The sequence below is a fragment of the Microchirus variegatus genome (genome assembly GCF_963457635.1).
Source record: "Microchirus variegatus genome assembly, chromosome: 16".
Classification (NCBI taxonomy): domain Eukaryota; kingdom Metazoa; phylum Chordata; class Actinopteri; order Pleuronectiformes; family Soleidae; genus Microchirus; species Microchirus variegatus.
In genome coordinates this window covers 11,430,557-11,501,619 of record NC_139817.1, presented here as the reverse complement: position 1 = coordinate 11,501,619, position 71,063 = coordinate 11,430,557, and the positions used below count along the sequence as shown (strand labels likewise).

The 71,063-nt window shown below is 40.7% G+C and overlaps 7 protein-coding genes across 8 annotated transcripts in view; 3 read left to right on the top strand and 4 right to left on the bottom strand.

Moving 5' to 3' along the window:
- setd1ba (SET domain containing 1B, histone lysine methyltransferase a) overlaps positions 1 to 5,498 on the bottom strand; it is a 15,022-nt gene extending 9,524 nt beyond the window's left edge. The window contains exons 1-6 of the mRNA XM_083902768.1: positions 5,384 to 5,498; positions 5,002 to 5,156; positions 4,657 to 4,755; positions 3,885 to 4,155; positions 2,675 to 2,796; positions 1,139 to 2,227 (exon numbers count right to left, since the gene is read on the bottom strand). Of these exons, the coding sequence (XP_083758894.1) occupies positions 1,139 to 2,227; positions 2,675 to 2,796; positions 3,885 to 4,155; positions 4,657 to 4,755; positions 5,002 to 5,156; positions 5,384 to 5,444 (1,797 nt within the window). The 5' untranslated portion in view covers positions 5,445 to 5,498. The remainder of the gene's footprint in view (positions 1 to 1,138; positions 2,228 to 2,674; positions 2,797 to 3,884; positions 4,156 to 4,656; positions 4,756 to 5,001; positions 5,157 to 5,383) is intronic.
- Positions 5,499 to 11,983: 6,485 nt separating this feature from the next.
- rhof (ras homolog family member F) lies at positions 11,984 to 14,836 on the top strand (the record flags this gene model as incomplete). The annotated part of the gene is made up of 5 exons (XM_083902144.1): positions 11,984 to 12,115; positions 12,298 to 12,385; positions 13,151 to 13,260; positions 13,525 to 13,659; positions 13,783 to 14,836. 5 exons carry the CDS (start codon positions 11,984 to 11,986, stop codon positions 13,945 to 13,947), a joined length of 630 nt encoding a protein of 209 aa, XP_083758270.1. The 3' UTR covers positions 13,948 to 14,836.
- A 1,681-nt stretch (positions 14,837 to 16,517) lies between these two features.
- Positions 16,518 to 24,404, bottom strand: tmem120b (transmembrane protein 120B; the record flags this gene model as incomplete). Its single annotated transcript, XM_083902716.1, has 12 exons — positions 16,518 to 16,809; positions 17,038 to 17,106; positions 17,570 to 17,634; positions 17,886 to 17,978; positions 19,646 to 19,707; positions 19,808 to 19,873; positions 20,088 to 20,177; positions 20,271 to 20,366; positions 20,458 to 20,517; positions 20,603 to 20,719; positions 21,407 to 21,525; positions 24,342 to 24,404. 12 exons carry the CDS (start codon positions 24,402 to 24,404, stop codon positions 16,693 to 16,695), a joined length of 1,017 nt encoding a protein of 338 aa, XP_083758842.1. The 3' UTR covers positions 16,518 to 16,692.
- A 1,274-nt stretch (positions 24,405 to 25,678) lies between these two features.
- On the top strand, positions 25,679 to 26,633 carry morn3 (MORN repeat containing 3; the record flags this gene model as incomplete). Its single annotated transcript, XM_083903076.1, has 4 exons — positions 25,679 to 25,823; positions 25,939 to 26,096; positions 26,180 to 26,339; positions 26,443 to 26,633. The coding sequence occupies 4 exons, from the start codon at positions 25,679 to 25,681 to the stop codon at positions 26,631 to 26,633; spliced, it is 654 nt and encodes a 217-aa protein (XP_083759202.1).
- Positions 26,634 to 28,239: 1,606 nt separating this feature from the next.
- orai1b (ORAI calcium release-activated calcium modulator 1b) lies at positions 28,240 to 30,079 on the bottom strand (the record flags this gene model as incomplete). Of its 2 annotated transcripts, none has more annotated exons than XM_083903103.1 (2): positions 30,071 to 30,079; positions 28,240 to 28,797 (listed from the first exon to the last, which is right to left on the bottom strand). In XM_083903103.1, the coding sequence occupies exon 2, from the start codon at positions 28,789 to 28,791 to the stop codon at positions 28,240 to 28,242; it is 552 nt and encodes a 183-aa protein (XP_083759229.1). In that variant the 5' UTR covers positions 28,792 to 28,797; positions 30,071 to 30,079. The 2 variants fall into 2 exon arrangements, with proteins under 2 accessions (XP_083759229.1, XP_083759228.1); XM_083903102.1 differs by lacking the exon at positions 30,071 to 30,079 and adding an exon at positions 29,747 to 29,941.
- Positions 30,080 to 31,357: 1,278 nt separating this feature from the next.
- kdm2bb (lysine (K)-specific demethylase 2Bb) lies at positions 31,358 to 55,249 on the top strand (the record flags this gene model as incomplete). Its single annotated transcript, XM_083903081.1, has 21 exons — positions 31,358 to 31,402; positions 32,886 to 33,030; positions 33,191 to 33,269; positions 33,440 to 33,486; positions 34,061 to 34,239; positions 34,834 to 34,940; positions 37,133 to 37,226; positions 37,394 to 37,547; positions 37,672 to 37,787; positions 39,568 to 39,694; positions 39,970 to 40,379; positions 40,480 to 40,566; positions 45,899 to 46,129; positions 48,109 to 48,252; positions 48,357 to 48,443; positions 48,548 to 48,871; positions 49,013 to 50,082; positions 50,165 to 50,328; positions 51,927 to 52,088; positions 53,596 to 53,814; positions 54,457 to 55,249. 21 exons carry the CDS (start codon positions 31,358 to 31,360, stop codon positions 54,636 to 54,638), a joined length of 4,173 nt encoding a protein of 1,390 aa, XP_083759207.1. The 3' UTR covers positions 54,639 to 55,249.
- A 4,034-nt stretch (positions 55,250 to 59,283) lies between these two features.
- The window catches only part of rnf34b (ring finger protein 34b), a gene marked incomplete at its 3' end in the record, with an annotated part of 15,629 nt that continues 3,849 nt past the window's right edge, over positions 59,284 to 71,063 (bottom strand). The window contains exons 2-8 of the mRNA XM_083902159.1: positions 68,411 to 68,629; positions 65,676 to 66,176; positions 63,408 to 63,470; positions 63,083 to 63,284; positions 62,974 to 62,997; positions 62,757 to 62,798; positions 59,284 to 59,468 (exon numbers count right to left, since the gene is read on the bottom strand). Of these exons, the coding sequence (XP_083758285.1) occupies positions 59,284 to 59,468; positions 62,757 to 62,798; positions 62,974 to 62,997; positions 63,083 to 63,284; positions 63,408 to 63,470; positions 65,676 to 66,176; positions 68,411 to 68,614 (1,221 nt within the window). The 5' untranslated portion in view covers positions 68,615 to 68,629. The remainder of the gene's footprint in view (positions 59,469 to 62,756; positions 62,799 to 62,973; positions 62,998 to 63,082; positions 63,285 to 63,407; positions 63,471 to 65,675; positions 66,177 to 68,410; positions 68,630 to 71,063) is intronic.

The following is a 71,063-nucleotide window of genomic DNA, read 5'->3' as shown; positions in this document are numbered from 1 at the left end:
AAGTACTTTAACAGTTTTTAGACCATTTCAATCATCGCTATTCAAAAGCGACAGACGTTTAAATGTTGATCTAAGTTCAAAGATTAGCAGGTGCCCAAACACGACTGACCCAAGTCGTTGGTCAACATGTTTCCAAACAAAGCTGTTTGTTCAGGCATCAATCTGTGAATTCCTAAAACCACAGTATAACAGATGAACGACAGGCTCATGCAACTCAGCTCTAGGCTGTTGTTAAACGTATAGAGGGATCTCTGTCACAACTGCCCCAGAAATACAACTTAGCAGAGTTTACACAGCATGGGAGTGGAGTTACCCAAATGAGCTGTTAGCACTGTTTGAACTGTGATAACTTGAAATGTGAGACCTGGGATGCTGCAACCAACCTTTACAATCTGGCTCAGCAAAACCAGGAAGTGTGGTGTTGAATGGGGCTAACAGCCCAAACGTGTTTTCCTGTGAGTGAGCGTTTAGTGCGAGTGTTAGAAAGAGGAAACAAGAGTGGTGTGCGATTCCCCAACAGCGGAAAAAGCTCTTATTTCTCCTTTCAAAACACAGCAGCAAGTACAGAAACGCATGGTGCAACTGAGACTACACACACAGAGAGATCATTCCTTATGAATGTAAAAGTATTTGTAAACATGCAAGCTCGTTTCATTCATTCAACTAAAACCCTTTAGTTTGTGCTGACAGAATTTTACAGAAGTTTACATTGAATCTTCAGACTATTGTCATTTGAAAGTGTTAAGGACATTCTTCAATACAAAACTATATATATTTTTAGGACTTAAAATCACACAACAGCAGTTAAATTCAAGTGCCAGCACTGTTCTTTGTGGTGCCTCCAGATACCGTTTGCTGTGAAGGTTGCATTTCCTTCACAAAACAAAGCAAAAGGAAACAGAGCAAAAAGGAAAGTTTACAACTAGCACCTGGCACTGAAACTAGAACTCACTTCCTGTGTCCTCTGTGTAACTGCCATTTACAGCTGGATGTAAACATCAGCAACAATCAACAATTTATATGAACTTATTTTAGCAAATGTGGCACTTCCACATGTTATTTCTAACTAAGCGTAACTTGTGTAACCTAGAAATATGGAACTTGTTTTTACACAAATATCAGTAAAACTTTGCATTACCGTATCTACTTTATCAGTGGGAGATTGGCCTCGGAAATCTTTGAGGTCACTGTTGCTCATCTTCTCATGGACAGGTGAACTGATTCTCTTGACTAGAGAGGCAGTTCCAGGAATTGGCTCCTCATCTTCCGAGTCTGGCAGTGGTGTTGGACTGATGTCCTCCAAGCCTGTGCTAGAGGGACGGGAATTCTGATGTCCACCACTTGTGTAAGGGGGAATTGGGGATAGTTGAGAGGATGAGGAGGAAATCGGACTTCCCACCATTCGTACCTCAGTGTCCGAATCTCGTTCCTCTAGGAAAGGCAAGAGTTTTGTCCTTTTCTCTTTGAGGAGCATCTCTATGCGGGAATCCAGGCTATTGCGCTCTGGATCCAGCGTGGGGGACCCTGGTGAGGGGCAGCGTTCTGGTGTCTGAGGAGGAGGGGTGGTTGGTTGGGCCGCTGGTTCAGGTGGGGGCTCTGGGATCGGAGGAGTTTCTGGTCTTTCCTTGATGGGCACAAAGTCAGTGGCAGCTTCAGGCGGCGGCTGTGGTGGTCGGAGGTATTCCTCCTCCCTTTGAGCTGCGTGATGGTAAGTCGGCTCTGACGGGGGGAACGCAGGGGGCAGAGGAGCCTGGTAGGATGATATAGTGGACTTGAAGGTGGGCGTAGCAGAGGGAGTTGTCGTGTAGGTGAACGATGGGGTGGAAAGTGGAGGTTCAGGTGGGGTGAGTTGGTGATGCTTGAAGGGAGCTTGTTCAGATGTTGAACTTCGGTACATGTTGCTGCGGTACTGAGGCTTCTCCGGTCTGCGGTTATATGCATCCTGGAACTTACTCTCGTGTCTCCGGGATTTGTATCCTCCTGAGCTCTCAGGCCGACTGGACTGGTACGAGGGCGTGGATTGCCGACTGGAGTAATTTGAGTCTTGCGAGAAGGGTGTACTCGTCTGACGTGGGGTATGGGGGGTTCCCTGGGACTGGGGTGTGTCCTGCCTTAGGCTGGAGTAGCCCGTCTCCAGGGACAGGGGAGTGGTGGAGCTGCTGGGTGGTAACGTTGATGCCACGGCTGACAGGCTGCTTTCTGACAACCGACGGATGGGCTCACAGGCCTGTAAAAAGACAAACAGGATCAGAACAATGTGTCAAAGGCAGAATAAACATAAACCATCAAAGCGCCAAAAGAAAACTAAGAAAGTCCACAAGCTGTAACTTAAAAGCTATTGATCTTTCAATATCATCATGGAAAAAAAAGTTAATTTCACAGTTTACACCTGTGAGGATCATTCCAGGACAAACCAATGGATAAGAGTATCCAGGCCTATCTCATGCTACAAGGCCAAAGTTCACAATCAGGAGCTATGTGATTTTAGTCCACATGCAAGGGCCTGTATAACACTTCTGCTCTATTCCATCACCTGCTACATCAATAACATGGATTACAGGTCATCTAAGACTGGCAAATATGTCACTTTCTATTGCCACAGTTAACACATAGTTTTTTTTAATAAACCATAACAAAAATTTAAAATTTGCTTTATAATAAAAAGGGATTTTACCAGCAAGGCCTCTGCTAAGATACGAGGGGAAACTTCTCTTGCTTCCTCTCCACCAACGGGCAGAGTCTTCGGAGTGTAGCTGCCATTCATCAGGAGCTGGAAGTATCTGAGGCGATTCTCACCTGCAAAACAGTCATCATCAGTGGAAGTCATGATAAGTTTTGAGAGTGGGCCACTGAGTTTCATCAAAACTAACCTGGCAAGATTTTGAAATCATAGATATTTGTGACAAACTTGTACATATTTTAGTTAGAATTTCAGAGACTATTGTCCAAACACGACACTGGATACCGTTTCCCGTCAACATTTGATTTCCATCACAAAGCAGAACAAAAAAGAAAACACAAATTAAGTTTCTTCAATTACTTGACTGCAACTGAGCACAAAACAAGACCACGTATTTTTTTATGGACAATATTTACTGTACGTCTACCATCATATGAATAGTGAACTATAAAATGCAATTGTGTTGAGCAACTTATATATACTTCATTTGAAATTATCTGCAATTAATAAATATTGTATAATAAACAAAGTACAAACTATCAACACATCCACACTTTATGTTAAAGGAATGATGTGAGAATAATCAATGGGAATAAACTGGTGCTCTCCAAAATCCTAAACATTCACTAAGGATTCTCAGTTTCTCACAACTGTCAACACACTCAAGTGCCTGTACCCAGGTCATTTCTTACTCAGGTCATAATCTACATCCCCAGAAAATGTCAACCAAAACGACATACAGGGCCACAAACACATCCGCAATGGCTCAGTCATTATTCATTAAATAAATGAGCAAATGTACAAAACTATGGACAGGTAAACAAGAAAAAGTAAAGCTGTTGCTGTCAAACACAAGACATGAGTTTCAAGACACTTATCAAAGATTCAGAGTGAGAAACATCTTATTATTTGGAGGGGGAGATGGCTGTTTCAGATTGGTTTGTGTTTGTTTACAGGTTTGAAATTAGGCACAGTGGGATTACACTGCACCCTCAGCTCTGGGCTTATGGGAGCAGCATTACATTCAATGAAATTCAATTTCCACAAGTTAATAAGCAACGCATATACATTCACAAACGTGACTGCTACTCTCCTCACAAATCATAACAGGGCAACACATCGGCGTCTACGCTGTACGCTTGATCATGCACAGTGAATGTGCTCTATGCCTGTTTTCCTTGAATGAGTGAATCACAGTGTTTACCTTTCGGGTCCAGCTCCACGTGGATGAGGTTTCCCATAACAGAAGTGTTGTGCAGCGACTGCACGGCCACCTTGGCAGCTTTCACATTCTCAAAAACAACTTTGGCAATTCCCAAATGCTTCTTGTTCTTTGGGTTGTACAGGATCTCGGCCGCCTCGATTTCCCCAAATTTCTTGCACATGTCCATAAGAAATCCCTCCCTGATGTTGTCATTCAGCCGGGCAAATGTCACCTCCTTAGGAGGCACGGGGCCAATGTAACAATCGTCGATCTGGAATAAGGAGATGATGAGTGAACACTCAAGGTGCTCGGGGGTGATTTTTGACAGCTGACAGATGCAATGAACATGCATGTACTGACTGACTGACTTGTTATAAAAAGAACAACAAATAAGAAGTTGTAAGTACATGCACAGTTACAAGTCAAGTTAATATCCTTGCACACAGAGGTAGTAAGTGTGATGATATCTCTATTTTTAAGTGTATTTCAAACCTCTGTACACTGCATATTTGTGAGCAAACTACAAAATAATCTAGCATTCAGAGACTACATGTGGTATATAACCATGTTCTTCTTCAGGCCATTTCATTGAATCTCTTTAAATGTCTTTGCCGACTTGATGGATTGATCAGTTATAGACATAAACAATAAGACTCTGTAGTAAAGTCTGATCACATTTTCACTCAGTGTGCCACACATAATAGAGTTGAAGGGGGTGTGTCTGCAACATTTGACAGCACCTCTTTCTGCACTCTTGTCAGAGTGTATATACCTTAAATTTAGGCACCGGTAAATCCGTTTCTTTATACTTAGTCCACAAACGGCCGATTCTCGGGTCTCGGACGATCTCCACCGGTGGAATCCCGGAGTTCTGGGGGAGAAGAGAGGTGGGGAAGGTGGAGGCACACAGTTGTTATCCATCCCATTCACAACTTCACACGCCACTTAACTTGTTGCAAAGTGCAAACCGGACGCAATGTTTGGTTAAAATGAACGCGTCCAACACGCCGTTTGGGATGCTGGAGCATGTCGGGGCCGGCAACGACAGCACAGAAAGCCCCATCATGGAGGTCCGCGACTCGGTTACTATTGTCAAAGCAGAGGGGGGTCCACTTACGGGCATGTTGAAAGTCTGTCCATCGTAGCGATACAGTTTGTGTGAGCCCTTCTTCAGCGCCGGGTCGATGATCAACTTGTAACTTCTCCAGTGGTGACTCCGCTTCTCCGCCGAGCCGCAGACAGGATGACTGCTGTCCATGCCGTTCGCCAAACCTGAAACGACACGGGGAGACGAGGCGTCGTGAGGCAGCGGCGAAGACAGCACACACGGTTACTGTCTCCCCCTCGCAACACTTTAAAAACACCCCCCCACATATGCGTGTGCATGGCTCCGGTGAACCGAAAAGTGAGAGCGAAAACGGGACCTAGCATTTCCCAGTGACTGGGGAAACAGGCATTAGGAGGGCTGGAGAAAGAGGAGAAAAAAAGAACCAGCTTACTTGAACTCTGCTTTCTACCATGGTCTTCGTTCAGTCTGTTTCTCTCGCCTGGCTTGGACATTGTTCGTCCGATCGAGTGCGGGTTTTCCTTGAATTGGTGAAAAGACGAAATCGCTCTCCCTTTTCGCCGCTTACATTACATGATTTAGCTTGAAGAATACTGCCTCCCTTACGGCGAGAGCCAACACATATTGTATGTGTGTGTGTGTGTATGTGTGAGCCTCTGCTCTGTGGCTCCCTGTCTCTCCCACAATACACCGCTAGGCTAACCCACCTCCGACGCTAGCTGCACTTTCGACGAGAATTCACTTCGTTCCGCGCCGGGTATTAAAAACGACTTGGCTTTAATTAGTTAAATAAATATAAAACGTCGAGCCCGTGTGCTACGTTATCGCGTGAGTAACAACAGGCGTGCGTGGCTAAACCTCTCAATCGTTTTCCGTGTCGAATCTGCCAACTGCATTTACCTAAATAGCAAACACAAGATAGACACAGGGGTCAGTTTCCTCACTGTCACCGAGTGACTCGTTAAAAGTAACCGTTGGTAGCAGTTGTTTTTTTTTATTGTTATTTATTAGCGGCTGTGTGCGAAGTTGTCATGCAAACGGAAAAATAATAAGCTGCTTTGGACCCTGTTGCTAGCCGCTAAAGTGTAACTACAAGTGTGGCTTTGATATGAAGCTCTGTTGTTTAAAAGTGAATTAAACGCGCGGAATAATTTGAGCAACAACTGTACAGTGGAGTTTATTTTTTTGGAGGGGGGGGGGGGGTTGTGATACGTGTCTCCCCATTTCTCTTGTCCGTTATTAATCCACTTCAACAAAGTAGTGCCACAGCGTTGTTTAAGTCACCGAGTTCCCAATTAAATTCGCCAGCGCTATCCGGAAGTGTTGTATTTTAGTTATGTGTGTGTGTGGGGGCTTCTGTGGATAAAAGGGACCGAATTGTTTTCGGATAAAGTGGATTTTGTTTGACATTGCCTGGTTGTTTTGCAGTGCTCGAGCAATTGGCTGGTTAACAGCGGTGGTTCGTCGGGCCAATCAGAGCGCAGCAGCGGAGGAGCTGTCTGCTATTAGAGGCACGGCTCAGGAGTCCTTCAACAGAGAGCAGAGAGAGGGGGCAGAGCGCTCTCGGCAGCCATTTTACTCACCTAAAAAAACACAGGACTCAATGGCCTATATGGGTTTCCTTTGTTCCAAAAAGGGATCTTACACTTGATTTCCTCATCTCTCACCACGGACTATGATAAAACTATGATTCCTCCTTTGAAAGGATTGAGAAGAAGGAAGAGAGAGAAAGTACTGGATGCAATACCCTGTGACATTTTGAGCCTTTTTTTCCTCCTCTTGCCTGTGGAATCCATCTTTGTCTTAACTAGGTCAGGGCACACCCATATATAATAGTATTTATGTGAAAAGAAAGACCAAATGTTTTGAATAAACAGCTTCATGGTTTTGGAGACGTGAGATTAGAACAACAAACACAGTCAAAGTGGCAAATTGTGTAATGGCTGACTGTGGGCATTGCACTTATGGCCTTGTAGGAGTAAGTTGCACTCTTTTATATCAATTTAACAGCTTTGATGATTTAATAATGTGAATGTAAGGCATGCAGTTCTTGTAATTAAAGTTGTTTTTTTTTCTGTCATTGTATCTCAATTTGATTATATTTATATACATTTGTGCCAACCAACTTTATAGATAAAGACAGATAAATAGCACATTCACTGGCATGCTACCACATAAATGTAGAACCTATGAACTTTAAATTACACCACTCTTCCTGAGGACGACAGACAGCAGGCCTGGGATAAGTAATGGCTGTTTTGCAAAAAAAAAAAAAAATACTTTGCCATTTTGACTGTTGATTGATAATTCCTCTGTTTGATGAATTACTTTTTAACACTTTCCTCTCACTACAGCAACACTTAACATCCTGGTGGCTTGAGTTGTGCCCTACCTGGAAGTGTGGAGACTAGACTTCAAGCACGGCTTAGGATCTGAGCTGTCCCATTTTAAAAAGAAGCAAAGGTGCAAATGACGGCTTGACCTTACTTAAAAGGGCATATTTGAATTGCCTGTCAGACACCGAGCCCATTCTCTTTGGTCTATTCCACAGTATACAGCCATGTAAGTCAGAGTAGTCTGTCAAACATAATAGGAAACAGATGGAGGCGAAACTTTTCATGGTGGAAATATTTACCTCAGCACTTTGGTGAAATGCAGTTAACAGGCCTAAACGCAGGGGAAGGGATGTTTTCAGCTCCATCTTCGGATCCTTTAATAATATCGGCGTTAATAATGGGGTGGGAGAGAGCGTTTCCTGAAAAGGAAGGAATCCATTAGCACGCAAAGATCTCTTTTGGACAACTTTTTTTTTGATATATAGATATATATCAGTGGCAGGCATGTGCTTCTCTTTCAGCGAATATGCATCTTCAAGCATCATCTGTGTGGGCAATATGCAAAACCATCATCTCCCCTCTCTCTCTCTCTCTCTCTCTCCCTCCTTGAGGACAGGATTGCAGTCAAGTATAACCTCGACATTTCTTACTCAGCTACATCACATTTAAACCACAAGGAAATGTTGTTTTGAGAGGTAATGGATTTTTTGTTGTTTTTTTTCTAAAAAAGAGGCTATTTTAACTTTAATGTGTCTTCATGTAAGTATTCTTGCGGAGGACAGACAGGATTAAAAAATGTCATGAATTGTGATTCAAACGTCATCATTACTATTATTATTATTATTATTAATAAATATTTTCTTTAAAAAAAAAACAATATTTGTTTTAATTGATGTAACTTACAGTTGGCATTCAAACCATGAAATCCACGGATTAAACGAGCAAAAAAAAAAAAAGGAAATGTTACAAAGAGAATTCTCGTCTAATTTCACTGCTTCCCTTATTGTCCGCAGACACCTTTTAGGGCGAAGTGTAGGCTACACTTGTGCCAATGGTTTCTCTGCTCTTCTCTGTCTCAAAATGGCTTCTTTGCAGACAAAGGAGAGCACTGTGGTGTGGAAATGTTGCTGCGCCATAACTGGGTGAGGCTCCTCTTCCACTCCGGGGGGAGAGAGAGCGCGCGCGAGAGAGGGAGATTATCTCGGGCTTTGAGGACATTTCGTGTTGATACTGAGCGATTAAACAGCACATATGCGTATTTATTCTCCTTTTACATCAGAAAAAAAATAATGAGAATTCATAGGAGGAGGAGGAGGAGGAGGGGGGTGTCTTTTTAAGGAAGGAAACGCCGGTAATGGCTTCCAGGCTGACGGGTTTGCTGTGTGTTGACTCGCCCTGGCAGCGGCAGTAATCCGAGAGCTCTGGACGGTTGCCATGGGAGCCGGAGCGCGCGGCACCTTCCCCCAAACTGCCATATAAGGTCATGAGGAATCCTCTCTGCAGCAGCTGCCGCAGACGCCCTGTAGATGTGTATCTGGGTGAATATAATCAGTGAGGCTGCTTCAGGCTTCTACGCCATTCCATATCTCCTCTCTTTTCCCCCCCGTCTGTTTCCAGGCTTAAAAAAAAAAAAACCCGACGGATTCACCACCGAACTTCCGTGTGCTGTGAAATGCTGGAGGCCATATACAAACAAACGCACGAGGTGTTTTTGCTCGGGGGAAGGAGCTGGAAATGGGGGCATTGGTGGGGGAGTTTGAATCCGCGTGCGTAAAAAAGAAAGAAAGGGATCTCCACAACATGGTGCCTTTTACGCGCTGTGCTGCCTTCTATTTGTGTGTGTGTGTGTGTGTGTGTGTGAGCGTTTCAGGACACAGAAGGTCGTTGCACTCGTTTTTGTTCAGTGAGGCCTGTTGGTCCTGTTCTTCTTCTTCTTTCCCAGCGCCGGTTTGCCTAATGTGCAAATTCCTCCATTTGCAGGTCACGAGGCTGTAAACACCCGCTCCTCCCCCACTCTCTCCCTCTCTCTCTCTCCTCTCTCTGACAATCCTTTCTTATTAGATCACCACTTTAAGTGCGCTTATTCAGTCCAGTGGCGATCAAATTGTGTTTGTGTTGTAAAGGTGAACATGTGATATCAGGTGGTGCTGGTGTGAATCCGATAATAGTGATATATATAGAGCTTTGTTAGAGAAAAAAAAAGAGGGGGGGGGGTGAAAAAAAGAAAATAAAACTCCTCCCCGGTGGGTTGCGCCTTTCAGCTTTGCGCGCTGCTGACAGTCTGGAATATTCCACACTGAAGATTGGCCTCTTCTCTCTGGACAGCTGTCTCTCTGAAGGGCGAATGACTAACTCTTTTCTTCTTCTTCTTCTTTTTTTTTTTTTTTTTTACAATTGTTCTTGTTTATCCACTTACTGAACACGGGGCTTTGACGTGTGTGGACATTTTGTACACCCTAAAGGATCAATCATAGAGATATTCATATTTCAGGCTGCCAGTTTCACATTGTGAGTCAAAAAAGCACTCATTATTTTGAAACTACTATACAGGGTTTTTACATAGCCTGTGCTATATAATACCCTATGTGTAGAGGAGATATATAGAAGGGGTGTGTAGCTGTTTTCTGGAGGCAGAAAAACAGGCAGTGCAGTTTCTCTCTCTCTCTCTCTCTTTCCCTTTCTCTCTGTCTTTGTATGAGCAGGCTTTTATTCTGATGGATTGTTCCCTGAATCAATCTGCAGCTCTTTGAATTGCTTATTCCAGGACTCTTCAAAATGGTGGTACTGTATTTATCATAATTGAAACTGACTGTTTTTTTCCCCCCACTCTCTTCTTTCTAGCTCTCTGTTTGCATGTTAGTGTAATGGTTTGTGCTTTTAGTTTGTTGTCTTATTTACCTGGCATCCTTCTCTTTTGTATGTGTTTATTTAAAAAAAAGGTGTTTCAATAAATAGATGACATTCCAATTTCCTTTTTGTTTTGTCGTGGGAAAAACTGAAGCAAGATTGTTGCTCTCCTTTCACGGTGAACGTGCAGCACACGGCAGCTTTTAACGCTTAAATGATTGTAGGCCTAGGTTTAAAAAACGATAACCCAAGCTGTCTTGAAAAGCACTCTGACGCCTCACACGGCATGTTGTCCTGCAACATGCCTCGACAAGGTGATAGGATCATCATTATTTAGTCGTAAAAGTGCTTTCAGGGATAGTTCTTGTGTGTGTTTGCTTAAAATAGGCAAAAGGCAGAGAGAACATCTCCTCTTAAAGGGACAGCTTTCTCCCAAAAAAATGTACACACTCACACCCATCACCTAAAGCTGCATGCAGCCTTTTCCAAACAAGTCACATTTAACCTCCAAAATGGACTAAATAGTTGGTTAGAATTTACTCGGCATAATGACAGATGATCCAATCGAGAAGAATATTCTTATATGCACACTCATCTGACACCCATGTGGTGACCTATACCTACTTATCCAAAATGTCATTTTATTGCATATTGATATCATTTCATACACAGCTACCCTTAAAGTAGAACCATACGCAGTTGTTGAATGTGTCTCATAAGGTAATATTTGTCACTACCTCAGCTCGTCTCCATCATCCTCCCATTTGAAAAAAAGAATAGTGTGAATAAGAGACACCGTGTGATTTTCTCACAACGTTACCTCCAACTCAGTCACTTTAAGTCGTTTCGATGATTACACCCTGGGATATGAGAGGTAGAGAGAGAGAGGAGTAGTTTGTCCTGACGCCCAACTTGTGATGTCACCACTTTGACGCATGACATCGTCCTTGTACAGTAACAACAGCTAAGAATAATCACATGGATAAAGTGTACTTGTGCCTAATCTGATAACACTATGCTTGGATAGTGTTTCCAATGGGGTGCATTTAATCCATTTAAATCCTATAATTGCATTTGTTCTGTTCTATTAATTGGTGGATTCTCCTCAAAGGAGTTTTTCCCCATAAAGATGCAATGAAATAACTACGTATTTGGTATACAGTAGCATTTTAGAAGGATGTGAAAGGAGCTGCATCTGAGAGGGAAAAGGAGGGGCTGATGTGTTCACCTGTGTTTGTGTCTGAGAGCAGATCCCATCAGTCACAATGCCTTTGAGCATCTACCAGACTTAACCCTTCACAATAAAGAGATCTGATTAATGATCTCGTCAGCCAAACCTCGCTGACTCATCCTTGGCATTTCCATTGTTTTATCACACGCACACCCCTGTGGATGGAGGTAGAGCTTTCACCTCTAGTATCCACCCATTAAATGGAAAAAAAAAGAAAAGAAAAGAGAGAAGGCATTCATAGAGGAAGTAGTTTCAGCTACACTCAGATGCTCTACATGTGCAGCTCGCTGCTGCTGCTGCTGCTGCTGCAATACTCATACCCAGTGATGCTGCTTCTCTGAGAAGACCGGCAACAGTATACAGGAGGAAAGCGTGTAGGGGGGTTTCAACTGGAAAGTGCTTCGATGCGACAGGAACAGGAAGTGATGAGCAGCTACCTGGTAAAACATGAGACGACTCGTCTGTTCCTCTCTCAGCTCGCAGCCTGAGAATCATCTCGGCTTTTCCAAATACAGAGTCTCACCATGTATTTGACCTAAAAAAAAAAAACTAAAAAAAAACAGTATCATCAAGTCCTGTCCTTGTCTGGCATCTCTGTGACTTGGTTTTGGAGGCAACGATGACACAAAATGGGGCTGGTGCTGGTGCCTCAAAGAAGAAGGTAGAAGAGCTCAAATTTGTGATTGTTGGTGATGGAGGATGCGGGAAAACATCTCTCTTGATGGTTTATGCGAAAGGAGATTTCCCAGAGGTAAGAGGAGCCTTCTAATGTACCTCATTTCTTTATATTGTATATCACGTTTTCTGAGTAGAAATGTGAAATAATGTCACGTTATTAGGAAGAAATTTGACATATAAGAGACTTGGTGAATATTTAACTGTACAATGAAGTAAACATGTTTCTCCTGTCTCTTCCATTGGTGTCGAAAACAGAAATATGCGCCATCTGTGTTCGAGAAATACTCCACCACTATCTCTCTGGGAGGGAAAGAGATAAAACTCAAGCTGTACGACACAGCTGGTAAGTCTTATGATTCAAAAAAAAAAAAAAAATCACCTGTGTGGTTAAGATCTGCAAATCAGTGTCTCAGTGCAGCGTTAATGTGAAAAGACAGGGTTTTGAACATCCACGCACACACAGGTCAACTGGACTGAGAATACTCAAAAATAACACACAGTGACCTTATGTTGGGAGGAATGACTTTACGGCGATAAGCAGTGTCGTCTTGATAGATATGTCAAATAGATTTTCAGTGTCTTTCTGACACAGAGGAAGTGGTAAAGGTTTGACACCAGAGCATCATCATGACTCTGTTTCAGGAACTGACAAGTTGTTTCTCACTAAAGGTTTGATGAAGAAACCTGAACTGAAAGTTCATGTCACCATACAAAACTGATGGTTGACTTTATCCATTTACTCCACATAAGTGTGGTTTTGTATTGATTTAAACTATTTCTGATACAAAACTTATACCATTTGTTTTGCTGTACCTCTATGGGACATAGAGACAGAATTGTCTCTCATGAAGTGACAAGCGGACGTCATTTCATATTCAGGAAAACCATAAATGTCAACATATCTTCTGTAAATGCTGCAGCAGCTTTACACCAGACGATAAGGAAGCCGAAGCCAGGATGTGGTTTGAATCATCTTCTCAGTAACATATGTCGCGTTTCCAGGTTCAGGGTGTGTTTTTCTGTCATTGTCTGTCTATAATTTACACTCATGCATTTGTCCTTCATCTAACACAAAGGTTACACCTTCCTTTCTTTCTTTCTTTTTTAGGACAGGAGGACTACGACAGACTCCGGCCACTGTCTTACCAAGAGGCCAATCTGGTCATCGTCTGCTTTGACGTGACCAACCCCACCAGCTTTGAGAACGTCATGATAAAGGTAATTTTGCACAAACAAACGAAAACAAACAGCACAGTTTCACGACGCAGATAAAGAACAATGTCCAGCGGTCAAAGGGAGTTTCAGGTTGTGCTGTCGAATATGGTCAATGATTGCTGGAGTCTGCATTCTTTTAGCTATGATTAACTCGCGCCGTCGTGGACGTTGACCTCGTGCGGTACAAGGACCGAGCAATGCACCGACGCTTTCTCTTGTGCTTTCATTGACTCTAATCCTTGTGTTAATGTGTTGTTTAAATGACAGTGGTACCCAGAGGTGAAGCACTTCTGTCAGGACATACCGGTCATCCTGATTGGCTGCAAGACCGACCTGAGGAAGGACAGAGAGTGCACAAGGAAACTGAAGGCCTTGAATCTGAGTCCCATTACATACGCACAGGTGAGGGCACGAGTGACACAGTGTGCATGCATTCATTTACTGACCTTTTTACTGGAGGTTGCAGTATAGGAAGCAGCTTCTGCACAGATTAACAGTCTCATTTTTTGGGTTTGTACGATACAGGCCGAGGAGACCCGGCAGCACATCAGAGCAGAGCTCTACCTGGAGTGTTCGGCGAAGTATCAGGAGAACGTAGAAGACATTTTCAGAGAGGCCACCAAGAAGGCCCTGGCCTTCTGTCGGAAACAGAAGATGTGTAAGAGGAAGAGGCAATGTGTGCTTCTCTGAGGTCAAAGGGACAGACGCTTCAAAGATCATTTTTGTATGAAGAGAATTTGGACGTTCAGATATTGTCCCCATGGATGTTTGGGCCTCACTCTCTTTTGCCGTCAAATGAAAATAGGACTCATGTTGCAACAGGAAAAGCTGTTTTGCAAGACATTTTGCAGAAAGGAGATCTAGTGATATACAACTTGAAACTCCTTGGGTGAATGTATTTTTTAAAAACTTTTATATGGGGAAAATATATATTTTTTAAAAGATAAAACATTGCACTATTTGCAAACCGGTACGTATTTATTCGAGGAACCAAACAGTTCTCTCTTGTAATGTCAACATGGGTTAAATGTCTGATATGGTTTCAAATCTGCTGGCAGAAAAACAAATACACTGAAATTCAATAACAACGACACTGTTGCTTGTTCAGGCTTGAGAAGAAAAAGAAGTAACAACTTGTTAACACCCTACAAGGTTAGATCATTTACAGTCAAACAAATGAAACGGTTTTGAAAAGCAGAGGGCTCTAATCTTTACCAACAGCGCCCACTAGTGTTGTAAAACCTGAACCTTGCATCACTGTCAAATACCTTCAATGACCTCTGTGCACAAAATACACAGTCAAATATTTGAATTGCATGTTTAGTTTTTTAATACTTTTTTTTTACAACAATGTACAGAGCATTTGTCAACCGTCTCTCAGGCACCAGTTACAAACTTAAGAGGGGGGAAAAAGAAAGAAAGTCATTGTTTTATGGCTACATTATCAACGGTCTTAAATGTGTTATGTGCATTCTGGCAGCTCTCACATCAAATGTAACATCTGTGGTTTATGAATAAATGTGATATTACGTGATATTCCGCCGCTCTCTCGACAAGGAGGAAAAATAACAACAATCTAATGCCACCATCATTGACTTTACAAAACACAGACTAGAGGGAGAAACAGAGAAACTGACACCACTACAGCTGTTTGACTGAACCCCACTCGACCCCTAACCCGCCCCCCCCACACACACAGAAGAAAAACAGAAACAAGGATGAAATGTGAACCAGACCAAACACCAGCAAAAACAGAACAATGCCCTCAGAATCTTTAATCATTTAACATGTTTAAATTGGTATATTGATCAGAGTTAGGAAATAATAATAATAATCCAGCACATTAGTAATCATTATTGTGTAACATGGTCTCACAGTACCAGTGCTAACAGCAGCATTTGATCGTATGAACGAGCTTGTAGTGACAAAAACGTGTGTCCCCATATTACTGACCGACGGTAACACCAGTGTTTATGCGATGTGACAGATCACAGGATTCAAATATAAACGTACATGTAAATTCAGGCCCCCGACTTAGTAGTCCTGACTTTTTTACTCGGCAGAAAGGGAAACGTACAAAAACAGCAGCTACCAACTCCAGCCTGGAAAACTTTAATCACACGACAAGAGATGTCCTCTTAAATAAGAAGCTGGTTAATCCTCAGTGATCCAAACACATGCAGACACTGTTCACACCCGAAGGTGACCTTGATGATACGTCTCCTGTGACCACATCTGAGATCTTATCTGGCTTCCATTCGTCTTCATTCAAATAGACATGTTTTAAACAAGCGTGACTGTCACATAATATGTCCATGTTAACCTATGTTGTTACTATTGTGGCAATAAATTACTTGATTAGTTTAAAAAAAAACAACAACATAGAGCTGCAGCAGGTCAGAGGACATCAGCTGAGGAGAAACAGATTGTGATCAAATCTGAGAAAAACACATTGGGAACACCCAGATCGGCATGTGATTGGATCACTCAGGACATACCAGGTCTGGACAGGGTCTTAAAGGTAACCTTGGTTACCCCATTTGTCAAGTATGACGTTTTAAAGTTTAAAGACTTACTTATTTGACAAAAAAAAAAAAAAAAAATACTGGTTTGCTGTGAAACAGCACAAATGATAGTTGAGAACTTTAACCGTTTGTGCCAGTGGCAGTTGGACCGTTTCTACTTCACAGAAGTATGAAGTACATGACAGACAGGCAAACTACAGACGGGCGACAAATTAAAGGTAAATAAGACAATCTGTCCTGAGACCAGGAGGGGGGGTCACTAATGTAATAGTAATGTAAATCATCAGCTTTGGCCCTGGCAGTCACCAGATTTCAACAGAGAGAGACACCTAGTAGTTTTAAGCCAATGCTCGCCTACACCACCGTCATAAAAAACAACATAAGAGCTGATATCTATTTGGAAAATGGCAGACAGAAGCTGTTCCGATGGCCCCTTTAAGTTGTCCCGTCTGTAAATTCCCGTTCTGTAACTTGATGCTACCACGCTCCCCTTTAGTTGCATATGATTTGAACACAGGTTCTCACACAGACAGACACACACACACAGACTCATGCACCGACACAAACACCTGAATAGGACGCATTCTTTCCGCTCACCTTTTCAACACAGACAGAACATAAGCGGGCAAAGCCGTTCATCTACAAAAAAGGTGAACTACGCTTTGTGTTGAAATTGACTGAGCAGCAACGACGGCAACAAAGAGTCATTAGAAAGCAAAAGCTTGTTCACCGGATACTCTGGTGGGGACACCGCCGCTGTAATCAAAGCCTGAGAGAAACAGTGGTTTCAGCTTTGTCTTTTTTTCCCCCGGCCACGGCGGCGGTCAGTCTCACGAGCGATTGTTTGTGCGTGTTGCTTCAAAGTTACTGGCCGTTTGAGGAATCTGAGGCGTCTGGTTGAGTGTAGCTTTTAGTCCGTCTTTTGCACCTTTTCCTGGTTCTTCTGAATTTTGTGATGGACGACTTTGACCGTGGTGAGGAAATTCCCCAGGAACAGGACGAGAAATGTCAGCGCCAACATAAACACCTGAGAGAGATTTCAAGACAAGACGACTCAAAAAAATATTGCAGGGATATGACAGGAAGCAAGGAGATAAAAATAGAGTTTAGTGGTTAGTTTAAGAAAGACTGGTTGCGCATCTTTGGAGCTAACTCATAGTGTCACCCTTAAATGTGCCCCCAAAATGTGCTTAAATAAATAAAGGCTATTCTGTTCTAGACAATGGAGTAATGGATGTACCACTTCGATCCTTACCTGCCACTCCTTACAGTCGTCGTGTCCTGCCAAGCGAAACAGGGTCACCGAGTTGTACAGCTGCCAAAACTGTAAAGGAACAAGTGGTTTTATCTTTCATTATGTTGCTGCACGGTGTTTGATCCACATCTTGTTCAGACTGCCACAACAAATCCGATTTTTTTTTGCTGTATCCAGATTGGTTTTAAAAGTCAAGACAGCAAAATCGGACAACTTCAAACAAGAAACATCCAGTTCTGCAACAAAACTTGAAAGAGCGATCGTTTGGAGAACAAGATGAGATGATACACACCTAAATATTTGTTTGAAAGCCTCATTAACGTCACTACCAAAGCAAACCAATGCAGATAGGACTCACAAATCCAATTTGATCAGTTGTAAGAGGAAAATGCAGTATGAACATAAACATTATATTTCCTGAACTCTTCAGACAGAGGGCATTTTATAAAATTCATACAGACACTAAATGAACAGAAGAAAGCGATAAGGCTGCGGCTCAATGTTCGAAAACAAACGTTTTGTTTCGACTTACGTGGCCAAAAAAGAGGAACGGCAAAAGAAAAGTGAGGCCTCTCCACATCCAGGACTGAAATCCCTCTGCGGAGACACAGAACAAAGAACACACACACTGTCATTCCTGTATCCTCGCTGATGTTTGAGCAGCAAAATTACCGCGGCCTTTTACTCAAGTTACCGTGTCATCTTTTGTGCGGCGGGGACACTGACATTAAACAACCGCCTCCACCTCTCACCTTTACCCTATTTTCCCCACCTGCTGTTCCAGATGGCTCAAGAGTTCAACTCATTAAAATGACTTCCACCAAAAATAGCTGCCCCCCCCAACGTACCCACAGTGAGGTCCAGCTGATTTCTCTCCCCCAGAGCCCGCAGTCGGTATAAGCAGCCGCTCTGGTAGTAATACTGGAGGAACTGAACAAAACCTGCGGGAAGAATTGATATCATCAATGCCATGGTAACATGGTGTGGAATAAATAATCGATAATAATCGCTGTAAGCAATCTCTCGCATTATATCAGTTTGTGTCATTCAATTATGGCAGAATTTGTAATAAATTGCAGCGTTTTGCGACGTGGTTTAGTTTCACACTGCGATTTCTATTTGCAAAAGATTCATTGCTTAGCTCTACTTTCCACCAAAAAAAAAAAAAACTAGGCCAACAAAAGCCTGAAATGTGAAGCTCATTATGTCCTGAAACACAACACGCACACAAAAAAACACGATCCACACTATGTCGATGACGAGTGACTTGTCAAGTGAGGTCTCGTCACGTTAGCTTTCACACCGAGAGTCTACACTTAAGCAGTGGCTGTAACCACAGGACATAACGTGACCTTACTTCTCTATTCTGGTGACACGATAATTCACAGAGAACCTTGTCGTTAGCAGGAGTAAAAAAAAAAAAAGAAGCTTATTTCAATTATTAGTTTTATTATACATGAGTAATTATATGGACAAAAGGAAAAATGTTTTAATGGTTTTAATGACTTTAATGAATGATTGCATTGGTAAAAAAAAATATTTCATATATTATTACTATTATTACTTGTTGGCAGCAGGAACAAGTATTTAGTTACTGGACTGCACGTGTGTTTGCAGAAGCGATGAGATTTTAGAGGTTCCTTGAATGCATCTTGAAGCTTCTCCTCTAATCTCAACACACAGTGAACATTACTTATACTTGCTCTCATGCACTGGAGATTAAAATATTCCAATATTCAACAAAAATCCTGTCAAATATTCAGATTTCAAACTTCATTTAAAACACAAAATATGTTAAGTTTGTCCATTGTAAAAAAAAACCCTACAAAATGTGGACACATCCTGAATTAAAGATATCTCTATTTATCTTACATCGTTACACCTAACTGTCTGTGTTAACATTTAGAGACTGCTGTGTCATCCTGCAGCTTAAATACACGTTATAAAAAATGGCCTGTCATGGACTTTTCACTGTTACGTAACAAAAGCTGTGTTGCGGGGCAATCTTGTCCTTGACTTGCTCCGGCCTGAGCAGACTGTGAGATAGTATCTGATACGTCTTTGCATCTCAATGGCCGGATACGCATTTTAACTACTGTCGAGTTAATTATGTACTTCTTCTTATCACATAATTGAATATTTTGGGGTTTTGAACTTGGAGGAAAGCTGAAATAAGTTTACTCATTAATCCATGAATTAACTGGCAGATGAATTGATTATTAAGTCACTCGTTACTCAACTTACTCACGAGCCTACAATCTGGTATCATTTAGCCAACTAGTAAATAAAGTATGCATCACATGAAAACAATGCAACTATAACAAAAGGTCCTTTGATCAAACATAAGCATTTAATCACCATGTACATACCAGAAGGACAGGACGTGTGTGAACTTGACCTCAGAATCAGGCTACACTCAACCAAAGTCAACAACAGCAACGAACTCAAGGCTCTCTCCGTATAAACTTTAAAGGATAAAATCTTTATCACGTCATCCTGCTGATGCCATTAAACCAGTCCTCAATCCAACAGAATCACTCTATAAATACACAATCTCCTCTGTACATTTTGATCCACATATTGTAAAACAGACTGAAAGAGTTCTTACTCTGATAAATGGAGAAAGCAAGAAACTGGCTTCTGAACATCTGATACATGGGTCCCTCTGGCCTGTAAGACGACACAAAGACATCGAATTAATACACAGACGCCATCGTCACTGCTTGAGTATCTGACTAATCTGTGGAATCAAAACAGACTTAAAACTCACCAGGTAAGCATTACACCTGACAGGAAGGTGGACACATAATGATGGGACACCCACCAACCCTTGATCCTGGAAAAATGTGAGGAGATTAAGTTATAATTAAAATAGAAATAACAACAAATACAGGAGAATATGAACATTTAATGTCACGATTATCCTGAACGAAATAACTGCAATTCAGTTGGTGCACATTAAATTTCAACAGTATTTAGTAATTAATAATTTAAAAAAGACACAGAAGGAGAAAACAAAAACAAACACTACAGGGCTTTTATAAACACACCTGGAGCCATTGCTCATGAGGATGCTTTCCCTTATGGTCAAAGTGCAGTAGTACCACACGAGCAGAAAGTTGAAGATTTCATCAGTGACACTAAACAAACCAGGGAAAATAAAACAGTGAGCCACACTTTTAAAAGTGCAAACACCAATTACAAGATAGCTTAAGGCGGAAAAATGATCTCACCGATAGTTGAGGAAGAAGAGGCAGGTTATGGCTCCAAACATCAGTATTATCGTCATGTAAAGCTTAAATTTCTCATATTCGTCTTTGTAGGCAAATCTGTGAGAAGAATACAGAGGAAAATAAGCAACAAATAGACACAAGATCCAGTCAAAACAATGTTTCCCTGAGGCAAAAATACTTGACATACTTTGCCTGGTTACTGAGGAGCGTTACATTCACGTTGCCCAGGACCAAATTCAGGTAAAGTCTGGAAACAACAAGGGAGCAAAATATAAAAGGAGCTAAAGTCACAGCTGACATCGCTAAAACAGGCGACATGGAAATGAACTGACCCATTTCTCTTTGGCAAATATGCTTCCATGTCAAAGAATACATTTTCTTTGTCTTTGATTTGGGTTTGGATGTCGGTCACCAGCTTCAAATCATTCTCCTCACACGTTTTTGCACATCTGTAAACAAGAGATAAAGAAAAATGATGAGTGAGGCGTGTGATAATACTAATGATGATCTTTATTTATAGAATCATTATCGCTTGTTTTTTACGAACATATAATAGTAAACTTTGCAATTTACCTAACAAACAAAAGCACTGACATAAAAACTGGCAGGCAGTTTATTTGCCGAGTAAACATGTTGTTCAGCTTTGCTGAAGAAATCCAATAACTCTGCCTTGACTGGAGTTTGTTTTAATATGGTGAGATTTTGTGCGATCATAAACTGTTTCCTTGTCCTGCTGACTTCACTGCAAATCCATTTCCTTAAGTGGAGATAACATATCAACCACGATGCTCACACTTCCACAGCATGTGCCTTAAAGGCAAACAATGCATGATGATCATCATGTGGTTCCAGTGGAAATAGGTTTTTCATCACATGGCAAATTAGAGCTGCAAAAGAACTCACGATTTTCTTGCGTGCTTGTTTTATTCAGTTTTAATGACTTATTTTTTATATGGAGCAAAGAAACCACAAAATCTTAACATTTATCAAGCTGAAAAAACTGATTTATCCATCATCAAAATAGTTGATGATTAATTTAGTCAATGATTAATAATCAAATAACTGTTGCAGGCCTATAGCAAATATACTCTGAAAATGAAAAATGTGGTGTTTCAAGAGATCAAGAGAATACATACTTGGATAAGCTGTGCCTCAGGTCTTTCAGGCATTTTCTCTGTTTGCTGATGGCGCTGCTGCATGTCGTCTGAAGATTGGTGAGCTCCTCCAGTTTTTGTCTGTATATTTTGTGAGTTTCCTGGGGATGAAACACATTAAACAAACATTAAAAAAAATACAATTTGAAAGTGCAGGAACGTCTGCTGTACTGCTGCTAAAATTATCACAGGATAAGATAATTTGCGTTTTTGTCATATTCTACTGTGGCGTAAACTCAATAAAACCTTTGCCAAGTTTAACACGTTCTCAGTGGAGAACAGTCTCTGTTCAGTGGAGATGGAAACACTTCCTGCTGTGAAATCTTGTTTCAGCCTTCTGTCTCAGTGCAATCAGCCCATGGCTCCTATGTGGTGAATACAACTCCTGGTTTACATGGATTTTATGCATTAATATGCTGGTTAAGCAAAACCACAGCTTCCACACTTTTTCCAGCACTTGACTTAAAAGATTTGATCACATCGTGAAGAATAAAAGACAAATCTGAGGTCAGTCTTGGTTAGTTTTCCAAGATCAATGTTTCATTAAAATATAAGAAGCGGTCTTAACTTGTCTGCGGTATCCGTCTTGTCATCTCCACTACGGATCTAGCTCATACATCACTATGTTGGGAAATATGAAATGCACTGTGTGATTTATAGATCCCCCAAAAATAAAACAGTACTCGCTTATACTTAAGTTAAATACTGGCAAATGTTTCTTTGGAGATATGTAGGACTTAACGACATGAGTTTATCTCCTGTGTCTTTATTTTAATTTCAGTACACTGTGGTTAGAAGCAGATCCTCCTGACCTTTCATAGGAATAGCAAACCGACTGAACACCACACTGATCACTGTCCTTACAATGTACTGTAGGTGTATCACATGACAGTTTTCCTCATCAGTAAAGTCAACATGCGCATAGCCTTCTGCAAACAGGGTTTACTAAAGGTCAATCAAACAAAAGTCTGACTCATCAAATCCACAGTCACTAGAGTTTGGAACATGAACATAGAAAAGCACAATTGTTAAGATACGGTATTATTGTAGAGTCGGTGGGAAAACTGATGACGCATATACTACAGGAAATGTGAGCTTGACTGAAGAAAATCCCAGGACAGTTGCTTAGCAGCTTCATTGTTCTTCCCTGTGGAGCAGCTCCAGATTTGAGGTTTTGAATCACTCATCCATGTCTCAGGTTTATGAGGAGAGAGGTGGTAGCACGGACCATGTTTATAACCCTTCATTCATATCAGGACAAACTTTGAAATCGTTATCCCTGCCTCAATTTCCTCATGTCTGACGACAGCAAATGCTCTCCTCACATGCTTAAACCAACAGACGGAACACATTACTTCCACCCTGGCTTCAATCCATTGGCTTCCAATACATTTTAGAATTGATTTTAAAGATTTTATAGCCCTGTCCAGGCTTGCAGCTAAATATATTGCAGATCTTCTAACACCATTTTCAGTTAAAGCACCCGCTCTCTGGAACAGCCCACCTGAGATCTATTTGGCAAGCTTATTCCCCCCTTTAAAAAATCCTTCCTTTTTTTTAAAAGTATGCTTTTATAGGACTGAATTTACAATTTCAATAATTTTCAGTGCTTTTATGGTGTAACGTCTTCCTCATGCTGTATTCTAATACTTTAATTGTTTTTCTCTGTTACATTTTATGTTGCCTTTGTTTGCAGTCATTCCGAGATACTGGGTTGTGTGGAAGGTTCATCCATCCATTTTTTTACCACGTTATCCTTCACATGAGGATCACGGGGGAAAGCTACCACCAGTCCCAGCTGGCATAGAGCGAAAGGCATGGTACATCCTGGTCAGGTCACCAGTCCAAACAACAATTCACTCTCACCAAACAAATTTACTCTTACCAGACTTTTATAGGTGTGGGAATCACGATATGATATGTGATGCATGATCCACGATACCAATAATATCACGATAGACAGGAACTGTTTACGTTACAGTGCATTCATTTATTAATTCAAATATTGATTATTGCATCGCACAAGAAAGGGCAACGATATATCACCAAAACGATATTTTTACCCACCCCCTAGCATTTTTTAATTCAAACATATTTGACTGTACTTTGCCTGCAAATTAAAGACTACTTTTTAATGTGTGCTTATTTACAGCAATTAATTACTGTGTCATGATACTGTACTTTCACAGTATCACAGTTTTGTTTTGTAATAAATGACTGCATATAAAACTGTTCACTGTAACTTTACAGTAGCTTTGCCCTACACAGCTTTACTGTGATTTAGAATGCAATGTGCATACAGTATTTAACTGTAACTTTACTTACTGTGTGCCTCATGTTACTGTGCTTTGGCATTAATTCTTGAAGCTGGATTATTATTATTATGCATGTATAATACTATGTGATGTTTTCAAGTTAGCTAGCTAGCTAAAACGAGCTAGCACGGTGGTGATGATGCATGGGGGTGTGTGCACTCTGCGTCTCGAAAATAATTTACAAAAGCAAGGAATCAATAAGTACACGCGTAGTTAACGACAAGTAAAACAACTTTTGTAGCAGTCGTTCATATTCAGGAGCCACACAGTGCTGCAGTGTGTGCGGTGTTAGCTAAGTTTGTGTAGCTTCTTTTTTTATAGCCCTATTAAAGTCAAGCAACCTGCTGCTAACATTAGCAGCTAAAACACAAGGACAACCGTGAAGTGACAGGTTGTACACTTCAAGTGAAGCATAACTTGTCAAACCAAATGTGGTGCCAACAGTGTTTTATACATCTTAGCTCGATTTAAGGCTGAGTCGAGAATGAATGGCGAATGGGAAAGCTCCAGTAAAACACGCCACTACAGTCAGTGTCATCGTTCACGACACACAACATCTACCACAGACGAAGCTCTATTCGCCTGCTAATGTCTACTGTCACCTGCAGTTGTTGGTATTCCTCCTCAATTTCCTCCCACTCCGTCAGAAACTTCGGTTTGGACATGGTGCTGCAGCAGCCGGTGTAGCGAGGAGACAGAGAGAGGGCGGTCCGGCTCTTCTGCTGCTGCTGCTGCTTCTCCTCCACAGTGACCGTTCAATCTCACGTTTAACTGCGCCGCACTGCGCATGCGCAGACAACCTTACTACTTCAGTATGCAGGACAAACTTGACTAAATAAAACACATACAAATGTATTGTAAATATTTTTAATGGCTGATTTAAAAGACTCGTTTGTAAGTCAGACGCGATGGATTCGTTTAACAATGATTGCAAAAACAAACAACAACTTCCACTTACTCGGCTTTCACTGCGCTTCGTTGCTAGGATACAACGAACACGCAACTCGGGACTGCGGTCTACTCTGTTAGCTTGGTTCGCTTCCTGAGAAGTTATGTTAATTAATTACGTAGCAACATATTAAGACTTGTTAAATTCACAAAGGGGTAAGTGTTTGATATTCTTTCCTACCTGGTGTAAAGTTACAGAGTTGTTAGATAGGCAGGTGAGAAAACAACACACTTTATCATGCATTTGTTCGCACCATATCAGGGCTGGTCCAATAATTTCTGGGGCCCGAAGCAGAGTTAGATTTTAGGTTCCCCCTCTCACCACCTCAGAGAAGCTGGTGTTTGACTATTATTATTCAATAATAGATAATAATTATGATAGAACTGTAAAACGACATTGCATTATTTATACCTGTGTTATTTACATCTAACCAGTGTCACTTTTATTTATTTATTTACATTACAGGGTCGTAAAATCACAAAAAAATGGCCAAGTATTAAGTCTGGCGATACTGAACTTCTATAGTAAACCGGTTTAATGACTTTGGGTTTTAAAACTGAGAATAAATGTGCAAATGTGCACTACATTTGGGGTTTCAACTCCAAAATAAAACCAGACAACTTAATACTTATCAGATATCTAAAGATATATCTGATAAGTATATGATATTTATATATATATATATATATATAAATATATCTAAAGGTATCTAGATTTCTTTAATATATTCAAATGTTTTTGTTTTTTCTCCACACACTGAGTTCAGCACTATATTTCCTTGTATTTAAAATCAAGGAGAAATGCTACAACTTACATGTAGTGCTTGTGGTGTTAACTTAAAAAAACCCAATGTGTTCAACGATAAACTGATAAATAAACACGTTGTTATTGAGTTGATGTTTTTTCAGAGTTGTTTTTTTTCTTTATACAATGAGGTTTTTTTTACATTTTGGGTCAAAATAAACAGTAGCTTCATTGCTGCTTCCAGCCATGCCTTATATCAAAACACCTCAGAAAAATCAACCACTGACAAGACAGCTGGACTTGAAGTCGCAGAAATGTGGACTGCGACACACAGTTTACTCACCCTGTGGGAATGAATACACTGGCGAATGGCAGGACAACAAGAAACATGGTGAGATTTCTTTGGATATTTATGAACATCCTGGTAATAATTGGTTTATTTTTTTTTTTTTTTAATAACCGAATTACCCTTTAATCCATTGTTTATGCTTGAAACTCTTTGGAAGGGAAGGGAACTCAGACTTGGAGGAGGTCTGGTGCCATTTATAACGGAGAGTGGAAATTTGGCAAATATGACGGATATGGTACCTACAGCGAACTACTGCCAGAAACAAGCGAACATGTCAGAAAGTACTGCGGAATGTGGAAAAATGGAAAGAAGCATGTATGTATAAGACAAATGCTGTCACATGACCACATGATGGAGTTACTTTGTGATATGTTTGCACTATTTTTCTATCCCCTCAGGGCGATGGGACCTTCTCCTACAGTAACTCTGATGTTTATGAAGGGGAGTGGAGTGAAGGACAGAGGAGTGGCTGGGGAAAGATGTTTTATGAGAACGAGGATATCTACGAGGGAGAGTGGATGAAGGATAAGCGTCACGGCCAAGGCATTATTCAGTTTGGTAAAACGCTATTTGTTTTAAATACATTTTCTGTGATCAAACGCAGAGATTATGGAATGGTGGGATTGGGGTTAAACTCGTCACCTTCTAATTTGTGTCCAAGCAAATGGGAACTGGTATGAAGGCGCCTGGCAATATGGCAAGAGGAACGGTGATGGAAAGTTCTACTATTCTGACAAAGGGCAGCTATATAAAGGCTTGTGGGTGGATGGAGTGGCGAAATGTGGCACCCTGACTGATTGTGGGAGGGATAACGCACCAATGCCGACTAAATATCCAATTCCAAAGGTATGATATTATGATTGTGGCAACTAAATTATAGTACCATGTACAGCAAAAAAAACTATTTTGTCATTTAAAACTCCTTCTATCTTCTTTTTGAAGCTACAACTTGTGGATGCAGAGTTGGTTTTAAAGGAAGCCCAGTCGGCCTGCATTGATCAGTACTGAGGAACAACAAGAGGATCAACAGCAAGTTTTTCACCCAACACACAAACAAACAAAACAACATCTTAGCATTAAGATAAAATATTTACACTCAATTTTGAATCTGTTAGGGTTTAACATTCCAATCAAACTAGAAAAATGCCTGAATGGCCAAATCAAACCTGCTGTATATCATCACAAATACACATCTATAAATACACATTTAGTACATGTAAAATGTTCATTTTTAATGTATTCACTGACACTGACACAGTCTTTGTGAACTTGCAACAGATAACTGATAAACAAGCCACTCTTAATTATTCAGTAGGAAAGCTCTGATACTATTAAGGGTTTAGCAGATTATTTAATTTGTATGTTGTTTGTTTCCACAACTAGAGGATAATCTCCTCTTCTCATCATAACATCACCCTAATCTATGATGACAATTAAATATCTGCATCCAACCTGCTAGATCACTTTTCTGAACATTAGCGTCAGAATAGCTCTCCAGCCCTGCAGGTCTCCCTCCTCCAACACAGACTGCCTACTCAGATTCATGTGAAAAGGTTCAATTTAACAAGCGTCTGTTGTTTTGTTATGAGTTTACTATTTTCAGTTAGGAGCAAAAATCTTTCTAATAACTGTGACATTTTTCATGATAATTATCTGTATCAACTGGTTTGAAATTGTTGTCATCTTCTGTGTTTTTATGATCCGATTCCAGCCCAAATTGAGGTAATAGTAAATATTGATTTGACAGACAGTGAAGAGCGGATGAAGAAAGCAGCGTGCTCATTCTGAATTTACAATACGAAGCACAGGGAAGCGTGTTATACTGATCAGTTATTCCACAATGAAATGTGATTATGGAGTATGTGTCATAAGTGAAAATTCTTTATTTAATTGCATAAATCGTCTCCTACACTAAATGTTGTAGATGTGACTTGCTTAAGACGAAAAAGAAACTATGAAAGCCCTTTAGTAAAAAAGTGTTTATTTTATAATCACAGTCTGTGCGCTACAACATGTCAGCAAATTTGCTCAAACAATATTCAAGTTTCAAGGTCTACACATTTAACAGGGGTTACACATGCAAGCAGTGAACACTACAATAGATCATGTGCACGGTGAACAAGGAGTTAAAAGTTGAATACTTGTGGTTCACAAAAATAAATAAATGCAGCAAGCAACAGACAGGATTCCTTGTATTTTTATGTAAAATCTATCACAGTTAAGACACGAATATTAAATTACATGCGTCTTGGCAGGTGTGTTAGTTCACAGTTGATCAAGCATTCAAAAAAAAAAAAAAACCTTTTCACAAAACTAAATGAACCACAGACGTGTGAGATATACATCTTCATTTATGTTAAAAAAAAAAAAGAAGAAAAGAGAAGCCAAGCCATGGCTTCTGGCTTGGAGAGATCCTAAAAAGGTCAGAGTTCTACCACAGGGTTGAATCCACCATACTTTATGGGAAATGTGAGCTTGGAGACTGTAAGATGGAAGAGTCTCCTCTGTTGTCCAGCTCGTTCTGAAGCCTGGTGAGGTTAGAAAGCTCCTCCAGCTCCTGGAACTGTCTGTCCGTCTTGTGGCTGACCAAGGAGCGGTAGAAATGCACCGCAAAGACGATGAAGACTAAACCAAAGGGCACCATGATGGAGGTGGACGTAATGGCAGCGGCGACGCCAGAGGACACGGTGTTGTTGCTGGACTTGTTGGGCTTGATTGGCAAAAATTTGACCCAACAGAGGAGAACCACCTCGGCCAAAAAGAGCAAAGTACCAATGACTGTAGAGAAAGCCCACGCCAGTTCAATGTGCCGGTGCATGCGCTCGTGTGGAGACTCCTTCACAGAGTTGAGGTTGTGGACATTACTGACAGCCTCTATGTTGGGCAGGATGCAGGTGCTGACCATCAGAGCAAACAGATGAACAGCCACAAGGACGGTGGTGCAGGCACTGAAGGCGATAAGGAGAGCGGGTGGGTAAGGATAGCTGTTGTCCAGCTGCACTTCCACCATAGCCACCTGGAAAGGAGGCGACAGAAAACAACTTTTATACTGAACAAAATCACACTCATTTCAATATATGACTCACTGGCAATCAAATGTTTCCAGCCTCCTGTAAATGTCATACTGTGCTTTTTTTTCACCCTTGTATCATTACAAACATGTGCATGGGCATGTTTCCTATGAAGGTATCTGTTGTGTCATATACTCACTGTCGTCACTTTGTTAGGTACACTCGTTCATGCAAATATCTTATCAGGCACATGGTAAAGGCTTTATGTATTCAGGCATGTAGACACGCTCAAGGTGACCTGCTGGAGTTCACAGCGAGCGTTAGAATGAAAAAGAAAGGTGATTTAAGACTTTGCAACTGCCTGTCAGTTTCTGAAAGTCAGAGAGAATCTGACCTCTCAGAGGAGAATGACCAGACTGGTTTAGAATGATAGAAAGGCTACATTGTGCACAAAATGTGAACACCCATCACAGCAGCTACAGCAGTAATCTATTTTCAACCTTGTTTTTTAAAGTTAAATTTTAATTGGTATATATATATATATAATATGTATATATTTTTATATGTAATAATATTTTTTGCACCTGAGCACTCACATAATGTGTAGCAGTTCCTTTTTTCTACCAATATGTCCGTCCAATTTTCTTTTTCTCCCAGCCAATCTGATAAAACATAGTAAAATAATAACATGGGTCTCAAATTTCCAAGTACAGTTTATGTGTGCAATTGTACAATTCCAAATGTACACAATAGCAGCATTTATATACAATTAAAAATAAGTTGATTACAGTCACGAACAATAAGATAAAAATCTAACTCTCCCTGACACGCTGACAGACATGATAGTGTACATGTCACATAAAAACACCTGTCAAAACAGAAATTAAAAAATAGCGTCAAACAGCTGAGTGATCTGTGGAGGAATGACGGGGTGGTTTTGGAGACAATTGTTACCATAGCAAATCCAGAGAGCAGCGCTGATGTCCGGCTGGAAGCCTTCAGCTTGGCTCGGCTCAGGTACAGTTTCCTCCAGGACAGCGCCTGCAGTGAATGCTCGTTCAGACTCATGCTGTGACGTGTGTCTTCGTGTCTGAGGACTGGGTTTTGATTTTTAAACGCCGTTACTCAAGAGGGACGCGATTCAAACAAGTGTTCAACATGCTAACGACAACGACGCCGCACACTTCTCCGTCGCCTTCGACTGCCGGAAGCTATTCTTCCACCAGGCACCACCAGACCAGAGACTCTCCGGCACGCCGAGCCTGCACCTTACATTACCCACAAGTCTGTGCGCCACCGCGACAACATCCGCTACTGTCAGCTCCGTTTGTTTTAATGGACACTTCTGGCTTTAGCTTAGCGCTACGTTAATGTTACAGGTTTATGGGTTTAACCACCTGAAGTGTGCAGTATTAAGCCCCCAATAAATACATCAATAAAATAAAAAAAATGATAAAATAAATAACAAAACGACAACAAAAGAAAACAGATTGAGCGTTAATTATTTTATATTTTTTCCTATTTATTTAAGAAAAAGTACAATGCAGATGAATAAACATTAAAATGATTTGAATATTTACTTGCATTACTGTAATTACTTAAATAAATAAATTCAACTTTGGCCGGTGAATGATGAGGACAGGTGAATTGGTGACAATTAAGGTCCCTGACAATTTGTGAACTTTGACCCATTATGTGTTTACATATTTTATTTTGTCAGCACTTTAATTTGAAAATGTTTGCCTTTAATTAAAAACAGTTAATGTGATATTTGCATCCCAATGTCATTTTTGCACAACACAAGTAACTAAGTAAATTTTAAGTACATTTGAATACATCTTTAGACCAGTACTTTTACTTGTACTTAAGTAAAATATGATTAAAATAGTGATACTTTTGAGTAGAATATTTCAGTACACTTTCCACCTCTGACAGGTTGTAGCCTGAGTCTAATTTCCACCTGCATTCCCTTGGCAGGTTGATGTAATATCGGATAAACATTAAAATGCATCCAGGGAAACAAAAACATATATAGCAACATGAGAGCTCTCAAAAATACAAAAGTTACATAAAGGAGGAAATAGGTAAATTATTGCACTTGTTAGAGAAAATATAAAGAGTATTGTTCACAATATCATTGTGTTTATCAGTGTTGTGTGGTGATTTTTTTAATGTAAATGTACCAAAAATGTCCCCCAGTTCTGTTGATTTCTTGAGCAAGTTTAAGGAATATATAAGAGCTATACCACTGTGTATGTGTGTGTGGAAATAACCTGTGTGTTTCACTTCATGTAAGTCAATAAAGTTAATTTAAAAAGGAAATATCACATTAATTAAAATGAGTGACTCATGTATACTGACTGACTGACTGACAGACATGCTTCTACTGCTGCTGCTGTGACGTTGTCCTACAATGTTTTGGTTCCTGGCGGTGACGTAATACACACAACATGGTTCCCTTGTTTTGAACCAGAAAAGCGTGCTAACTGAGCGCTGCTTCGCCTCCATTACGCACGAAGATGCTTTCTTCACACTGAGTGACCGGAGGACGAACCGCAGCGGACGATGGCCGTGCCTGCGGAAGCATGCGCGGAGTCTGGACGCAGGCTGGTGTGTAGTATCTGCTCTATTACCGTTAGCTTATGAGGCGAGACTTGCAGCTAATTAGGGGAGCTAGGCTAACGATGGCAACTGCAACACTTGGACATTTTGTCACGTCAGAAAAGCTGCTCAGGTCAGAGCACGCGAGCGGAAACAGTAGTTGTGTTGTTGACGTTTTTTTTTTTTTTTTAAATCACTTGTGTGTTTTCTGTAGTAGTTCAGTGAGCCTGCGTTTACAGGACAGGATGCATCAGTGAAATCCTGCAAAACATTTCACAGTCATTGTTGGACAAGCACAGCAGCTGCATGATGAGCAGCCTTTGACCAAGTCAAGTTCTGTTTATTTGTTTATTGTTATTCTCATAAGAGCAACATATGCACGTGGAATAAATAAGCAACATTAAATTTAAATATTTAAAAATAGTAATATAGACCAGTGTATCAAAAACTTTCCCACCACCATCAACCAAGTGGAATAGAATACTCATAGTCATGTTTGCACACACACCAATTAGTGAGAGTAAATTTGACTTCTGCATTGAACCCATCCTTATTACACTCAAGTGGGCAGCACATGTCTCAGGGTTACAAGCCCAATTCCTGGGCTGCCCAGTCACAGCATACATTATTATTAGGTCTGAATATCAAAACATTTAATTGTGATTGTTGTGATATTGCAATTGTGGTTTGATCAGTGATATAATTTAATGCAAGTGAAGGTTAAGAATAAAAAAATAAAAAAATTGTGGCTCTAATGTAAACAGTCCCCTTAACAGCGGGATAAGAGTGGAGAAAGCTACATCATAGATGTCTCCATCCACGTTCAATACGTCGACTTTATGCACTTTGTTCTCGATGTTGTGAATAAATGTAGAAATCCTGCAATGTAACTTTTCACGGACGTTTTGTTTTCTTCAGTTAGACAGATATCGTGATGCATCGCTATATGATTGTTTTGTAATATATTGACCATCACAGAATTGTTGTATCGTGATATTATTGCTATTGTGGACCATGTATTGTATATTGCATTATATCGTGAAACTACGGTTTGACTTTCTGAATTCATGAATCTGGCTTGCAATGCACAAGTCAAACAAAACATCCCTCAAGCCTGATATACCTCGTCATGCATATATTTTTCATGTACTTGTGACTATATTCATATTTTTGTGCACAGTTAAAAGGAAAAGCAGAAACAGTTAAATTACAATTAAATGTAACAAGCAAGAAACTAACTACTAGTTACCCTGGGGTAATTTAAAAAGAGACCCACTTACAACTCATTAGTTCTGTGTTTCCTGATGTCACAGTTGAGAAAAATGGTGTTAGTCTGCGAACAAAATGTTCCATAAAAACTGTGCTAATGAATGTTCACTCACAAAGTGTGTTTGTGTACAGATAGGGGGCCCTTTGTTGAACTGCAGTTTGGGTCTCTTAACATCGTGTGTTTTCTTTGTTGTCATGTAAATCACCTCATTGTCAATGGCAGCGCTCCATCTGCCGGAGGATGTACGACGAAAACGAGGACCTGTCTGATGTGGAAGAAATTACCAACATCAGGGGCTTCAGTGTGGAGGAGAAGCTCACCAGTGACTCTTATGGTGCAAACTTTGTCCACTCAATGGACGGTAAAGGTTAGTGACCTATTACGTAATAAAGTACATTTTATTTCCTGCAGATCAGCTGCAGTTGTTAATGATCTATTCTGCGGGGAAATGTATTTGTCCTTATTTATTTTTTTATTTATTTGTTGAATTTTATTGTCTAATATGTCAAACATGCGTTGTTTTGCAGATTTCACATATGAATATGTGCAAAGGGAAGGTCTTCGAATTCCACTCATTTTTAAAGAGAAAGATGGACTCGGCATCAGGTGAGAGGCCAATTCTATAAAGTCAGTGGTTTACAGATAGTTTTTGTTTAACACAACCTTTGACAATACTTTATTTGCTGTATGTTAGTTTTTGTTTGAAAAATAAGGCAATGCACAAGATGGATTAACTGACAGTTATCTTTTTTTTTTTTTTTCTTTAATTCATGTAGAATGCCTGATCCAGAATTTACAGTTAGTGAAATTAAAGGCTTGGTTGGTAAGTTGAACACTACAAATGACACACACACACACAAAGAACAGCAACAAAAAAGAAGAAGTAATAAAACTGATAATTTGACATTTATTTATGCATGAAATATTTATTTTCCACCACCACCTGTTAAACATTGTGCTCACATTATGTATAAATTACACAAATTACAACTTGTTTCACTGGTCATTTCCATTTTCTCCATACTGTTGGACATGTCCTTTCAAAAATGACACCCATTTATCTAATCTAGTCTTTTTAAAATGATGATTAGTAATGTAGGTATTTAGTAATATTGCATTACATTAATATAGTATAGTATATACTGTATAATACATTAAAATGTGACTGAAAAGAATAGTCAAAGCATGATTTGTGTGCAGTAGCTCCATCTAGTGGCAAAGACTGTGACTTACATGTACAGTATGTACAATATATACTGTTTATGAGAGGATAGAAGCTATAATACATTTGTACCAGTGTCCGTGCATTTGTATTCATTATTAGAGGCAGCTTTTATTCGATTTTAACGAAAGTGCGTTGGTGAATTTCACCTGGTGCCGTGGTCGTGTGTTTGCAGGCAGTCGTCGGTCGGTGGATGTGATGGACGTGAGCACTCAGAAGGGCTCCGAGATGAGCATGGCTCAGTTCGTGCGATATTACGAGACGCCGGAGGAAGAGCGCGACAAACTCTTCAATGTCATCAGCCTCGAGTTCAGCCACACTAAGCTGGAGAACCTCATCAAGCGACCCACAGTGGTAACATACCAGGACTGTCTTTGTGCGCTGTTGTAAAAGGGATTTTATGAGGGCGACAAATCTGGGTAACACTTTAGATTAGGGGACACATATTCACCATTAACTAGGTGCTTACTAACATATATAAGTAGCATACTAGCCCTTTATTAGTACATATTAACACCTTATTCTCCCTCTATTACGACATGAATTAAGATTTTTCCTACATAAGGTGTTAATACGTGCTTAATATTTACTAATAAAGGGCTAGTATGCGACTTATATGCATGTTAGTAAGCACCTAGTGAAGTGTTCCCTAATCTAAAGTGTTACCCAAATCTTGTATCTTATTTAAAGGTCCAGTGTGTAATATTTAGGCAGTTTTATGAGCAGAAATAGAATCTACTGCAGATATTTATGTTTCCATACTTGTTTAAATGTTAAATGTTATAGAATAAGCTTATTATATGTACATTAGGCAAGAGCCTTGCTCTACATAGGTGACCAATTTATGTTGCCGTGATTCTACAGCAGCCTATGTCCCTTATTGGTTCTTACACACTGGACCTTTAATTCTGATTGAACACTGATTGAAGTGTCTGATTCTTCTCACAGGTGGATCAGGTTGACTGGGTGGACAACATGTGGCCTCCGGATCTTAAACAAAGCCAAATGGAAGCCACCAATGTCATCTCAGAGATGAAGTACCCTAAAGTACAGAGGTGTGAATGAACTGAATATCATGTCTGTCATAGTCAAAATTTAGACAACACTTGAGAGAGAGAGAGAAAATTGCTGCTTTAAAGGGAGTCAATGCAACTTCCCTCCTCATGTCTCATGTATCGCTCCATCAAGAGTGCTGCCTACTACCCATGTTAACCACTTCTTGTAAGTGCTCCTGATTGTTGCTAGGCAGCAGAGGTTTTTTTTTTTATTTCCTCCCCCTGATGGTGGAGGATGGTCTTTAACAGCTATGGTCTGACTGCATAGACACCTCTCGGCCAATCAGCTGTCAGGATTAGTGCTCACTACCAGCTATGAATCTGAACCAGTTATTCTGTTCATTTTAACCTCAATTGTTCATATTGTGCCCTGTGAATCCCACTTTCCTCTTCTCTTTTTTTCCCCTCTACTGAGTTGCATTCACTCATCATTGTTGTTGTACAGCGACCATTGATGATGAATGTGTGATTGTGGTGGGTAGTGGGCTGTAGAGTAGTAATATTTTCATTGTATAGTAGTTTCATGGATTATATATACACAGTATATGGATATATATACATATATATATCCATCCATCCATCCATCCATTATCTACCGCTTCATCCTCCACCAGAGGGTCGCGGGGGGTGCTGTGCCTATCTCAGCAGACATTGGGCGATAGGAGGGGTACACTCTGGACAGTTCGACATATATATATAGATATATATGTATATATATTTATATGTTCATTTCGGTGATGCCAAAAATCTGCGACTTGACTATAGAAGGAAAAAGGAAACCCAGTTTTTACATTAACAGGCTGCTGTTTAAATAATTTCCTGTAAATTGCTACCTGTCACAATGTCGCCTGCAAAAACCCAACACTGTCTTTCACTATTACCTTCAGCAGATAATCACCCTGTCATAGAGGTGCAAACTAATGGGCATGCATTCATTATGCTGTATTAAAATATATATGTACACATTGCTGGCCACTTTATTAGGCACAGAGGACATTCGATAAAGTCGTGACACCTGGTGTTGTGTATTCAGAGGATTGATGTCTGCATTGGCTGTAACGAGGTTATTTGAGTTACTGTGGCCTTTCCTTTAATTTGAACCAGTCTGGCCATTCTCCTCTGACAGCTGGTCTCAGCCAGGCCCAGAATACTGCTGGAAATACTGGATATTTTCCTAATTTTTGTACCATTTAGCTGCATTTCTGAGCTTTTTCTGTCACTTAAATGACTTTTCTTCTGCATTTGTTGGTTTGAACTTCAGCAGGCCGTCTTGATTATTATCTTCGTGCATTGAGTTGCTGTCACGAGACCCAGATGTAGCTAATAAAGTGGCCTGCGACTGGATTGGTACAGCTTTATGAGACAAGCAACATTCAGATCAGTCGTGATTGAAGGATATTTTTCCATTTCTATGATACTGTGGTCAGTTGTGAAAATAATTTGCAGATTCAATTGTTAATGACGATAACAATTTAATTATTGCCCAGAATGATCTGTCTTTGGTTCATCATATTCTTTCATGTGAATTAAATTATTCAACGTGTTAATATTTCATTTTTTTTTGCTGCAGTCAAAGTGCTGTTGCCCTGGCTGTGGTCTCATCCACGCAGTTCATGAAAACCTTATTAATCTTATCTAATGATGATGTTTTTTTTGATAAAAAGTGACGATTTTGAGCAGCAGCAAGCTCTCGTCTTTGATGAGATGCACTTGTTGTGATTTGAAGCTGTGCATCTTGCAAAGCCGGAGACAGGATGTGCATGTGGTCTGACGGAAAGAGCAGAACTACGTGTCATATAACAGAAAAAGAAAAATGTCTGTTTACTCCACAATGCTTGGATGTTTTTCCAGATAACTGGAGCTGATTCTCTCTCTGTCTAAATAAGTGAATTATTAATGTCTCACAGTGCTAACCATTCCCAATTAATTTCCACTGGAGCAGTGTCCTGCTGAGAACAGTTTTTTTGTGCTGCAGTGCTACTGTGAGTGATTTCTATTGCTGGTTTTTTTATTGGTAGCTAATGTTTCGTAAAAACAAGAGCGGAGCTTACTGCTGCTTTTTAATTGGTTGAGCTGTGCGTTCTGCTTTTTAAGATGTCGTTACAGATTCCGGTCTGTTGAACCCGGAGACTCTTACTGTCTACCTGTACGCCCTTTAAATGATTTACTAATTCAACTGTCTCCCTCTTCAGGTACTGTTTAATGAGCGTGAAGGGCTGCTACACAGATTTCCACATCGATTTCGGGGGAACTTCAGTTTGGTATCATGTATTTAAGGGGCATAAAGTAAGTTCATTCAAGCTTCTCAATCCATAAACCGTCACTTAATGTCTGTAAATTCCACTGAATGTTACAAGAAGAAGAAGAAACCCTTTAATTGTCACTGTTCCAGGGTTTTATTTTTTCACTCAAACTGTTGCCACAAGTATATACGGATTCATGCCTCTCCTCAGGTGTTCTGGCTGGTGCCTCCCACCACTCATAACCTCGCCTTGTACGAGGACTGGGTTCTGTCAGGAAAGCAGAGCGATATCTTCCTGGGGGATCGAGCTGATGGATGCCAGAGAGTGGAGCTTAAGCAAGGATACACCTTCTTCATCCCATCTGGTGTGTTGGCATGGTTATTAAAATGTAGCCAGGAGGAACAGCTAAGCCGCATATGCAGCTATGTATATATAATATATATATATATATATATATATATATATTATGTTTGCTTTTTGTAATTAAGGGTGGATTCATGCCGTCTACACTCCTGAGGACACACTGGTGTTTGGAGGCAACATTCTGCACAGCTTCAACATCCCTATGCAGCTCACCATCCATGAGATAGAGAGCAGGACTAAGGTAGTATTGTGTGTATTTCTTTGTGTGTTTGAGGATAATTATCTCATCTCATTTTATAAACACATTTCAGTTCTTATTATTAGTATTTTATATGTTGTTTTATTAATTAAATTCACATTCAAATTAACTTTATTTATATAGCACCTTTCATACTTATATACACTGACACATACACGCCACCCCCCATAATAATATGGAGTATTGTATGGTTTTATGACTGTTTGATGGACTGAGTGTTTCAAAAGCTGCCAATTAATGATCATTGTTATTAATATTATTATTAGATGCATAAAAAGTCCAGTCTTTCAGTTGAAAAAAAACAACAAAAAAAACAGTATTATTTGAAACGCCTGACATCTCTATCATATATCACTCGCACACACACACTTTCATCGTTTTTAAAGCTGCAGCAGGGTTAGCTGGGGGAAAAAAAAAGTTGATCGGTTTCACCTGTGCGTTTGTTAAAACACTCACGTTTTGGGATGGCGTTGCTCTCTGCCCTGAGCTCCACTTATCAAACGAGCACAGACAGTCGTCGCATTTGCAACAGGTGACCCGAGACAACCTCTCCATCTGCTGTCACTGACACATTTTTATTGCATTTACTGTCTCACTCAACTATTATTATTAGAGTATTTTCTTCGCAGCATAAGAAGTTGTTGCGCTGTCTTATGCTTGAACAAATCCTGCCGTGATGCTGCAGATTTTGTTATGAGGCTGTAAACAGACTCCAGAGGAGGCACTACTGTACCTTTAAAGGTGCATTATGTAATAAATCTAAAGCAACTGGCCATAAAATCCTCCTAATATGTCACAGAGACTCAGGAATAATGTTCATATAACAAACTGAACTCAGCAACAACAACAGTACAGCCAAAATATTTGCATTAAAAAAAATATTTTGCAGACTACAAATCATGTTCATGTTTTGAAATCATGTTTTGGCATGTGGCGCCACCTATCATTGCAGTCAGTAGCGTCTCAGCTGCCGAGCAACCACGGGTTGCCGGTTACGTCAGAAAACGAAGCCTAAAAGACCTTGGCATTTTGAATTTGAATGTAGTAACCGTTTTTGACCACATTCTTACATATGGCACCTTTAATTGTTGCTCAATCAGGTCAACTTTCTGAACAAAGCTACATTTCTTGCAATAAACAAATTCTGAAGATTTTGCATGTGCAATTCCTCTTTATTTTTTTTAATACTACAAGTGAATGAAATGGCTTTGACGAGAAGATCTTGCAAAAATAAGCCTGACGTATTCTGCTACATCTGCGGTGAATACACCACTGATCCTAAAAGGGAATCTAGTCGCAAGTTTCATAAAGCGTGCTTACCATGCTTATTTGGTATTAAATGTGGTATAATGTCACAAAAATGTAATCAATTTAGTCAGAAGATCACAGCAAAGTTTAGAAATCGGACCTGATTGAGAAAAATGTATGTTTTTTTCATGATCAAAACAAGATTTCTGATTGTTTTAGCTTCTTAAATTTGATTTTTTTTTTTAATCATTAAAACTGAATCATTTTGGTTTGTGGACAACACAAGACATTCGAGAACATCGTCATTTCCAGGTTTGACAAACACTGTTCAACATTTTTGAACGTTTTCTGGACCAAACGATTAATCGTGAAAATAATCGACCGATTAATCGATCACGAAAATAATTGTTAGTTGCAGCTCTAGAAAACTGTATGCAGCGCTGATTAAGAAAACTGGTGTTTTAATTACTTGCCTGTAAATGCATGTTTTCATGCTTTGTTGTTCTGTTTTCAGGTCAATTCTAAGTTCCGTTTCCCCTTCTACTATGACATCTGCTGGTATGTCCTGGAGAGATACCTGCACTGCCTCACCAAGCGCTCCTACCTTTCTCTGGAGATCCGTAAAGAGCCTGTTCTAATGGGTCAGTCACCAGTGCAGCTGTTAAGATCTTGTACTGTTGTAATTAGCTCACTCAAGTTACTTAATCTCTTCCTACATGTTAATAATAAATGATATTTCTGATCTCCGTCTGTCCTGCTGCATTCAGTGACATTTTAGCGACACACATTGGTCTTTCTAAGTCCAGAGTTGTCTTAATTATGAAGGATTATTTAACCCTGTGAATCGAGAGTTGTGAAATGACTGAATTTGAAGGGGGAAGAATCTGAATTTTGTATTGTATTTTTTTCCTGTCAGACTATGAGACAAAGGCGACCACAGAGAGCCCCTACTCGGACTCAAGGAGCCAGGACGTGAATGAGGACTCATGCGAGACTCAAATGAAGGAGGACCCTGGAGAGAAACCCAGTGAGCGAGTTGCTCAGGATGGCCCCTGCTCTCCTGACCACGGGAGGGCTCAACACCTCAGAGCTGTTTTATCCGTCGACTCTGAAGACAGCTGTAATCCCGGCTCCTCTTCTCTGGATTTCCCTAAAACCCCCTCTGACTCGCCTGCCTCTGAGTCTCAGAGTAAATTGACTCATTTGACAGAGTTTGAGCTGAGTGGACTTAGGACACTGGTGGAGAAGCTGGAGTCGCTCCCTGATCACAAGAAATGTGTCCCACTGGGAATAGACAACCCGCAAGCCCTGCTGGAGGACCTGAAGGTAAAAAGAACAAAAAAAACCCCAAAACAATCACAAAGATACAAAGTTTATTTCCTTTTTTTTAAATTTCTGGTGTCCTTTTTAAATGGCTGGTGTGCAGGTTGTCTTAAAAGAACATGCTGACGATGACCCCAAATTAGCAGTCACTGGAGCTCCTGTGGTGTACTGGCCGAAGAAAACGATAAAGGTAAGTGTGTTTTGGATTTATTTTGTCACTTTCACATTATGTTCAGGAAGTGGATACTTTAAATCGAAAGTATAGGTTTTTTTTGGTTTTGCTGTTAGAAATAATCATGTATTTTTTAACATATGTTTTTGCAAAGCACAGACACAATAAAAAACATAGTATAGACACCAAGGCACAGACATGACAAATATCTTAAAACAGAAACAGAAAAAAAAATAGATGATTAAAAAAACAGAAAACCAAAAAGTAAATAAGTAAAAAGTATACATAGATAAGTGGGAATGGGAGTCCACACAACTGACTTTACATCTGATAAGCCAGATACTCTCGGCCAGTCACTGCACCAGTTATACACTCATAGGTTATACTCCGTCCTTTTCTTTTTCCCAGGCCAGTTCTATCAGTCCTGACTTAATCCTTTGGGATTTAGTAGTTCCCAGGTATTTCCAAGAAGGGGTTCCAGATCCGGAAAAATAAAAAACGGTTTGTCTTTTAAGGCTGAGGAGAATGCTTCAAAGGGAATAATACTTGTCACAGTCTTTAGCCATTGATTAAGCATGGGACACATTTCCTAGCTGAGTGAGAAATAATCATGTATTTGACAAATATAAAGGGTGTAGCATTGGCGGCGGAACATTCCTTAATACCTTTATTTTTGTCATTACTATGGAATATTATGCTGTTTTAAGTGTGTTTAAATTGTTGGATTCTCATTTATTATTTCACTTACACCTCTATCCTTCTGAGTGAGGAACATTACCGTTCACAAAGAGCCATTTAAGTAACCGGTATATGATTTCTCAGACGCTGTGCAGCCTACTGAGCTTACGCACTTCATTAAAGTTTACACGGAGCTGAAATTGGTATCACTCATTACATTAAGTGGCACGAATGTTTATAGTTTATGGAATCATTGTACTTTTTTTTACACAAAGTGTGTGTCAATATGGGATATTTTTGACACAAAATCTTGATGCTTTCCCTTTGTGAGTCTTGTGCTGAACAGGAAGTCTTATGTTTTACAACATGTTTGAAAGTAACAACCACTTTATCTTTGTTAGAAAGACACACAGAGAGAGAGAGAGGGAGGGAGAGAAAAAGAGAAATGATTCATAGAGTGTTCATTATCGGTGTTTTCTTACAGTGTGATAAGACGTAGAATTTGTCATAAAGCGCAGACGTGTGAGTGTGATGAAAAATGATCCGATTCTGGACTTGTGATGTAAACATTCCAGAATTCTAGCCTTGTCTGATACCAAAAATTCCAGAACTAGGATGTAATGTTTGGGAATTCACTCCTCACATTCTAGTGCTGATCCAAATCTTCAACGTGCCTTAAGTTGTGTTGTGTTTGTGTGTGAGAGAGAGAGAGAGAGAGGTTCTCCGTATAATTTGTGAATAAATCTGTTTTAATACTCTTGGTGTATGTGAGAGGTAATTCCGGTGTAACAGCCCCTCATAAACATTTAAGGGTGTTGACAGCCAGAATATTAGCTAAAATTAGGTAAAGAGGAAATCTGATGCTTTCTCGTTTTCTGTGAGGAATTTAATTGTTCAAAAACAGCAAAACGAATGGTCTGTATTTATATACAGCAGCACCTTTCAAAGCTGCTGTACAGTACAGTCTCTACCGGTCAGCCATTCCTTCAGGGCATTTTCTATGGCACATTTATCATAACCCATTATCATCACCCGGGTGGGTTAAGTGTCTTGACCGGGAACACATCAGCTCATCGGGGGATTGAACCGACAATCTCTAGATTAAAAGATGACCACTGAGCTGCGGCTACATAATTAACTCTGTGACAGGCAGAGGGGGCTGGATTTTCTTTCGAATGTGTGGTTGTGATTCCTGTTTGTGCCGTGGTGGACCTTCTGCATCACCCCCCACTCATCCCTCCAAAGGCCAGCTGCTGGTCATGGGGCCCTCTTTGTGTTTTGCCTTTTGTAATGAGATGCCATCTGGCTCTATTGGCTGCGCGGATCCCTCTCTCCTCTCCCTGTGATCCTCATGGTGAATATGACAACACTGTTTTCTGCATCTTTTTCTCCTCACTGGATGGAGCCAGACGCCCCCCTCAGTACATATTCCAATGCACGGCGGTCTCCCATTGGCCGCGTGCTCCCCAGCGGCCCCTCCTCTTTTTCACAGAGTCAGTCCATGTTAATGAGGCAGCCCTTCGTCCGTGTTTCCTGCATCTGCTTGTGGTATTGTGGAGCGTTTGGAGAAGGAGGGAGGGCTGTAGGCCAGACAGCAGTAGCTGGAGTAGGAGGAGGAGGAGGAGACTGCAGCCATGTCAGTTTGCTGTGAGCTGGACGGCGTGTGAAAAAAAAAAAAAAACAACCCAGCCATGGCCATGTCGCTGAGTGCTGATGATGAGGACTACGACTCAGACTCTGAGCAGGTTAGCACATCAAACCCCTGCAGGCGTAGTGAGGCCACCAGAGGAATGCTAGTGGCAGACAGAGCAGTGTGCAGCATCACAGTGCAGCGAGGAAATGGAGCTACCTGGCAAGGAATGCTTTTACTCTACCTTCTCTGCCTGGGCTTTGATTTTTTTATTCTTTTTCAGTGTTTTTGTTTTTTTTGTGTGTGTTGTTGATTTTTGTTTGCTGTGTGTGCATGCGTGTGTGTGTGTGAGTGTTTTGGTCTGGCCGGTCCAGCAAAAAGGGGGGAAAAAAGGTTGTGTTTATATTGCTGAGAGCCCTCAGGGCTGCTATTGGTTGTTGGAGAGAAGCAGAGGAACTGGAATTCACATCGAGCGAGGGGATGAATCCTTCACGGTGTGATTGTGAAAGCAATTAGTGTGTGATGTTAAAGCATGTGTGACAGCAAGACATGCCAGGGCGGCAGCAGTAATTAACATTTTTTCCTTTTATATTGATCTGTCAGGCTGTTCTGAGAAGATACTTGCTTACACAGCAAGAACTGTTTAATTGGAATATCTCTGTAGCTGACTTCTGAACCACACCCCCCTCTCAATAATTCTCTGTCTACAGTTGGATTTTGTGTAATTTAAAGACATTTTGAATTCCATTTGATCCAGTTACTGTATGTGAAGGCACCAGTTCTTCCAGTTCAGTTATTTGAATATCAATTAAAGGTTAAATTGGCTTAGTAGCTGTGAAGATTTGGAGTGCAGAAAAAAACACACTACCAGTTCATCATCTATATTCAATTGGATTGGCTCTGCTTCTTGATTATGTAATTTCACTTGATTGGTGCACTGTTACACTTTCCTGCTTTCTCCATATTAAAATATGAGCACAGCACTCCACACCTAGAGTGTCCTAGAGTAATCACGTGTTTGTGTGTGTGTGTGTGTGTGTGTTTTTTTTTTTTCTCCCCCCCAAATGCAGCAACAGCTTCATAACATATGCCACCTCTCAGGCTTAACAGGAGAGTAATCCCTCCAGGAACTTGTGAACTAAATATTTTTTTTTTTGCCAAGTCAATTATTTCCAGGCGTTTTTACAAGACGAGGGAAAGAGAAATGATGCATTTTGTTTACATAAAAAAATAATATGGCAGTCAATGTCGACAAAAGGTGCACTTCTAATTTTACATTTCCTCTTCTTTGACAAAACAATTTGTTCTGTTCTTTTTTTTTTTTTTTCCCTTCTGCAATCTGTATATGCACTGTCTCCAGGGTGATGTTAAGAGTGCACTGTGTGCAGTAATTGATTTCCACTGTTCCTCACAGTTGCTCAAGAGGTTTCAAGGCTTCGTCAGTGAACATAAGAGCCTACTTCATAATGAATCCCAGCTAAGTGAGCTCTGAAGAAATTACTAGTTGGTCACTTGTACTGTTCTCATTTCTCCTCAAAGGGGACCCATGTGTGTGCGTCCAGTGCTGTAAATAGATCTGGATGCAACTCATTCCTGTTCATTTTCTGGTCAGGTTTTTAAAAAAAAAATGTTTTATTTACGCTTGCAAAAACACAACCAGGTGTAGAGGAGGCAGGAGCAGTTTTGTCAAACTCTCAGAGAGGACTTAGTGTACAATATGGGCTGCTCAATTTAATATGTTTACATCTAATCCTCAGACGTTTAAGTGTAATTATACTGTAATAAAAACACTTTACCTGTATGTGTAAATACCGTGCTCTGACACTACCAGATAACTTGGTAAGCCAAGCCTGAAAACAGGTTTTTGGTGTTTTAATCAGAGCACTGGCTTTTTTTTGGCTGGAATATTTGGTCTCATTTCAGTGTTGCTGGTATCTGTAATCCACCCCCCCCCTCCCAGAACAGCCCCCACCCCAGTATCTCACTCTAATCCTGTCTGGGAGCCACATTTCTGACTTGCCTGTGTCAGTCTGTTTAATGGCTATTGTTAGGGTAAATTATTTTAGTGTGCCTAAGACTGAGGCCCGCTTTCTTTTTCTGTTAGTGTTACAGTTCTTATTGGTTACAAGTCTGTGTGTCATAGACTGTTCTGTTAGGGAGCGGGATGTGGCTGTTGCTATGCTGACGCTAGGAAAAATCTGCACTGCCGATGTAACTAAAGAAATCTGATCTTCATTTCCAAGAGCTGCAGTGTTTCTCACTCCTTCTTGTTTATGTCATCTCACACTTATTGCCTGGTATTTTCTCACATGGTGTAGTGTGCGTTTTTTATTTTTTCAAATAATATTAAAAAATGCAATGTTGCGGTTGGGTTCTCTTAACTTGGAAAGAAGCAAAAATGTATTACAATAATGATGCAGATCAAAGGCGTCTCATCTCCATTGCCCACTTCTAATAAATGGAGCACATTTTATGTGCACTGTTATAAATCAGTCTGCACGCCCCTTAACACAGAATAATGGGCCCGAGTGAACCATGTGAGAAATGTAACCATAAGTGCAGCTTCTCTTTGAAGTAGAAACATGCAAGCGAGTGAAGTGCTAAATCTGGTGGACGCCTCTGGGGACTTTCCTGATGTGTTTGTTTTCTCCTCGATCTTCTGCTTTAACAGCCGCGAATAATCTGTTTAAACACAGCATGTTTTTCTCTGTTTGAATGTAGATAAACATTAAATGTTTAGATGTTTATACTGTATATATATATGCGGATGTAGGTGCTGTACTTTGAAATGTTGATACACAATAAGAAAGAGCAAAGACAGGATAAGACAGAGCCACCCACATCCAGCATAACACTGACCACAATTAAATAATACACTATATAATTTAGTGCATTAGTTTATAATAGAATATATATTGATCCACTTATGATACTTAATATGTTACAGAATAGCATCAATAAATAGTCAAATTAAATATTTGCTTATATTCATATAATATATATTTAAGTACTTTTTGTTTTGTGTCTTCTTCATCCTTTTAGCCGCGGCCTCCCAATCGGCTGAAACCTAAGATGGCCGCATCTCCGGGTTCGGCGGTCAAGCTGTCGGCAAGTCGGGGAACATCCGGTGCCAGGAGAAGACGGACCCGCTGTCGCAAGTGTGAGGCATGCATGCGGACGGAGTGCGGAGAGTGCCACTTCTGTAAAGACATGAAGAAGTTTGGCGGGCCCGGACGTATGAAACAGTCCTGCATCATGAGGCAGTGCATCGCAGTAAGTTCATGAGGTCATGATTTAACTTCTTTTTTTTTACACTACCGTTCAAAAGTTTGGGGTCACTTAGAAATGTCCTTATTTTTGAAGGAAAACCCTTGAAAACTGTTGTGCAATTATGTTAGCACAGCTGAAAACAGTTTTGCTGGTTCTTTGACGAAAGGGCAAAATTATTATTTTGAATAAGAATCATTATTTCTAATCTTGTCAATGTCTTGACTATATTTTCTATTAATTTTGCAACTCTTTTGATGAATAAAAGTGTGACTTTTAATGGAAAACACAAAAAATTCTATAGGTGACCCCAAACTTTTGAACAGTAGTGTAGTTATGATTTACCACTATTTAAGTCCCTAACATTTATTCTGTCTTCCTGTCTGAGCACCAGCCGCTGAGAATTACAGCACCCAGATGTTTTAGGATGCGACTGAAAAATACAGAGTCTACATTCTAAAAAAAACAGTGAAGTCTAGTTCAGGTGACCCCAAACTTTTGAACGGTTGTGTACTTTCTTGCTTGAATATGAATCTTCTCTATACACCTGACCTCAAAGATCAAAGATCACCCCCAAAGATCAAAGATCACTATACATGAAAAATATTAAAACCTTAAAACTACAATTACAAATTATACAGTGAACAGTCTTTGGTGTAATGCACCACAAATGCATTTCCTGAACTCGTAATCACTTCCTTTAACTATTGCCCGCTGTGGTTATCGTTTTCCTTTTAATCCAGAACACTTAATTCTGGGTGTGTTCATGTGGTCGCGAGGTAGTCGCTCGGGCGCTGAACTCGGTTTGCGACGGCGGCGCAATCTGTGTACTAGTTCCCTGTGGTTGTAAATATTGATAATAAGTAAAGAAGTGGTATCAGCAGCATCTGTGTCAGTGGGAGTTGCCAAGGATTGTAGAGGCTGTGGGTGTTTCAGCACCATGGAGAGTGACACATAGAGTGGTACAGTAAAACAATGAGTCATTTTTTAATGATTGACTGCTCTACACATACAGTGTTCCACTTGTAAGATACGCCGGTACATTTAAACCACCTTGATGATCACTTACTTCAGTAGTGCTTTTGAGGTATGCATATCTCGCACTTAACCTCAGTATGACATGCACTCACTTACTATCAAGTAGTGATTCAAGTAATTAAAGAAACAAAAGGAACACTTTAGATTAGGGAACACATATTCACCATAAACTAGGTGCTGACTAATATATATAAGTCGCATACTAGCCCTTTATTAGTAATCATTAGGCACATATTAACACCTTATTCTACATAACCTTATTCTACCACTATTACGACATGAATTAATATTTTTCCTACACAAGGTGTTAATACGTGCTTCATATTTACTAATAAAGGGCTAGTATGCTACTTATATGCATGTTAGTAAGCACCTAGTTAATATGTGTTCCCTAATCTTAAGCGTTACCGGATATGAAATAGCTTATTCCAATGTATAATATACTGTGTCAGTAACCTGTGATATATGAGAATATATGAGACAAGAATGAATTCAGTCCACACATTAAATCATATCGGTATCAGTCAGAATGTGTTGAGTGAGCAGTGAAATGTTCTTTTTTCATGATTAAAACAAGATTTCTGATTGTTTTAGCTTCTTAAATGTGAATATTTTCTTTGTTTCTTTGCTCCACATAAGAAAGAAATCATTAAAACTGAATCATTTTGGTCTGTGGACAAAACAAGACATTCGAGAACATCGTCATTTCTTTTTATTAATCGTCATTAATTGTGAAAATCATCGACAGATTAATCGATTATGAAAATAATCGTTAGTTGCAGCTCTAATAGAAACAATGTCAGGAAAGTACATAAATGATGTGCCATAAAGCATCTAGACAAATCTGAGACATGCTATTGAAGGTGTCTGTGACCCAGCAGTGGTTACTTTGCTTCATCCCTCAATAATAAGCACACCAACCTTCTAAACGTGTGTTTTTCCTCCAGCCTGTGCTGCCCCACACAGCAGTGTGTTTGGTCTGTGGAGAGGCAGGAAAGGAGGACACTGTGGAGGATGAAGAAGAGAAATTTAATCTCATGCTCATGGAGTGCTCCATCTGCAATGAGATCGTTCATCCTAACTGTCTTAAGGTAAATCACTGCATGGTAATATCTCATGAAAGCTGCCACCATAATATAGTGAGTTTTTCCTCCTTTAGTAGGTGTCTTAATGGTTTCTGTATTCTACTTCTCAGGTAAAAGATTCACATGGAGTGGTCAATGATGAGTTGCCGAACTGCTGGGAGTGTCCAAAGTGCAACCACGCTGGGAAAACAGGGAAAGTAAGCATCTGTATTAGTCACGTTATGATTTAGTTGTTCACTCTCTCTCCGATCCAGGAAAATAAAGTTGTGCTCTCCTTTTTTCTAACCTTTTGGCCTCTAAGCAAAAAAGGGGGCCAGGGTTTAAATACGCATCGAACCTTCCTGGCTCGCTCCTTAAGGAACCGCGGTTGAATCGGGAATCAAAAGAAGAGCCTGACCTGCCCATGGTGGCCACAGCGACTGTCACCGCTTTGACGACTGCACCGGCTGTGAAGAGAAAGGCGGAGCGGGAAGAGATTCCCAAGAGGAAAGACGAAGAACCGCCCAAAAAACGACCCCCCTTGCTGTCTCTGGATGGTACGCTGCGGCCAAGGCACGAGGACAACCCGCTGAGGAAAAAGAGGAAGCTTTTTGACACCAATGATGAGCCTGTTGTAAAAAAGAAGGTAGAAACCTTATCACAAAAGCCATTTATCATCTTATATGTGCTCTGAGTGATGCTTCCTAGGTTTACTGCACATTACTGACCCCTTTTTTGTTCCTGTTATTGCTTAAAAACTGATTACGTTTCTGCTGTTTTGTCTTAGAAGAAGCCTCCTAAACCAGATGATCCAATGATTCCAAAGCTGCTTCGTCAAATCAAGACAGAGAGGGATCGCGGTGATGAAGAAGCCAACCAGGAGGATCATGAAGAAGATGGATTTTCCTTAGACAAAATTCTTTTAAAGGAGAAAACGCTGTATGACGACGAGGACCAAGAGGAAGATGAGATGGAAGAGGAAGAGGAGACACTGGTAAAAGAGAGAGACAGTAGTGCGGAGAACAAAGCCAAAGTCATGTTAAGTCCACTGATGAGGACATCTGTAGCCAGAGAAATTGACCAGCCCACCTCCAACTCTCCCAGAGCTGGACCCAGCAGCGAATCAGGAGATGCTCAGGTGAGGAGCTCTGCCCAGCTCAAAGCTCGCCACCAGCGCCGCCGCCTACCGAACAAAGAGCTGAGCAAAGAGCTGAAACAGGAGATTACTCAGACGGACGACTGTTTGAGCAATCGGAACCACGGTTCGGTGAAGACGGAGGACAGTCCAGTCCATCACAACCGACGGCCGCTGAAGAGTGAGGATTCCGCGTCCAATCAGAACCGGAAACCACCAAAAACTGAGGACTTGAGCGCTAATCAGAGCCGAAGGAACCTTAAAATGGAGGAAGGTGTGACCAGTCAAAACAGACGGCCACTGAAAACAGAGGACTGCCTGGCCAATCAAAACCACAGGCCAATCAAACCTGAGCCTGAGAACGAAGTCGAAGAGCAGAAGCCCAGGTGGCCTCTTAACACCGGCAGCAGCGACCTCGGCGACTGGCTGCGACATCGGGGGCGAGAGGTGAACGGGACGCCGCGGGGTTACTCGCCCCTTGGCTGGAACAGAAACACACCGATATGCCCCCGGCCGCTTCCCTGCCGGTCGCCGCCGAAATGCATTCAAATGGAGCGCCACGTGATCCGGCCTCCTCCCATCAGCCCCCCGCCTGACAGGCTGCCGCTGAACGACGGCGAGGCTCACGTGATGCGACGTGAGATGTGGATGACGGTGTTCAGTCAGCTGACGCACAGAGATCTTTGCGTGTGCATGCGTGTTTGTCGGACGTGGAACAGATGGTGAGTACACGCCGCAGCGTGGAGTTGATCGTGTGTTCCATGATATTAGTATGAAAGTGACCGCTGCGTGTTTTCCCGCCAGGTGCTGTGACAAGAGGCTGTGGAAGCACATCAATCTTAACCGATGTAAGTCCATCACTCCTCTCATGCTGAGCGGCATCATCCGGAGACAGCCGGTGGCCCTGGACCTGAGCTGGACCAACATCTCCAAGAAACAACTCAGCTGGCTGATCAACAGACTTCCAGGTGAAGCTACATCCATTCAACTGGGAAAACACTGCACTGTATTTGTTTTATGAACAGTCAGTATATAATGTTTCGCTTGGTTTGCAGTGTCAGTAAATATTTTCCTGAGGAGTTAAAGGTCTCAATTGCTAGTTTTAGGTCTACTTCAATGGATCAAGATGTTTTTCGTTGACGTTTTCTGACGCTTATTCTGGTCCTGGGGGCAGCAGTTAGATCATGAAGTAATTTTTTAAAGGTCCGAGCACACAGGGTGTAAAGAACCCTATTGAAACTGAAGGAATTACACTACTGTTCAAAAGTTTGGGGTCACCTATCCAAATTTTTTGTGTTTTCCATTAAATGTCACACTTTTATTCATCAAAAGAGTTGCAAAATGAATAGAAAATAAAGTCAAGACATTGACAAGATTAGAAATAATGATTTTTATGTGCTAACATAATTGCACAAGGGTTTTCAAGGGTTTTCTAATCATCCAATAGCCTTCTAACGCTAATGTACGTATTGCATTAAAAACCAGACGTCTGCAGCTAGAATAGTCGTTTACCACATTAACAATGTATAGAAAGTATTTCTGATTCATTTAATGTTATATTGATTGAAAAAAAGTGCTTTTCCTTCAAAAATAAGGACATTTCTAAGTGACCCCCAACTTTTGATGCAGTGGGTTGCTGCCATGTGATTGGCGATAAGATATTTGCATAATAAAGCAGCAGCTGAACAGATGCACCCAATAAAGCCACCAGTGAGTTGGTATTTTTGTGTGCTTGCAGGATGTAGGGAACAAAAGGGAGAAAATGAGTGCACTCACGCCAAGGAAGTCCGGTCATTTTCGCGGCATTATTATTCTATTGTTTTGTAAAAAAACAACAAACACAAAACAATAACTGTCTCCTACCCAGTATTTTCTCAGTGGTTATGAAAATATAATGACTTGGCAGTTTAATTATAGAGATATGAGGAGACGGTGACTCATCCTTGCTACAACCTCTGCTACTACTTCATTTGCACCTCATACAGTTTGCTAACTGAATGAATCGTGCGTCTGGCCGTTAAAAGTAAACGGAAATATCAAAGTAATGAAACCTTTCGAGCATATTAATCAACATACTTTAACTGAAAAACAAAAAAAGCAAAAGCCACTATATTCCTGATCTGGTTGACGATAAACAGTGTTTTTGGAGAATTAGTGGTTTTTAAGAAATAACAGCTTAAATATATTTCTGTGAAACTCGCTAAATATAGTTTTGAAGTGTTTCAGTAGCATGTTTCCGTATGTCTCCTCCATATGGATAATTGTGTCCCCGGAGGCTCCTGCATTTAGATGGTTTATTTTAGACTGTAGTGGTGTAGCAGAGTATGTGCTAGTTAGATAATTGTCTTTTGTTATTTATAAATAACGCCGCTGGATCATTCCAGTGTAATTACTGGTTTGTTTTGTGACCTCAGATTAACTCAAACGTCTGCAGGCAGAAAAGCGGGAAAAAAAAATAGAGCATCAGATAAAGCACGAGTGTACTCTGTTTATCCCGCTATGTTTCTGTGTGTGGCTGCGTGGAGTTTTCAAAAGACTTAACGACATATCTTGTGCGTCCCCGCAGGCCTGCGTGTGCTGCTGCTGTCAGGTTGCTCCTGGGTGGCCGTCTCTGCTCTCTGCACCTCCAGCTGTCCTCTACTACGAACTCTGGACGTTCAGTGGGTTGAGGGACTGAAAGATGCCCAGATGAGGGACCTGCTGTCGCCTCCCACAGATAATAGGCCAGGTGCCGACCTGCTGTTCACACACTATGACTTTACTGTTTTTTTTTTAGAATGTAGACTCTGTGTTTTTCAGTCGCATCCTAAAACATCTGGGTGCTGTAATTCTCAGCGGTTGGTGCTCAGACAGGAAGACATAGAGTAAATGTTAGGGACTTACATAAATCATAACTACACTACTGTACATAGGTTTGGGGTCACCTATACAATTTTTTTGTGTGTTTTCCATTAAAACTCACTTTTATTAATCAAAAGAGTTGCAAAATTAATAGAAAATATAGTTAGGACATTGACAAGATTAGAAAGAATGATTTTTATTCCAAAAATTCAAACTTTGCTTTGGTCAAAGAACTGCAAAACATAATTGCACAAGAATTTCAGGGGTTTTCTAATCATCAAATAGCCTTCTAACGCGATTAGCAAACACAATGTACCATTAGAACACTGGAAATGGGCCTCTATACACCTATGTACATATTCCATTAAAAACCAGACGTTTGCAGCTAGAATAGTCGTTTACCACATTAACAATGTATAGAGTGTATTTATGTTTCATTTAATGTTATATTCAATGAAAGAAAAGTGCTTTTCCTTCAAAAATAAGGACATTTTTAAGTGACCCCAAACCTTTTGAACGGTAGTGTATCTAAACCAGGGACCAGCAAGTAAGTAAGTTTTTTGTAAGCTACTGAATATTTGGGCCAAAACATCTAACCTTTATGAGACAAAATTGCCTTAAATCGTCTTCAGTCAGAAACAAAAACCCATGTATAATGTGGATGTTGTCTTTAATGAGCAGCTTGTTACGAAGATGAATGCGTAGTAGTAGAGTAGTTTTTACTCCACAAACCTGGCTGTCCATGACAACAGCAGTGTCAATATTTAGTGTAGGTTAACTGTCAATTCTAGCAACAGAATTTATTTGAATCAGTTCATATTTTTCAGAATAAAAGCTCTGAACTTGTGGAGATATAAATAATTTAAGATCAGCTTTGTTAAATTATCTGCTGGGCCAAGTACTGATCCTGGGATACACTCTAGAACTATATAAGGTTCTTCGGCTTGTCCTCATAGGCGAACCCTTTTTGGCTACAGGTAGAACTGTTCCTCTTGGAACCCTTTAGAGGGTTCCACCAAGAACCCTTTTAAAACCCTTTATTCAGGAAAGGGGTTTTAAAAGGGTTCTCTGGATCAAAATGGTTCTTACTAGAACCACTAGTGTTACCAAGAACCCTTGAAAACCCTTTCTTCGGGGAAAGGGTTTTTCAGAAGCAAATGGTTCCAGGTAGAACCTCAGCCCTTGTAGAAGGAACTTTTTGGAACCCTTATTTCTAAGAGTCTACTCATGGGCAGGGGAGCTCAAAAAGGCTCCTGTGCAAAGGGCCCATTGGTATGGACACAATGAAGGAGTGATACAATGTCAGCCTTTGAACCTGCAGATACAGACACACAGTTATATTCACCATAAATAAGTCTGTCAAGTATTAATGGCCTCGTCTCTCTGTGTTTTAGGTCAGTTAGACAACAGGAGCAAGCTGCGTAACGTGGAGGACCTGCGTCTGGCGGGCTTGGACATCACAGACACGTCGCTGCGCCTCATCATCCGCTACATGCCTTTGCTGTCCAAGCTGGACCTCAGCTACTGCAACCACGTGACCGACCAGTCGGTGAACATCCTGACTGCTGCAGGGACGACCACCAGAGACTCGCTCACAGACATCAACCTGTCAGGTACAGGCCACTCTTTGTTGGCTGTTGTTTGACTCTTTAGCTAAAGGACCAGAATTATGTTTTTACCATTTTTTTTTTACCACAAAACAAGCATTTTAGACTGAAAATACAGCACACAATAATGAAGTGTATTCCCCAGAGTAGAGGCTTATTCTCAGCTTAGAATAGTAAACTAGAGCAGAACAATTTGACACATGTCTGACATTAGCCTGTAACACATCCTGCAATTTAATGCTTAGTTTTGGTTGAAAGTGTTTTTTTTTGTTGTGTTTTCCTGCTTTTTCGCCCCATCAGATATTACATTATATAGAAATTGATTTTACCTTTTGTTGCAAAGTGCACACAAAGCTAAAAATAATCAGATCTTGATACTTGGTCTCATTGGATTGCCATTCAGTGCCGTTAAATGTTGAAAGCAGTGAATCAAAGGGCCTTGATGGGAACAGCGGAGAGGAAAATGATTGTTGGCTTTCAGGTTGTTTGCTCCAGTCTCCACCTCACCTCTCCATAAATAATCAGGCCTTAGGTTTTCAATTTGTTAAGGGTTTATTAATCTAACGTGCGTCATAGCTCGTGTTCTATCAGGTGTCCCATCACGCATCGTTTGTTCTCTGTCTTCTAACCCACTTTCTCCCGGTGCAGTCTGTAACAGGGTCACAGACCAGTCGCTGACCTATTTCAAGCGTTGCGGGAGCATATGTCACATCGACCTGCGATACTGCAAACAGGTGACCAAGGAGGGCTGCGACCAGTTCGTCGCGGAGATGTCCGTCAGCGTACAGTTTGAACTGATCGAGGACAAACTGCTGCAGAAGATCAGCTAGACGGAAGCGACGCGGGGATTGACATTTCCAAAGTGGAGGAGCTGGCGTCCACATGGAGGCAGCAGATGACTGCGTGTTGCCGGAGAACGGCTCCCGTGTCCCATAAATATCTGCAGACTACTGAGCAGACAGTCGATGTCTGATGTACAGGGAAGCTGCGCTGCTAAGCCCCCGAATGTAAAATGGAAATCTTGTCCAGTGATGGCAATATTGCAAAAATGTTTCTTTGTTGTTGTTTTGCACCTGTTAATAAGTTATTTATTTCTTTGTATGGATGTATCATGATTCTCTTTATTGGTTTTCATAGACTATTTTTTGTTCCAATGCAACGTTTATTGCATTATATAGAGTAATATTTTTGTATCAGAAAGTGTTTCATACATTTATGTGCAGTATTGAATGCACCAGTGTACAGTATCATATTATCGGTCGGTATTACTGTTCAGCTCGTTTCTGTTGACAGGCAAAAGTCTCATGGTTTATTGCCAAACTGTAAGATGGTAGCTTGTGTTGTGTGTGTGGGGTTTTATTAAAACGTGTCAGTGCCTGTTTTTGATTGGGGGGGGGAAAAAAGGTACTGTACATTGGAACTTTTTATTTTTATTTTTTAATACATGCTCTGTTGCTTTGTCCGTGTGGATGACACACTTAGAACTTTATTTGCACTGAAACAGTAAATAGGAATACTTAAATGTGTACACTATACAGTGTACAGTGTATAAAAGCCTATTTTTCCAACTCGAATATGTTCTGCTAGTTCTACAAACAGCGTCTATTTACTGTCATCACTCTTTGTTATAGTGAAAGGAAGATTTTCTGTTTTTTTTTTTTTATATATAAGTGCTGCATGCAGAAAAGAAATCAGTTTACAACACAGTCAGTAGATTTATTACCTGTTCAATACTATAAACATCTGTTTACTCCTGTCCTTAGCTTAACTCCATGTGATAAGAGAGAGGATTAGACTCGGCACCGAATCACGCACCAAATAAAGAATAAGCAAAGCCAAGTGTTTGAAATTCACACAAATCTTTTGATTAGATGATGAAACTCGGGTGTGACTAAAGTGAAAAGGGACAATTTCTTAAATCCACATGGCCCCATAAATTGGAGTATAGCGTAGTGTTGAGGTCTACACTCAGCAGCCACTTTATTAGGGAAAAGGAATACACCAAATTAAGTGGCAGAAGTTGCACCTGGTGTGGTCTTCTGTTGCTGTTGCACATTATTCTTGGATGTTCTTCTGTTTACTGTGGTTGTAACAAGTGTTTATTTGAGTTACTGCTACCTCTCCGTCCCGTCCACTCTCCTCTGACCTCTCCAATCCTCCGTATCGACCACATTTCCCTCTTTTTTGGTATCGTACTACGACCATGCTGTGTTCAAAGTCACTTAAATCCCCGTTCTGATGCTCGATTAGAATCTTAGCGTGTACCTAATAAAGTGGCCAGTGAGTTTAGGTAACAAGTCTCTTTTTTCGAAATACCTTAAGGTAATAGTGTATCAATCTTGGAAAGCAAATCAATCTCTGTGCACAAGACCAGCTATAATACAAACAGAATTAGATTAAAAGTCCTTATGTGTCCATACACCTTGTACTTAACCTGCAAAAACTTCTTTCCTGGGAGATTTGTGAAAATTGATTTTGTTTATTCTTTATTCTTAAGTCACACACATTCCACTGGGAGAGACATTTGTGAACGCACTTTCTTTCCATAAAATTGTGTCTTAATGTTGTTTTAAAGAACATTTAACAACCTGTGGCATCATTGAGTAGCATTTTCTGAAGCATTCTTCTTATAGTGTGCCTGTATTCAACTTTATAAGATTCAACGTGATACAGAAAACCACTGATTTTTTTTCCTGATTCCTTTCAGACACGTCCGTGTGATGGTTCAAATGGTTTGGATTTTTTTTTTATTAGCTTTCGAATAGCAGTTGATACTGTTCTGTCAATAAGTTTACATATTGTCATTGCTGGGTTTTATTAGGCAGCCATGTCTCCATGTACATAATGTACATGTAAAGCCTCTAGGAAAAGTCAAGTCAACCTTTGAAATATTAAATTCATTTAAAACACTGGTTGTGGTTTTGATCCTTTGCTTTAAAAAAACAAACAAAAAACTATGGTCCTTGTGAATATTGTGGTACAGTTAAAAAAAAACCTTATTTTTTACTTGAAAATATGATTAAAAATAAGTAATAGCTCAAAATCAAGGGTAGGAATGACAAACACCACCACAAACAATGAGAACATCTCTGTTCGACATCATGGATAATATGTAAATAAACCAAAATGAATATACACTAAATACATTAGATGCAGTTAAATCTAATTTTTTCTTTTAATATCAATAATATTTGCCCATATTGGAACTTATTATTTGCCAAAAAAAAAAAACCTACAAAGAAATGACAAGCAGGGTGTTTATGTTATGGTTTGTTGTACTGCATTTTATTGAATCTAATAAATCATTTTTTCTCTTGTTTACCAAAATAAAAAGGTTCCAACATTCCAAAATATAAAGATCCAGGATTATGAGTGCTCGTGATACTGATGCTCCTCCTACTCTGGTAATACTAGCTGCCCATGAATGACATCGTTGAGAAAACAGCAGCATCAACAAACAGACCAAACAGAGTTACAGTAATTGTTACAGTCTGCGGTGTCAGTGCCACTTTTTTTTTTTTTTTTTTTTGGATCCGAAGCAAAAGCACAAACAAAAGGTAGATGCCGCAAGATCGAGACCACGGTGCAGATTTTAATCGTGTGAGAGCGACGTGATCGAGGTGAAATGAGGAAAATCTTCTAAACCAGTACCAGCAAAAATACATTCGAAACACAGTATATGTATTTTTTTTTATTATTATTTTTTAAACCTCCATATTATGCATTATAATTTGAAATTATATCACCTCCCAAGTACATGGAAAAATATACATTTAATAACTTATCAGTAAACAACGATATAAACTATCTACTGTATTTGATTCACTTAACAGCAGTTAAGCTTTTTCTTTCTTTTTTTTTTTTTTTTTTAATATACCAGAGTCAAACTGCACCCACAGATATTTTAGTGAGTTCGCTGTGACACAAAGAAAAGAAGAAACAAAACTTTAATTTGCATAACATCTTAAAGTAAAACTGGGATTCCTCTACCGCTCACTGTGTGATGGACGTTTGGACGGTCACCTTGACGACATGACAAGCAAGGTATGTTGGACGTTACAAGTTTTTACGAAAAGTAGCACCTGTTACCTACAGAACGCTCTACATAGACTAAGTGAATTCAATTCAATGGTATTGCTTGATGGACAAAATCTGGTCATTTAAAAAACGAAAAAAGGAATAAAGACTTAATCCAAACGTCCACTTAATTAAAGGTCCAGTGTGCTTTTCCTACAGCTGCATTAAAAGGACAAACCAAGCACAGTGTGTGTGTGTGTTTCAGGACGACACAAATAAAGAAGAATGGCATCCTTTCTGGCGTACGAAGGCCACCGTAGTTCCCTGACGCGCGCGGGGGAAAAGGGAGGTCGCCGCCGTCTGCAGCGTAAAACTCCCATCTTACACACCTGGACCTTCGATTGTTTATTTAACTGTCCTCTTAATGATGTCGGCTAAAACATCAACACAACATAGAGGAAACGATCGGGGGAGACTGTGATCAAAAGTTTGGGAAAGATTTCTTTTTCTTTTGTGTCACACTGCTATTCCAAAAGAACTAAAAATGAACTCTCACACCCAGCTGGTGTTACAGGAACTAATAACCGAGCAGTGATTTTACCGTTCTTGTCATCAGCAAAAATCAGAGGAGATTGGTGAAACACATTCACACTGGAGGTTTCTCCGACACGTGAAACCCACGTATACCTCCTTTAGAGTTCATTGTAGAGAAAACAAAAGCTTGCTGGTTATGAGATGCATATAGAGTAGCTACTGTGTAAACCTAAGCCAAACATCAATCAGAGAAAATGACGTTTGGCACCTTGACACGTACCCTCCTGTACGTGAGAGCAGGTGACTCAGTGCATGTGGTGTTCAAATTAACGAGAAGAGATCCTTTTTAAAAAGAAAGAAAGAGTGTTTCCTAATATTGCACATCCTAACCAATACTGAGGGGCGACAACACGGCGTCATGTGGCACGACTGTGTAAACTGTATTGACTCTGAGCCTGGGTTCTTACAACTTTCTCCATTGCACTGCTTTCTCTGCACCACACATAACGACTCGACCCACTTCCGAGTAAACACAGGACCACCTCCCCTGCTCCCCTGCGAGCAGAATCTAAAAAGAGAGTAAGAAAGTGACGGCAGAGAGCATTCTGCTGTGTGTTTATCAGACTCGAGGGAGTGAGAGAACGAGAGTGAGTGTCCCGCTGCTGCTGCTGGTGACGTCCACCAGGGAGAAGAAGTGGGACTGGATGAGTTAGTAAGGGGAGCGGAGGAGGAGGAGGAAACAGACTGTGTCTGCCCAGAGGCAACAGTCTGTGCTTCAAAGATGGCAAAGAAGTTGTTTGCGCCTGCTGCAACATTAGGCCATACGAGACGTCATGCACAGCAGTTCATCCACGGTGATCATTTCAGAGCCGGGGCCACGTGCACGCCCGAGGGCCGCTCGAGACGCGCACATGCTCATAGTTTTTAGGACTTGAAGACATGCACGGCACGCACGACGTACTGCCTGCAGATGGGGCACTCGCTCATTCTCTTCCCGCACTTGGTGCAGGTCACCATGTGACCGCATTCCAGCAGCACACAGTCGATGATGGCGTCCATGCAGATGCGACACAGGTTTTCGTCCATAGCCAGATGAGCTTTGACACCATCTGTGGACAGAGACACACGTCCCATTAGCAACAATTCTCTCGGAGGTTTAAATGGGCAAGATGTGAATCTCCATCTGTTGATGACAAACACGTGCTGTGGCTGGAAGTTGAAGATGAGAGACTGAATGGACACATTGGTTTGAATGTTTTACCAACAGCATGAAATAGTTCTTGAAATTGGATTTGGACTGTGGCCTCAGGCAGATGGTTCAAGTCAATTAAGACTCGGACAAACAGACTGAAGAACAGTTTATAATCTAAATAAATGCTGTTTAAAAGAAACCATGTAAGATACGCCACACAACATTCCTGCAACCACTGTAATGTTTATTTAAATGAATTAAAGTATTTTCAAATGTATTTTAATTTCATTTTAAGTCCTTATACTTAACATAATAACGTATGTGACTTTAACGTTATTTTTATTCTTCATATGTAACATTAAAAGAAAGTGTAAAGGTAAGCAGCGCGCAAGTGGAACTGTTGGCACGGGAACAGTTGTGCCCAGGGTTGTTTCAGGGGTACACTTTTTCCGCCCGGACCACAGGTGCAATTTGAATGACGAATGGAGAACACGTCTCCCTTGTCTTTTGTTGTTCAACTCTGTTTTACAGGTTAGTAGTTGGTCAAAATGGTCGACATTACTTTCTAAAGCCTCACATAAGCTTGACGATTGTAATTATAACTTCTGGATATTGGTTTGAGCATTTTCTGTCGAACTTTACTTGCGAAATACCGCTAATCTCGAGGCGACAGGTACAGACGCTGTACCGGAGTGTTATTTTTGCCCTGCGCTTAGTCTCGCAGGTAGGTCGTGAGGACCGGCGTGTCTTTGTCTGCCCTATGTTTAGTCTCGCAGGCACGTGGCTTGCATTTTAAGTGTATTTATTTAGCACACACGGTTTATTTTGGTTTATGTCGTAGCTGAAATGATGGTGAATAATGTTTTATGCCTATCTTTCCAGCAAGAGAGTTTTGTACTGACAATGTTTTGTTTTTCCCTGTGAGTGATAAGTGCACTTAAATTAAGGGTGTAGATCCGGAATCATTGCAGAGTAGACTAACATTTGTTTGTTTTAAACACAGTTGTTGTTTTGTTTTGTTATTGCCCTGTTGGTCCATGTCCCACTCTCTCTTGTTGGCTTTAGTTGTTGTATTGTGTGATTGTTGATATGTTGATTTGTTGTCTCCTTATGCCTCTCCCCCCCCCCTCCTCCCTCTCTGTCCCCTATTTACCTCTGGTTCTGTCAGAGATGTCTTCCTGTTAAAGAGAGTTTTTTCTCTCTCCACTGTTGCCTCGTGCTTTCTCCTTGTGTGAGCTGTTGGACTTCTTTCTTTCTTCCCTTGCCTTACCAGACAAGTATTTTTAGTAGCGTTGTAATGTTTGATTAAGCTTGATTGGTACATTTGTAAAGAGTGCTTGACAAATAAATGTATCATCAGTATTGCTGCAACTTGCTCTACATGGGTATAGTAGACCTGATACACTTATATGATAGAGTGTACTTGTATGTTACTTGTGACCATAACCTGTAAGTACATGAGAAATGTGAGATGTTGCAGAACGTGTGAGTAAATGGACTTAAGTAAGCACTTAAGGCCAAATATAGACTGAAACAGGATCTGACACTAAGGGAAACATTAATGGTGAATTAAAGAACAGATGTAATCTGGATGATGAACTGAACACGCTGTGTCGTCATTGCTGCTGAACTCTATCTGTATTTTACAGGTGGTACTAACACTGAGACTGAGACATTGCGCTGGTAGGATTGCATTTTATTGTCTTCTATAGTTCAATTGTTTGAAACTAATGCCTGGGGCTGTAACACAGAGGCTAAAGGGATAGTTCAGTCAGTGCTGCCATTGCTGAGGACTAGTCTGAGACACAGACGTCGCCCCCATTGAAAACATGACTGTCGTTGGGAAAACAACAGATTTTAGCCACTTAACAAAAGGCTCATCTACTGAAATCTACTCTGTCTCAAAGATAATTAAGAATGTGATTGCCACCTTTTCTCGAATTAAACCACGTTCTCTGAGTGGAAACTGAAGTTTGTGTCACTGCACACATAAGACTACTTCCTCCGTTAATTTCAAATGTGTTATCCTGAGAAATCAGTGATTCGATGATTGGACATTGAGATTTACCGTACACAAACTTACCAAAACAGTAGACCAGTAGCTTTTGTGTTCTCACAAGCTAAACATAATTGTCTCTATTGATTTTGGTGCAGGGTTCTCTGGCTTCCTCCCACAGTCCAAAAACATGCAATATGGGGATTGGGTAAATTGGACACTCTAAATTGACCATAGGTGGTCGAGTGGGTGGTTGTTTGTCTCTTTGTGTCTCTGTGATGGACTGGCAAACTGTCCAGGGTGTGACCCCGCCTATCACAGCTTCCTCCGTCCCTCATGTGGAGGATGAAGCAGTAGACGATGGATGGATGGGTTTTGATAGTTGCATACTGCAGTTTTCACTCTGAAGAGCTGGTCTAACAGCTGGGTAAAGTGGCAAATATACTCTTCAGACATTAAAGACTTAAGCAGGCATAGAATTCATTTGATAAGCCTTTTGTTAAGTGGCTAACATCACTTTGCTGGTGAGGGCAAGAGTCCTTGTCTCTCTGGTTCCCGGTGACAGCGGCGTGACTTAACAGTCACTTTAAACAATTAAAGGGGTGGAATCTAACCACACAAATGAGCCACAAATTAGTCATTGCACTCGTTAATATGAATTAAATGTCTGACAGCTGACTGATCAGCTCACTGGCCTGAATCTGTCTCCCGCTGCTCACATCTAGATGAGGCCAACAGAGCTGCGGCCTGCCTGCTGTCCCCACACAAGTGACTATCGAGTGGGATAATATGATCCCCGACCTCCGTATCAAAAGAGAAGCTGGAGCAAGTTTGAAAATGTAATTACACCTGACGGAGACACGCTGCCACTGGAGTAATACGATGACTCATCAAGAGGTAAGAGCTCTATGAGAGTGTATTAATGACAATGAGTGGCTGCTGTTCAGAATATAATGAGATAATGCACAGTTTACACACAGGGGGGAGAAAGAAACACGACAGAAGATGGAGACGCTGAGAGAGAGACACAAGATAATGACTCAACTGACCATGATACGATAATCAATTAAAAGGTAAAATGTGTAAAAATGGCTTCGGCATGCTTTCACTGTTTATTACAATGAGATGAGCAGTGCAATGTACAGGGATTTTTCATGAAGGTGGACGTGAAAAGTGGCTTTTTTTTATATATATATAAGAACGTCTTACCTCCAACTCCACTGTTGCAGAGAGGTGGGGGGTATGCCACCACTTAATAGATACAAATGAGCAGTAATTAATATAAAACACAGTGTTGACAGTAATTAAAACTGCATTAAATGCCAATGTGTTCCTTAATGAGGGCTCTATATGCATATAAGTGAAAGCATTTGAAGGTGTAGTCGCATAACGACAACGAATGTGATAATAAAAAAAGCAAAATTACCTGCAGTTATGCTCACATTTTCTACTAAAAAAGAAGAGAAAAACATATTTAATCATACAGAGCAGTAGAATTCACGACACTTAAGACGTTTAGAGGCAGAAGTTCTTACTGGATTTCCTGTTCTGCTCGTTTTCTCTGTAGAGTCGATGCACTCGCTCCAGCAGCTCCCACTTCTCACAGCAGCCCGAGTAATTGACAAAGTTCCTGGCGAGAATCTCTTTCAGCTGGCGCACGGAGAGGTTTTCTATCGCCGCTTCATTGTCCAGATCAGACAGCGAAGCTCTGATCCTCCTCTGTGTCCCAGGACTGACCTGTCGTTCAAATGAGAAGCACAGCTTTGGTAACTAGACGACCAGCAAGGTTTTTTACTTCAAAGTCTATTCTTTCATTTCCGTGACTGAATATAAAAGTAAAAAAAAAGACAAGTGTCATACCTCAATGATATTTTCAGTGGGCTCCAGGTTCAAGAGGGACGCTGCTGGAGTGTCCTCATGCTCCTGAGTGAGTGGAGACTGAAGTCAGTTGAGTTTGTTTTAACTCGCATTAAAGCATTTCAGTCATCGCTCAGCAGTTTATCATATCACTCCACTTAAAGCATGTTGTTCTTGCCAAATATGAAGAAATTCCCTTCAGGTGTTTCTGACACATTGTGATCATGAGGCTAAAAACATGTTTCAGAAACATCCATAGTCTCATATCCTGATATAAACAATGACCTCTGATGTTTTATTGCTTTTAATACTGAATAATGTTTTCATAATGCTGCATTTCTACCTATTCTTCCTAAGCGTCTTTGAGCAGTAAATCTAATATGATAATATTTTTTTTTACTATTAATTGCTTGCTTTTGCATTAAGTTATCTTTCCTCTCTTGAGATTTGGTGTTCTGAATTTAGTCCCCCCCCCCCGTTATCCTACTTTTGCTTTGTCTGACAAAGCACTTTGTAAAAGCACTTTGTTTTTTAAGGTGCTTTATAAATCAAGTTATTATAGGTCAGACACCAAACCCACTGAACTCCCACTACTTTTATAATGTGAAAAATAACAACAACTGGTACACAAATCATTTAATAATTTAAAGTTGGCGCATGATGTATATTTTGTAAATATAATATTACATCTAGCTACAAATGTAAAATCCCAATGTTGGTACACCTATGCTCATGAGATGATGCCTATAGACTCATTTACCTCAAGACAAAATGACAACCTTTACAAAAATCTAAACTGAACAGTGGATTTGAATAATCTTTTTTCCACAAGAAGAATGTTAAGCCCGCACAAACAAGGAGAAATTCAAAAAACTAACACAAAAAAACAAAAACAAAGTGAGAGATTATGTACGGGGGGATGAGGAGAGAGAGAGATGTACAGCTTGTTTCTGTTGTTTTGCTGCAGCTGTGATGCTGTGGGGGATTTCTCAACCTGTGGGGTTGTTGCATAACAGACTCAGCCTATGTTACAGACCTAAAAAAGGCAAAGAGCTTAATCTGCTTCACTGGCTGCACTGAGAACTCTGTGCACTGCTATGTGCTCACAAACATGCTTCTGTCCTTTTGTGAGGACACTCATTTACATAATGCATTGCCTAACGTTGACTTTCAGATTTTAACACCTATCCCCTTCCTTAACCTAATCCTAGCTCTGACCAAAACATTAAAGCTGCAATAAATGGGATTGCCGGAAAAAAAGTTGCTCCTTGAGTCTCAAGAAAATCCAAAAAATGGGTCTTCTCTGTAGATTTCGCTCCGTCTGTCTGAGCTTAATTATACAAGGTCTCTTTCTACTTCTGGGTCAAAGACTGGGGAGGACATTTTGGTTAATGCCTGGAAAGTCTGACTCCAGTCCGACTAAGCAAAAACACGGAGGAGTAATTGGACTATGCATCACAATATCCAGGTATGTTAGTCCGACTAAGCGTGTACACGTAGGAGTAATCCGGCTATGAATCACATTATCCAGGTATGTTAGTCCGACTAAGTGTATACATGCTATGAATCACATTATCCAGGTATGTTAGTCCGACTAAGCATATACAGGCAGGAGTAATCAGACTATGAATCACATTATCCAGGTATGTTAGTCCGACTAAGTGTATACTCACAGGAGTAATAAGACTATGAATCACATTATCCAGGTATGTTAGTCTGACTAGCTCGATTTTAGTCGGACTGATGGGTTTACATGACATTAAGAAAACCAAATGATTGTCTTAGTCCGACTACAATCAGCCTGTTAATGCATGTAAACACACTGTATGTCTTAAACTACAAACAGCTCTTTGAAGCTGTGAGGAATGCATAAAATGTCCTCACTCCATGAGTTCTTTAACTTAAAGATGGTAGCGCTAGCAAACACAGAGAGAGCTAAGGCAGCTGTTAACAGTTGTCACTTCAGACAAAGTCAGTCGAGCTGAGTTGTGTCATTGTCAGTCGAGGGAAAACAGTTGTACTTTGTTCACAACAAAGCACTGACATTCAAACAAAAAAAACACAATGAGAGAAACATGAAACAAACATCTGAGGAGGATGACACACGTGGTTGACAGAGAGAAGTTGTTTACCAGGGACTTAAGAACTGTCGCACAGAGACGTTTGATTTCACCTTTGAAATTAACGATCTTGGAAAGAATGAGGGCAGATGTGAGAGAAGTGTGTGGCATTTTGGAGACGAGTGAATGAGAGAATGAACACTTGTCAGACCTGGCTGCTGGTTCCTGAGCTGTCACTTCCTGGGCTGAGCACGTCTCCCTGAGAGGCGGAGAGGACTGACTGTTCAGAGGCGGAGCGGGGCGAGGCGGCATGTGAGTGGGGGAGTGAGTGCAGACTGTCTGTGTCATCTTCCCCATCTCCCTCCTCCTCCTCCTCGTGAGTGTCTTCCTCTTCTTCTTCTTCTTCTTCCTCTTCTTCCTCTTCTTCCTCCTCCTCCTCCTCCTCATCCTCTACCAGCACTGCTCTCTGGGGCGCCCTTGTCCCCTGATGACAGAGCACCAGGTCCACCAGGTCCTCTTTCTCCCTGCACGTGTCGGTGGGGATGTTGCGCAGCAGCAGATACTGGCGCAGGTCTTTTACTCGCAGCTGCATGAGCCGAGGCCGCTGGAATGCTGTGCCACGCAGTAGATGGCAGGTTGTGCAGCAGTGCAGGTCCTCCTGCAGCACCGAGCACAGGGTGCAAAAACTCTTCTTACAGTCACAGCAGATGTGCTGCAGGGGAGACGAGGAGGGGGGAAAAAAAGAGATGTGATTAGCTCATATTTTTCTTTCCAAATAAAGAAATCAAACTCCTCTTTTGAGTGAATTTATCGACATAAAGCCGTTTAAATAATGTCTATATGATTATTTCTAAGCGGCCTCTGATGTTCGACTTCTGTCGGCATATTAAACTATTCATCCTCCGTCACTTTTGATGAATAAATCAATCATGCACTGAGAGGGATTTTACTATTTTGAGATGTGGGAAGTGGGTCATGTGATGGAACTGAGCTCACTGCAGCCTCTGGCAACATTGTTTCATTTGCACCAGAATAATTAAATCAACCCACAAGCAATAATCCAGAATTTTACTTTATAAACTTGCTGCATGACAGTGTGACTTTGTTGTTGTCATGTAACAAATTACTTAAAAAAAAGAGAAGAAAACAGTTCATGAGTTATCAAAACTTCCATCGAGCATTTGAAGAATGTGTGCATATATTTTCTTTGTAGTATGTCGTATATAATAGTGATTATTTGTGCTTAATTAGCTGGTTTGATTGGCAGAAAGTGGATCATAAATGTTTGAATTAATTTAAGAAGCATATGTCTGCATAACCCAGCTCCAGCTGTATGGATTTACACTTGTGCTGCAACCATTGATTTTTTTATTTTCAATTATTTTGTTGATTCATTGACAGTGTTTGGTCCATAAAATGTGTCAAAAAGCTTGCACCATTGCTGTTGCTAAATACACCAGTTAAATATTGGGATTTTAGAAATCTCCTTTGCTAAATGTTGGAGATTTACGCATGTTTTCAGGATTTTTAAGTCTTTTTAACCGATCTTCACTTTGGCGTTGTTCGGTTTGACTCTTTTGTCGGTCGTCGCGCTCGTGACTCTGACGGTCTCTGACCAATCATTGACCAGCAGTCTGTCGACGTCACATTTTAGTATCGGCTCGGCTCGCTTGGAACTTCACCAGAGCAAGTGCTAAAAAAAGTACCAGGTACTAAAGAAATTGAGTAGAGTCAACTGAATAGAACTGTATAGTGGAAAAGTGCCAAAAGTGAGGACTTCTCTGCTCCCGCTACTCGAGCACATCGGGAACTATGATGCATAGCAGAAAATATGTAAACACTCCTTTTCAACGCTCTTCACGCTCACTGCTTTGGCTTGTGTGGACATTCACCATAGTGTGCGTTCCAATTATCCCTCCTAAATGTTTTCCACTGCATCATTTAAGAAGGTGAAATTAAAAAAGTTACTGATTATTAGAATATTAGGCAGTTAATTTAACATTAGATTACTGATTACTTTTTGGATGTGCACTATAAAAGAAGAGAGAGATATCAAAACCTTAGTTAATGTCAGAAGAGAGAGGAAATATTCTGCAGCTCACGTCCGGCTGCACAATCTGTTATTTTCTTGGTAAAAAAGGAAAAGAGACAAACTCGTCTTTATCTCCTGCTTGACATTTTCCAGGCTTAATGCTGTCGAGCACCTGAGTAGACTGACACTTGAAATGCTGTCAACCTTTTACTTATCAGTAGCGCACAAATATGGCCAGGTCTACCAGAGGCACACCATCGCCGCAGCACATACTGTTCTTCAAACGCTACCCTCCTGCACTTTTCTTTTCATACACACGTGTATCGCGGAAATCGACCCAGGCAAACCGGTGTGTGGATGACGATAGAGCGACGTGTATGAAGCGAGCGCTGATGAAAACGCCGCTGCGCCTGATTTTCTTCTGTGTCTCGGTGCGTACGACTGCCAGACGGACGCGGTGCACGCTGCCATTAATCCCTGACACGGGGCAGCTGTGCAGAGACACCAGGAAATACCAGAATGAATATGTATGGTGTATGCTCCTAAAGGATAACGCCAATGCCCCCCCCCTTCTTTTTTTGGAAACATCAATAGTGCTGACATTTGAGTTATTCAGTCAAATTACAACTTAAACTACCGTTCAAAAGTTTGGGGTCACCTGTACAATTTCTGTGTGTTTTCCATTAAAAGTCACACTTTTATTCATCAAAAGAGTTGCAAAATAATAATTTTGCCCTTAAATAAATCTGTACACAGTTGTCACACAGCTTTACATGAGTAAAGTTTAGGTGAAATGATCATTTGGCAGAATGTCTTCCAAAGAAAACTGTGTATTGTTTTTTCGCATATAACGCTTATTTTAACGATGATATTTTTTCTTAAATTAGACTCTTTGCTCATAGTTTTTTAATTACCTTGCGTCTGAAGACAGAGAAGGCCAGTCCGCAGGCCTTGCACAGATGTCCGGCGCTCCCTGAGCTGGTGGGCGGGTAGGTGGAGTAGCCGGCGCTGGGGGCGAAGCGGAAGGGCCGAGCGCCCGCTCCAAACCCAGGCTGCTGTGCCCGCACCGTGCCCGTGCCCATCACCTCGTTCAGCAGCCCACAGCATGACGCCCACATGGACGATGCTCCTGCCTGTAGAGAGTAACGACACGCAAACAAACTTTTTTGGTGGCATCGTCGAAACACAGACTGTGAGAATGAAGAGTTTTCTGTAAATAACCAAAACACACGGGAGCTGAGGATCTTTCTTTTTAGGCCTATTAAGCTAAAAGTAGGGCAGCTTTTATATAGTCTGAAAGGCTAAATCCAGGGCAAGAGGTATCATAATTTACAAACTTAACAACTGTCAGAAACTCAGAAGAACATTCTCATGACGTTTTTAGTGAATGACTCAGAATGAAACTGTGAGCATAAGCAAGTAATAGGGCTGAAAGATTTAAGTAAAACATCTAATGGCAAACCTTTCTGACATATATTATATATTGCCACTGCGATGTAACTTTTTAAGAGTCGAGCTTCCGTTTCATATTTACTGAGATAGTTTTAAAATAAGATAGTCCATTACCACGTGTCAACATAAAACTACCATTTTATACGACACTTATGCAAGGATGCACGAAATGATACGACCTCGGTTGAACTCATTCATTTTATTTATCACCACAAAATAAAATGTTTTCTTATTATTATCACTGGGGCTGGACGACGTGACCCCAAAACTAAAGCCAATACGTGAGAAGTTGAGAAAACGGCTATTGTTTTTTTATGGACAGACATTGACAGAAATGCATAATTAAAAAGAAAAAACTATTCACAAATCTGAAGTACAACAATAAAAGCAATTGAGATTATATACTGTATATATTGCTATTGAGGAAATTATATTGCAACACACGTAGCCATTAAATTATTGCAGAGCCCTAATGCACCCTGATCTGAAATATATACGATGCAACCCTACACTCTTTTATTAAGGAGACAGTCTCCGTTGGTTTGGAGCAAAGAGTGAAAACTGAGAGGAAGAGGAGGAGGGGAAAAGACACTGGGGAAGCACATTATTGAGAGTGCTCTCTGTGAATCTTTGAGGTCAGAGATAATTAGACAACTGGACTGTAAAAGCTCCAATTAATGATGTTCAACAAAGAGATCTGCGAGTTAAATGTCTCATTTTTTTTGCGCAATCTGATAAAAAAAAACAAAAAACAGCCGCGAATACAAGTATTAGATGCGAGTGAAATCTGAGACAGGAAATGTGCAAACAGCTCTAAGTTTAGCCCATACAGTTAAACGCACAGTATGTAATTTCTACTGTCTCTCAATCGAAACAATTACAGAAGAACTCGTTCGATGATGTCATGAAGGAGCGTGGAATCATGGGAAATGTGCGTGGAAAGCTGTGCCAGTCGTTGTGTTTACATGCATGTTAAAAGTCTGATTCTAGTCGGACTAAGACAATTATTCGGTTCCCTTAATGTCATGTAAATACGTTAGTCAGACTAAAATTGAGCCGGTCTTAGTCGGACTAACATACTTGGATAATGCGATTCATAGTCGGATCACTCCTGCTTGTACACACTTAGTCGGACTGGAGTCGGACTGGAGTTGGACTGGAGTCGTACTGGAGTCGTACTGGAGTCGGACTTTCTGTGCATGTACCAAACTTTCCTCCCCGGTCTTTGACCCGGAAGTCGGAGGAGAAGATGTATAAACTGCAGCGCTGTTGACGGAAATCATACGCCGGCGTCGTCTTTCTTTGGACAACATGGCAACCACAAGAGCCATGCTCCATCTAATTTGTATCGTGATTCACGACACAAAGGTCAACAGAGAGAGAGATACAGCGCCACCTGTTGAGACGGAGTCAGACATATGTCCAATACATCAATTTATTTATGCATTTATACTAGGACTCTGCAAGTTGTCCGATTGCCTGTCTTAGTCCGACTATGGCCTTTGCTCGATTAAACTGTGCATGTAAATGTACTGAATTTTTACCATGTGGTACAGTCCTGGCGCTCATTAAATTTAAATAGTTCTATAAAGTCTCAATGGTCATTTAACAATAGTGGAGACCAGTAGAGCAGATTTCTGGAAACAAATACAGTACATGTTGTTTTGTTTTTATGCAAAAGTGAATATATGGGTCCACACAGAAAGAACAGGCAGGTCTGTGTTTGCTGACCACAAGACAAGACAGAGACGGGGGGAGCAAAGATGGCGTGATTTGAGCATACTGATGAGAGTGGAGGGAGGGGGAGGTCAGCAAGGAGAGAATATGTCTTCTGTTGTTCCCCGGCCTGCAGAATCGATAGCTGACATGAGCATAATGTCAGGCCTCTGTGGTTCCCGGCTCTGCGCAGAGAGTACGGCGAGTTCACAGGGTCCCGCCACCATCTCCTCTTAAGGCAGCATTCTGCTCCGACTTGTCACAAACACCCTGTGATCTCGCGTCACCTCCTCTGCTTGAGGGAGTCGTTATGTAATCTCAGGAAGCAGGCACTACATGTGGAGTCACGGCGAGAGGAGGCGGAAGGTCTGAGCTCACTGCAGTCAGTCAGTTTACATT